General features: G+C 41.6%; 1 protein-coding gene and 2 long non-coding RNA genes across 4 annotated transcripts; all 3 read left to right on the forward strand.

Annotated features, from left to right (window-relative positions):
- The first annotated feature begins 6,529 nt into the window (after positions 1-6,529).
- HDX (highly divergent homeobox) lies at positions 6,530-37,899 on the forward strand. Of its 2 annotated transcripts, XM_081336626.1 has the most exons (10): positions 6,530-6,612; positions 14,549-14,695; positions 20,502-21,614; positions 22,416-22,469; positions 25,069-25,215; positions 27,121-27,328; positions 32,224-32,303; positions 32,516-32,599; positions 35,918-36,040; positions 36,335-37,899. In XM_081336626.1, the coding sequence occupies exons 2-10, from the start codon at positions 14,549-14,551 to the stop codon at positions 36,458-36,460; spliced, it is 2,082 nt and encodes a 693-aa protein (XP_081192752.1). In that variant the 5' UTR covers positions 6,530-6,612; the 3' UTR covers positions 36,461-37,899. The 2 variants fall into 2 exon arrangements, with proteins under 2 accessions (XP_081192752.1, XP_081192753.1); XM_081336627.1 differs by lacking the exon at positions 14,549-14,695 and having other exon boundaries at positions 6,552-6,612.
- A 5,099-nt stretch (positions 37,900-42,998) lies between these two features.
- Positions 42,999-54,359, forward strand: LOC308673265. The gene is made up of 4 exons (XR_014027614.1): positions 42,999-45,781; positions 48,772-50,032; positions 50,635-50,737; positions 52,657-54,359. It is a non-coding gene; the product is annotated as an uncharacterized lncRNA (long non-coding RNA).
- Positions 54,360-58,108: 3,749 nt separating this feature from the next.
- LOC308673266 lies at positions 58,109-60,728 on the forward strand. The gene is made up of 3 exons (XR_014027615.1): positions 58,109-58,178; positions 58,695-58,784; positions 59,877-60,728. It is a non-coding gene; the product is annotated as an uncharacterized lncRNA (long non-coding RNA).
- Positions 60,729-69,202: the final 8,474 nt, after the last annotated feature.

The following is a 69,202-nucleotide window of genomic DNA, read 5'->3' on the forward strand; positions in this document are numbered from 1 at the left end:
CTATTGAATCAGAACAACACAAGCATAGAGTAGTAACCATAATGGCCGAGATTGAAAGAAACCAACAAATTCTTTATTCCTTCGTGAGGAAGCAGTTAGAAATGTTCTCAACGTGTTAAATTGTTAAACAAAACAAAACCTTCTCCCGCCCACATTATTTACTGTATAATGTTCATCAAAGTTTCTCTCAGTAATTGGGCTATGCAAAATTGATTTTATATAATAGCAGATTTGCATTTTTTTTAAAAAAAATAAGATTTCGCTAAAAATATGGTATCTTAGTGAATCAGTCAGGACGTATGCAAATATTTAGCTGTGCCTTCCTTCACATCTTTGCAAAAGTAAGCCTTGCAAAAGTAAGCCTTGCCAAAGCAAGATATTTTAAAAGTATTTAATGCAGAATGTTTTAAAATAAGAAAAGCAAGTAGGAAGATCAAGTGCTACAGCAGGAAAATGGAATTCATACTTTTAAATGCCCGCTTTACCAGTAGATGGCATGCTATCTTATGCAGATCTCATTTGTTTCCACTCAAAAAACTATTTAGAAAATAATTGTATTGTTTGTGAAGTGTTATACTATTCAGTTCCTAAATATATTGTAGTTATATGTTAATAATCTTGAAGTGGTGTGAATATTGATCAGCTAACATTCAACACAACAGTGATACCACTAGCATTACAGTTACTTGCAATACTGTAAATAAACAGTAACAATACTATACCGAGATCATAGCTCCTAATCACAATGCAAGCACCTTGCCTTCTGGTTTATTTATACTTTAGGAATTCATTACCAACACGTCGCAGTTGTTAAGTATGAATTCTGGGCTATTGACAGCTGCTCAAAAATTATTAAAACAGTAAGATTATTGCTAAGAAAAGATATGCAATTATGTACTTAAAAATAATGATAGTTTTGACAGTAAAAGCATCAAGTCACTTCCACACACACATAAATCCCTAAATATGCTGAATTAAAAAAAATATCCTTTTCAATTACTCTCCAAAGCTGATAATTTACAGGTTTTAGCGATCTGTTATTCGGCATAGTATACTTTGTTTAATGGACTCTTATCACCATAATCAGTATCTGCTTAAATAATGCCTGTTAACCCTCTGAACTGTGAATGTTCTCTTTTAAAGAGTGGGGCATGATGAATTTATGCAGTTTGCAATGTTTGAGTCCGTTCATCGTTTTTCAAATTGTTTTCTTGGTCCAAAGGAAGCCCTGACATCTTGTTAAAGAAGAGATTGGACAACAATTTGTCTGATATGGTGTAGGGCAGGGCTTTTCAACCAGTGGTACGGGTACCACCTGTGGTACGTTGGCACCTAGCAGGTGGTACGCGACCATCCTAGAAAAGTGGTAGCGGGGGAGGAGAATGAGCTGAACCGGTGGCAGCACCGCACAAGCCGGAGTGAGAGATGGCTGGAGCTGCAGGGCTGTCAGGGCTGAGTGGAAGTGCCAGGATCAGCACCAGGATCCAGCTGGAGCTCAACACTGATCCTGGCGCTTCTGCAGAGCCCAGAAGCGCCGATCAGCTGGAACGTTGCAGCATATCCAGGGTCTCGTGATTTAGATTCAAATGCTTGGCAACTGATTCATATTTATGATGGTCACAGTCTCCCAGGGTCATGTGAAGTGACCACAACCTGCCGCAACCACCCAACAGATGGGGGAAATAAAAACCAGACACCCCCCCACCCCACCCCTGCTGCCAATCCTCAACAGAAATGCTCACAACAATGAAAACCTCGGACAGGAGGAAGAGTGGCACCAGGCGGGCAGGCAGGTGTCTTGCTCGGCTGTGGCTTGGGGGGCACTTTTTTCAGTGCCATTGTAACTTCAAACAGTCACTAAGCTAACTGTTGTAAGTCGAGGACTACCTGTACTTCATCACTTTTTTCCTTTTTTGCGGGGGGGGGGGAATCATCAAGTTTTTGACACCTTGCTACGCAACTGGTGGTACTTGGATGTTGCCATATCCTAAAGGTGGTACAATGGGTGAAAAGGTTGAAAAGGCCTGGTGTAGTCTGCTGCTTGAGCAAGGGCTTGATTAGAAGACAACCAAGGTCCCGTCCAACTCTGTTATTCTGTAAATCCTTTACCACCTTCTTTTCACTTCTGTGAGGTCCTTATTACTATTCTTCTCCTATAGTACTACCTTCTATCCTAGGATGGTGGCTGTTCGTTTTTAGACAAATCTCTCCTCAAACTTACGTGCTCCACAAAACTTTTTGACACTTCCATCCTTTTCTAATTCATCTTGAAGCTCACTCAAGATCACGTTGCTTCAGTTTACTTCTGCCTCTACTCTCTTCTGACATCTTTTGTCCTTTCTTTGTTGTTCCTTTCTTTTTAAACATTCTCATGGGTAAACTAGCCAGAGTTTCTGGAATTGGGTGCCTTGTAAAATAAATAAAATACCATTTAATTATTTTGGGCAACTTGTCCTCTTTATGTTCTGCAAAACAATTTAAATGCTCCCATCTTCCATATTCTGGGTTATAATTCCAGGAATTTTTGAAAGCCACTAGAGCAGGGGTAGGCAACCTCGGCTCTTTTATGACTCATGGACTTCAACTCCCAGAATTCCTGAGTCAGCCAAGCTGGCTCAGGAATTCTGGGAGTTGAAGTCCATGAGTCATAAAAGAGCCGAGGTTGCCTACCCCTGCACTAGAGGCTATACTAAGGGAAAAAAGCATTCTTGCCATATTGCTGGAAGGTTTTGCTTTCTACTGGTTACATCAGTCCTTTGAATAAAATTTTTCACATTTCTCAGAGACGTTTATTATTAACCTCTAGTTGACATGTTTGAAATGGTGATGACCAGGGCTTTTTTTGTCATCGAATGCTCAGAACGGAGTTCCGGCACCTTTTTTGGATGGAACCTTGTAGGGTAGGCAAGGCAGGTTGTATGACATGTGTGAGTTCCGGCACCTTTTTCTTTTACAAAAAAAGCACTGGTTATGACGGTTCTGTTTTACAGTGGTATAATCTGCAGTGCATACGTATGGCTATTCATGCAAACTTTCAAAGCAATTATGATATTAACCAAGCTATTTTAACTATTTTCCTGCTTAATAAGTTCTCTCTGTATATTATATTTGCATATTATATTCCCAATGAGGGAGTGCACATAGTTGAATTCTCTTCCGTTTTAGTGAATTTGAAGGAACAGTTGTTCTACTTTTGATCTTGATGGAGAAGTTGACCCCATTTCCTAAAGACTGGATTCTTGCACTAGATAATAATTTAAAACGACGCTTTTAAAGCTACAGAAAATTCCACTGACAAGTCAAAATCTTCATCATTTTTTAGATTTAGATTTAGATTTAATTAGATTTATATATCGCCCTTTTCCCGTAGGACTCAGGGCGGTTTACAAGGTGTTTAAAACATCAATACGATACAAAAATTAAAAAAAACAATTAAAAATAATTAAATTCGATCCCTGAAATTCGATCATCATTACCACCATCATCTTCCTGACTTATCTTAAAATATTATATGGAAGGGGGGGGTGGAACTGTTATCTGCAATATACAAATCTCTGGTTCTTGACTCAACTTCAAGTTTGTGAAAATTGGAAATGCATGGAAAAAATACTGGGATTTAGCTTCATGTATTGCATGAAATAATTCCTTTTGGTTAAGGTGCTGAGTACTTTTTACCTTCTCTTAAACCAAAATATTTTTTTTGCAGCTGAATTTGCCCTATGGGTCAGAATTGCAGTAATGACAAACAAAAAGGAAATGCTTTCTTTTTTCTGTGCTATTGGTTTTCAAAAAGATAGATGCTCTTAAGATTCCTAAGATTTATTTCTGAGTGCACATTCAGGGAACAATGGATCCTGCATTTTCCTTTTTTCCCCCCTTAAATTCATCTTGATTTTTGACCAACTTGATAGTTTGCACACTGAATTTCCTGAGCAATGGAGTACGTTTTAGATATTATTGCTTATTTATTTATTTAATTCATTTAGATAGGTTTTACGGCACTTTCGGTCTTTATTGCATTCTGAGGCACTTTAAATGCTTTTAGGAATAGAAATGGATACTTCAAATACTAACAACAACAATCAGAAGGTATATTTATACCATAGGCACAACTCCAATTCACTTCACAAACAAAGATGTGTGCATAAACACAAAACAATTTTCTTAGCAATAACTAAAATTATATAAAAATATGTTCCATCGCAAAAAGTTTTTAAAATACTGTGCAATTTATTGGGGAAAATTCCTCATACATTACAACTGCATAAGTGATGGATATCAGATATAAATCTGAAGAATATATTAAAAAATATTTTAATATGTTAGTCGACTTCATTCTCACCTACTTCTAATTCCATGACTTAGTTCTATTATTCTGCAAACCTCCTGAAGGCAGGACAAGCAATGGATGAAAGTTAATCAAGGAGAGAAGCAGCCTAGAACTAAAGAGAATTTCCTGACAATGAGAACAATTACCGGTAATCCGAGGAGGGACTTGCCTACAGAAATTGTAAATGCTCCATCACTGGAGGCTTCAAAGATACTGGACTGCCAATTGTCTGAAATGGTATAGGTCTCCTGCTCAAGTAGCACATTAGACTAGAAGATTTCCAAGGACCTTCCAACTATTACGGTATTCTGTTATTCAAGTCCAATCTCTTTCCTATATTTTAAGATTCATGTAAATGTGGATTTGATTTCATCTCAAGACAAGATCCTTCTATAAACATTGGGATACAAGTGCTTAAACACAGTGCTTTGGTTAGGAAAGTAATCACCACTTTTAACACCATCACACAGTTGATATTTATTTGAATGTATTAGTTGGCCAGCTACAATGGAGCTGATCCTCCAGATCTTATTGCGAGGACAAATTAGAGCATCTCAATCATGACAGGAGGAAGGCTATAAAATGAAATATGACATATAGCAATAAGTTCGTCCACACAGTCGCTGGGGAGCCAAGGTTGACTTGAAGCTCCAAAATTGTTATTCTGATTATTATTCCAATCCCTACTGCACATACATCAAAAGGCCTCGAGCTATCTCATCAAACAGGATGGAGTTTAGAGCAGGGGTCCCCAACCCCCAGTCCGTGGACCGGTACTGGGCCACGGCATGCCAACAACTGGTCTGCACAAACAAGCAAAGCCCCATCTGTGGGATACAGGCAGCACAAAACCCCACACACTCTCCGGTCCGTGGAAAAACCTGTCTCCATGGAACCGGTCCCTGGTGCCCAAAAGGTTGGGGAACCTCTCGTTTAGAGAACAACTGCTGGTAAGATACTTGCATCGTCTCTTTCTCAAATGCAACCTGCATCGTCAGACCAGCAATATTCATCCCTGGAACGACTTTTTTTTTCCCCTTCTGCAGTTTGGTTGAGGGCACCCCAGTTTTTGACTCTCCAGCAATGCATGCCGAACTTAGCAAGTGAAACAACGGCAAACGGATCAGGTGCTTGCAATCCGGAGAGAGGGTATAATCACGGCCTAAGTCCTTTGGGGACCCGTCTTCCTGCAGTCGTCCTGCGAGCACCCCAGTTTTAACGCTGCAGGAATTCACCCTGAATGGCAAGCGCGAGCTGGTGGGACCCGGAGGGCGTCTGGCTCGCAGGTAACTTGCATGACCAAACTCTCTTAGGTCTTCTTACCCCCCCCCCCTATCCCCACCACCACCACCACCACTTTCAAGTCCTGCACGAGTCCAGTTTTTTGCACGCAACGCAAGAACGGAGCGGCAGCTGCAATTCAGGAGCGCTCAGCCTCCCCACCCCCTTTATGGGGGGAAGGGGGTTAGCCGGGAAAGCCGCTCCCAGGCTGATTTTAGGAGCTCAACCCGGGGATCAACCATCCTCCCCCCACCCCACCCCACCCCGTCCAATTCGTACCCTCCCCTCCTTCCAAGTCGTTGCACGGCAGTTTTGTCCTCCTATTCTTTGCAAAGAGGGTCGACCGTGGGGGGGCAATTCCAACGGGAACAGGTGGGAAGCCTCCTCCTTGCGCCTCCCCCTGGAGAACCCCCCCCCCCAACCACGCCTGCAAAGAAAGGGAAGGGCCGGAATGCATCGCCTCCCCCGACACTTTCTCCTCTCCTCCTCTCGCCTCCCCCCCCCCTCCGCCCCGCGCTTTGCAAATCCCGGGAAAGCCTGGCGGACCCGAGCCCCGCGCCGCCGCCGTTCCCGGAACGCGCCACTCCTCCCTCCCCCCGCGGCCAGGCTGGCTGCTGCCGGCCGAGCATCGCCCCGCCGCTGCTACTGCTGCTGCTGTTCCTTCTGCGCGCGCGAGCCAGCGAGCGAGTGAGCGAGCGGGACCCCCTCCCGCCGCCGCCGCCGCCGCCGCCGCGCGCGCGCCTGCCTCCCAAGCCGGCGCTGTTCCTCGCCAGAGTCTCTCTCCCCCCCGAGGCTGAGAGGCGGGGGCAGAGACTGTCCCGGCCGGCGCTGATCTCGAGCGGCGATTGGCCGCTGTCTGCGCTGACGTCACGATCATGATGAGAATTAATGATCGGAGGCGCTGATTTCATTGTGTGACGCCGGGACCGACCCAGCCGAAACCGGCTGAATTCGGAGCCCTGGGGCCCCCCGCGGCAGCCCCGCCCGCCCCGCAGAGCACGGTGGGTTCGGCGGAGGGGGGGGAGTGGGCTGGAGGGGGGCGGGGTGGGGAGGGGGAGGGGCGGGGAGGGCGGGCGGCCCCGGAGGGGGGAGGGGCGGCGGTGGGAGGGAGGGGGAGGGGGGGGGCTGGCGGGCAGCCGGCCTTCCCGCCAGGCCTCGTCGAGGGTGAGCCTGCCAAGAACGGCTCCTCCTCGGTTTACGGCTCGGCGGGGAAAGGGAGTGGCGGGGGGGGGGGTCGAAGGAGAAGGGAAAAAAAAAAGAGAAAGAATTGACGAGTTTCGGGGCTTCAGTCTGGAGCTCGCGGAGCAGAACTCGGGGCGCGCATGCGTGCCGCTGGCTTCGCTCGATCTGCGGCAAGAGACGCTGGGGCGCGAGGGAAGCCGCGCCTGCGCAAAGGAGCGCCCTGTCGCCAGACTGCCCTCGCTTTGCGTGTCTTTTTGTACGTAAAGGCGATTTGGGCGGCGGGGCGGGGCGGGGCGGTGGGGGGGAAAGGAAGGTAGCCGGCGAGGTCCAAAATACCCTCGGTGTGGGTCCGGCGCTTGTTTTTCATGCGATCCGCCAGTTCTTTGTATTTTTGAAAGTGGTTTGCAAAGGTATCTTTTGTGATCTGTCGAAGGAGTTGGAAAGAGAGAGAAGCAACGAGGTTGCTTTTTGAGTCGTTAATCTGTCCGCTAAATAATACCGAAATAGGCTTGTCTATTTTTAAAAGTTATTTCAGTCTCTGCACCAGTGCTTCTCGTGCTATAAAATGCCATAAGAGGAAAATATAACAGTTGATTGGTTTGTGAACAGTGGGTGAACCCCATCGAGAGTTTCCATATATTTCATAGTGTTGTACGGAGGAAGCCAGGCAATTGATTTCATTCAATCATTCTTAAGGCATGGATTAGTGCAGTATTTTTCAACCTTGGACCTCAGCTCCCAAACTCCTCAGCCAGCAAGTTCACTGGGGGATTCTGGGAGTTGAAATCCACACATCTTAAAGCATGCTGGCTGAGGAATTCTGGGAGTTGGAAGTACAGACATCTTAAAGTTGCCAAGCTTGAGAAAGACTGGATTAAAATATTATGCAAACAATGCCAGTTAATAGGTGTCAAAAGGTCACATCTAGGCTACTGCAATAGTTATCTCTCTAGTAATCAAGTGATTAAGTAACACCTCTTGTAGTGACAGACATTATTCCATACTAGTCTTTTCCTACAACAGTAGAAACAGATAAGTGGTTTGAAAATGGGAGCATTGCAAGGTTCTGGTATTTCTGAAAACCAATTTGCTTAATTTAATTTAAATGTAAAGATGAGTTTGCATTTCCTACTAGGAAAGGCATGAAATAGGCCCTTTGTATTGTCTGATGTGTCTTTAGAGCTTAATTTGACTTGGAAATGAAATCTGTATTGGATTAGTCAGCTCGGTGTGGTAAGAAAATAGTAAGTTTTCCTATAGATAACATATTGCATCTTCAACATATATGTCCAGAGTAGGACACAGCAGAACAAAGGAAGCTAAAAAACAAACAGACATAAAAGTTGGCAGCAGTTAGGCAAACAGGTGTCTGTGGGAATAAAATAAAATGGTTTTAATGTCATGCCTCAAATGAGCTTTGTGGAATATTGCAAGGCAAGGTGTGTCATATTGAGAGGAGCCTTGTTGCTGGTCTTTGAATACAGCAGAACAAGCAGTTATGCTTTTGGTGTATGAGCAGGTTCATGTCCCTGTGTGTGGGTCTTTTGTGGTTTCAGTCATTCCTTTCATTTAACTGCTTGAATAGTGACCAGAAATGTCAAAAATCAATGTAAGGTCCTTCAGTTTGGGGAAAGATACTTCTATGATAATGAATGCTTGCTGCCATATTAAACGGCCGTCACTTGGATTAAGATGGGTGGCTATGGAAATTGGATGAATGAATAGATGGATGAATAAACAATTCAACAATTCAGTTCTGTAGAGTTGTACTTTGAATTACAGCATTGCTTAAATAATTTCAGGGAGTGAGATGTGGCTTCAGTACCCACCCACGATCTGCAATATGGAGGAAATAGTGAGGGGTTGCTTACATGGTTATATATGTAAAGTGCTTTGAAGTCATGACATGAAATTATATAATTTATCTAGTCTAATTTTAAGCTGGCGTCAGGCCAAGATTGCTTTGGTCACTCCCGGAGCTGACAGCTGTAAGGGAGAATACATCCCTGTTGGTTCCAATAAATCTCTCAGACACTTTTTTCCCTATTTTCAAGCCTCATACCCTTCCTGGCCTCCTGATGTGGGAGATGCCAGTTTGCAATGTCTCTCGCCCATTTTAGAATTTGGTATCTGAAGCTGGGAGGGGAGGAAGGGAAAGAGGTTTCAAATCCAGCTCTTTCTGTGTTTGCCTACTTTCTTTTTCAGAGCTCAGTGTTAAATACTATTCAACGTTTATTTAAAATAATGAAAGAGATAACTGGGAATTGCACCGTTACAATGATGGTTGGTCGCAGGGTCAGCCATAATTCAAGATGGTAAAAAATACTTGGTTCTCCTGCCCTGTCCTATTTTTCCCACCACAGCCCTGTGACTTAGGTTGGGCAGAAAGAAGAAGAAGAGAGAGCGCCCTGGACCAAAGCCATCCCAACTAGCTTTCACGCCTAAGAGAGACCTTGAATTCTCCATCTCCTGGTTTCTTGATCATCACTTTTACCACTATATCAATCTGGCTCTCACATTTTTCTATTGCAGAATAACAGGGTTGGAAGGGACCTTTAAAGGTCTTCTCATCCAAACCCCTCCTCAAGCAGGAGACCCAGGGGTAGGCAACCTTGGCTCTTTTATGACTCGTGGACTTCAACTCCCAGAATTCCTGAGCCAGCCTGGCTCAGCTTGGAAACCTCTCCCTTTCCCCTCAGCGTGGCTGGCTCAGGAATTCTGGGAGTTGAAGTCCACGAGTCATAAAAGAGCCAAGGTTGCCTACCCCTGCGCTAGACCATTCCAGACAAACGGCTGTCCTGGCTCTCCTTAAAAAGCCTCCAGTGATGGACCATTACTTTTTTTCTCTTTTATCTACCAAGGTGGTTTTTGTTTTTGAATCAATATCTGGCACAATAACAGAGTGGATACGTGCTAGTAAATTGAAACATTCCGTCAAAACAACGACCTTCTAATTAGAAAATAAGGCTGGTTTTCTTTCTCAACAGGAGCTCTAACCCAGCCCTGGGGTTTGATGAATTGTTGGTTGCAAACCAGCATTTCTTCCTTTAACTTTCATATACTGGGCTTACTATGTACTTATTCAGTTCAGTATAATTTTCTTCATTTTTCTGTTCATGTCTTCCCCAAATAAATGTGGACAGTAGAGTAATGTACTTAAGGAGAAAGCATGGTAAGGCCAGCGTCAATTTCCGTTGACTTTAGGTGGCAGTCTTTGATTAAAAGTTAGTTTCTAGAAATTTTGGGGGAGAAATCAATACAGAATCGCTCATTGCTCCAGAACCGGTATTTGTATCTTCTTTGCAACTTTCCAGCAAGGAACAAAGTACGTATTTTATAAAACACAATATGAGCACGAATGGTTCTGATAGGCTGCATTGCATCGATTCTTTGTGTGTCCCTTGGGTTTTCATTCATTCATATCCCGCCTTCATTATTTTCACCAATAACTCAACATACCCAACACATCTTCCTTCCTCCTCTTATTTTCCCCATATCAACAACCCTGGGTGACCCAGCTGGCTAAATGCCATAAGGTGGGAACAGAAGCTCACCGTCTCCTGGTGATTGGCCCTCAGCTGGCTTTCTTGGTTAAGGCAAGACTTGAACTCATGATCTCTTGCTTTCTAGCCTGGTGCCTTAACCAACTAGACCAGGGGTAGGCAACCTCAGCTCTTTTATGACTCATGGACTTCAACTCCCAGAATTCCTGAGTCAGCATAGCTCTGGGAGTTGAAGTCCATGAGTCATAAAAGAGCCGAGGTTGCCTACCCCTGGACTAGACCAAACTGACTCTCTCAATTATGGCAGTAAAGAATAACATCTACTCCACCCGAGACCTATTCATCCTGGGCTTTGCTTTGTGGCTATAGTAGTAGAATGCTCTATTTATTTGTTGTTTTGTGGCATGAAAATTACAAGAGGGGCGGGGTTTATACATTTATATGGTTTTTCAATTAAGTCTAAGCGTGTGTTTTAGAGAGGCACTTGTGTTGATGTGCCAATACTTGTGGTTTTGGCATCATTATAAGGGGGGAAATCCTCAGCATGGTTCTAGCCAGTTTAAGCACTCTCTGGGACTGAGCGTCTGGTTTCCTTCACAATAAAACTAGAGAAGAACAAATGTGCAATTGAATTTTTCATAGTACATATAATGCACATTTTGTGACACCTTAAAGATAAAGAGATGTGTCGTGTCATCAGTTTCTGTGTATCAGAACCTATTTGTGGAGTGATTGATCAGTGGAATGACTCACCTCCAAATGTTGTGGATGCTCCAACATTGGAGGTTTTTAAGAAGAGATTAGACAACCATCTATCTGAAATGGTATATGCTTTCCTACCTGAGCAGGGGGTTGGACTAGAAGACCTCCAAGGTCCCTTCCAACTCTATTATTCTGTTATTCTGATATAAGGAGTTCAGTTGGCCTAGGTGTAAAGTCATTTAGATGATGCTGTCAACTTTTGAAATAGAAAAGTGCACACAAAACATCTTTGTGATCTGTTATGGGTACATCTGATGTGACCTCATTTATTTATTTTTTTTTAAAAAAAACAGGTAGTCCAACATTTTTGTTGCCAGGCGAGATAGTTGATAGGCGAGTTTTGCCCCATTTTACGACCTTTCTTGCCACAGTCGTTAAATGAATCACTGTAGTTGTTAAGTTAGTAACGCTCTCGTTAAGTGAATCTGGCTTCCCCCGTTGACTTTGCTTGTCGGAAGGTCGTAAAAGGAGATCACGTGACACACACACCCCAGGACACTGCGACTGTCATAAATACGAGTCTGTTGCCAAGCAGCAGAATTTTGATCATGTGACCTTGGGGATGCTGCAACAGTCCTAAGTGGGGGAAAACAGTCCGTAAGTCACTTTTTTCAGTGCTGTTGTAACTTCGAACCGTCACTGGACAAACTGCAATACTGTGATAAGTCGCGGACTACCTGTGAGCTAATAAAGTAATAATGGTAATTGTTATCACTCAGTGTAAAAACTATGAGTCTCAGTGTAATTTGTGGGTCAGTGTCTACTATGGTGAATTATAGCACGTATGCTAGAAATAACAGCTAACTAGCCATCTTGAAATGGCTTCATCAGACGTGGTGTTTTTTTTTAAAAATTCCATTTATATCCCGCCCTTCTCCGAAGACTCAGGGCGGCTTACAAGCTTAGCAGTAGCCTTCATTCTATGTATATGCCTGCTTATTAGGGCTTTCACACACACCCCCAAGCGGCATTATTACAAAGTCAGCTTAATTGCCCCCAACAATCTGGGTCCTCATTTTACCTACCTCGGAAGGATGGAAGGCTGAGTCAACCTTGAGCCTGGTGGGATGCGAACCTGCAATAATTTTTCAGCATGGATTCTTACCATTTCTTTGTTCACCGAGCTCTATTGGAGGTCGTTTTCATTAGTGTTTGCTTCATTTCAGTTATTGACTTTTCAATCCAGCTTGATGCCTCTCTGTTTAAAAGAATGGAATCCACAAGCATCTTTGAGAACCTGATTAATAATCCTGGTATATTGACGCAAAGTTGTCCAAAGAGCTTTCAACTTAGATATGGATTAGCGTCTTGCTCACCTCTGTTATTGAGGGAGCGAGCACACAACAGGGGCAGAAGACAGGAGAAGCAACGGCTTAAGGAGTGTCCATATTGTTCCTGGGGCCACACTACGCTGGTGGTGTGGCCCACGTCCTTTGAATATCCAGCAAAATCAAAGTACGTCTTAGCTAAAATCAGCAACAATGTTAAGAAAAATATGTTTGCTTGAACCTGATACCACATAGCATACGTTTGGCATCAATATAACAAGGTTAATAGTGCTTAGACTTATATACTGCTTCACAGTGCTTCACAGCCCTCTTTAAGTGGTTTATTGTCCCCAACAATCTGGGTCCTCATTTTACTGACCTTGGAAGGATGGACAGCTGAGTCAACCTTGAGCCGGTCAGGATTGAACTCCTAGCGGTGGGCAGAGTTAGCCCGCGATTCTGCATTCTAAGCACTGCACCATTATAGCCCTTCCTTCCTTCCTTCCTTCCTTCCTTCCTTCCTTCCTTCCTTCCTTCCTTCCTTCCTTCCTTCCTTCCTTCCTTCCTTCCTCCCTCCCTCCCTCCCTCCCTTCTTTCTTTCCTTCCTCCCTCTTTCCCTTCCCTTCCTCCTTCCCTTCCCTTCCTTCCCACTTACCAATAGCACTGAAACTTATATACCGCTTCACAGTGCTTTACAGCCCTTTCTAAACAGTTTACAGAGCCAGCATATTGGCCCCAACAATCGGGGTCCTCATTTTACCGACCTTGGAAGGAAGGGTGAGTCAACCTTGGGCCCCATCAGGATTGAACTGCTGGCTGTGGGCAGAGTTAGCCTGTAATACTGAATTCTGACCCTTGTGCCGCTATGGCTCTTATATAGCGATAGCACTTAGACTTCTATACTGCTCCACAGTGCGTTACAGCCCTCTCTAAGAGGTGTACAATGTCAGCCTTTTACTCCCTAACAATCTGGGTCCTCATTTTACCAACCTCGGAAGGATGGAAGGCTGAGTCAACCTTGAGCCAGTCAGGATTGAGGGACTCGAACTCCTGACAGTGTGAGCAGAGTTAGCCTGCAATACTGCATTCAAACCACTGCGATGTAACAAGTCACATTTTGCCATGGGTTGGATAAACTCATCACTCTATGCCAGGGGTCTTCAAACTTGGCAACTTCAAGATTGTGGACTTCAACTCCCAGAATTCCTCAGTCAGCCCTGGCTCATTTTCTGCTAAAGTGTCAAGTAGTCTTTACAAACTACAGTAACTAGTACAGGCAGTCCTCCATTTACGACCACAGTTGAGCCCCAATTTTTTTGTTGCTAAGTGAAATGTTCGTTAAGTGAATTTTGCCCCGTTTGACCATTTTTTTCATGCCTCAGTTGTTAAGTGAATCACTGCAGTCATTAAGCTAGCAACACAGTTGTTAAATGAATCTGGCTTCCCCATTGACTTTTCTTGTAAGAAGATCACAAAAGGTGATCCTACGATCCCAGGACACTGCAACCGTCATGAGTCGGTTGTCAAGCATCTACATTTTGATCATGTGACCCTGGGGACGCTGTAACCGTCATAAGTCCTTTTTCCCCCAGTGCCGTTGTAACTTTGAACGGTCACTAAGTGAACGGGTTTAAGTGAAGAGCAACCTACAAGAGCTTTGAGCTCAGGGATTGCAGACCACTGTTATCGGTCATCTCTGCAACTTTCCAGATATCTGAGACTACAAATCACATTAGTCTCAGCCTGCTTAGCATTCTTGAGGGGCAATGAAAGAGATTCAGGTAGGAGGAACTGAATTAGGTTTCACTTTTCCTTGTGAATTGTGTCTCTGGGATCAATAGAGACCAAGATCTCTCTGTCTGCAACTTCACCCAGTGTCCATTTTCTTGTTGGTTGATTGGTTTCTTTGAGTGTTAGTAAGAAGAAGCAAAGCCCATTTTTTCTTTCGTAAACAAACCTTTTAATTACTTTAATAGTATCAGAGTTCTGTTTGTGTGGAGCTACACTTAATTCCTGGATGTGAATAGCTACCGCTTCATTTTGTTTTGAGTGTGTTTGTAAACTATATTTAAGAATATTCGCAGGGGAACTGGAATAAATTAGAGTCAGTCCGCTGTAGGTTTCTATTTCTTTAGATAAATGGGAGCTTGTTCTTTTTTTTTTTAAATACCCTGTAAGTATTAAATTATTCCTATTTTCAGAGTATCTTCTTTTATTTTTAGATGAATCTGCGTTCTGTATTTACTGCAGAACAACAGAGGATATTGCAGCGTTACTATGAAAATGGAATGACAAATCAGAGTAAAAATTGCTTTCAACTCATATTACAGTGTGCCCAAGAAACTAAGCTGGACTTCAGTGTAGTCAGGGTAAGTACTGAAGTTTCCATGCTCAAATTTACATAACAGTCTAACAGACACAGGTGTTTGCTTACCTTATCTACAGGGCATGGAGCTCTTTAAAAAATCAGTAGCTTTATGCGTCAGTAGAGCCCGTGTTTAGAAATTTTTGTTGAAAACCCAAGTTCTACTTTATTTATTAAATTTATTAAACTTATATGCTGCCCATCTCACTGTTGCATATCACAAAATGATAAAAAGGTTTAAAAAGTATATAACACAAAATGATTAAAATTTAAGAAGAGTATATTTATTTATTTATCTACCTTTTCCAACTTTGCTATTAAATTTCTAGTTTGATTTGTTTGTTCCTTTGCCTATTTATTTAAAGCAGTTGGAGCCCCCTTCCGTGTATTATAATCTGGGAAAGAAGGAACGCTTACATTTTCATAGGTGTGCAGCTGTATAGTTTAAAGCGTTCATACAACAAATTGCATTTGTAAAAAAAAAACTTATTAGGCAAGTCGGATTGTTATAATCGGTTTTGTAACACATCTACTGGTTTCCAGCTGCATGGTTGCTTGGTGGCAAAATTTTGTTTGCCTTTGCGAAATGAGTGAGAAATCCCTCACTCACAAAAGCAACTGTGCGCGCCAAGCCTAGTTAAATGCTATGATTTAGCTTAGTTATTTTAACAGTGTTAAGACAGAACACTTTGTGTGACACCTCTGTTCCACGAGCTGTGTTGGCTGCCAGTTTGCTTCTAGTTCCAATTAAAGATGCTGGTTTTAACCTTCAGTGCCCTTTATGGCATGGGACTGGGCTATCTGAGGGATTGCCCGACTCAGTTACATCCTCCCATCCCATTGGATCTGGCAGAGAAGGCATGCTACCATCAGCTAGGTACCTACATTTGGTGGACCCCAGGAGATATGTCTTCTTTGCCTTGGATCCCATCTCCACCACAATAACAACAACAATGATGATGATGATGATGGAAGGCACCTTGGAGGTCATCTAGTCCAACCCTCTGCTCAGGCAGGAAACCCTATACCATTTCAAACAAATGGCTGTCCAGTCTCTGCTTAAAAACTTCCAGTGTTGGAGCATTCACAAGTTCTGGAGGCAGGTCGTTCCCCCGATTAATTGTTCTAACTGTCAGGAAGTTCCTCCTTAGTTCCAGGTTGCTTCTCTCCTTGACTAGTTTCCATCCGTTGCTTCTTGTCCTGCCTTCTGGTGCTTTGGAGAATAGCTTGACTCCCTCTTCTTTGTGGCAGCCCCTTGAGATATTGGAAGGCTGCTATCATGTCCCCCCTCGTCCTTCTCCTCTTTAAACTAGACATACCCAATTCCAGCAACCATTCCTTTTATATGTTTCAGCCTCCAGTCCCCTGATCATCTTTGTTGCTCTTCTCTGCACTCTTTCTAGAGTCTCAACATCTTTTTTTACACCATGGTGACCAAAACTGGATGCAGGATTCCAAGTGTGGCCTTATGGAACATGCTTCTCCCCAAAATTAGATTAGCTTCATTCCTTTCAACATCACGAATGTCCCTCCAGACCCGGTTGTTATTAACTTAGATACCGCCCAAGAACCAGATACGTGCTTAGCTGGCTCCATTGTTGAGGTGGCCATTCTTCTCCTGTCTCTGCCCGGGTTTGTTTTTATTTATACATTCATTTATTTATTTTTAATATGGATGTGTGTATTTTTACATCTGTTGCTTCTAGATTTGTTACATTACTAAATTGTTGTAGGCCACCCAGAGTCGCTTTAGGTCAGATGGGCAGCTATACAAATTTGATTAATAAATAAAGTAGATGAAATTGAGTTGGCAAGCATTACCATCTGGGGCATGGCATTTGTTTTCAGAAAGTGTTCTTTGTCACAAAACTTGTCTGTTTCTCTTTTTTAAGGTCAGGGAGAAGGATGTAGCAGAATATTATAGAATACTATAGAATAGAGTAGAATAGAATAGAATAGAATAGAATAGAATAGAATAGAATAGAATAGAATAGAATAGAATAGAATAGAATAGAATAGAATAGAATAGAGTAGAATATAGAATTAGAATAGAATAGAATAGAATAGAATAGAATAGAATAGAATAGAATAGAATAGAAACAGGAAATAGAATAGAGTAGAGTAGAGTAGAATAGAATAGAATAGAATAGAATAGAATAGAATAGAATAGAATAGGAGTTGGAAGGGACCTTGGAGGTTTTCTAGTCCAGCCCCCTGCTGAGGCAGGAAACCCTATATAATTTCAGACAAATGGTTGTCCAGTCTCTTCTTTGCAGTACTCAATCTGATTTGGATAAGAGTTTGTAGATTGAAATGGCATTTTTTTAAGAAGCAACAAAGGTATCTGGTCTCAATTTGAAGAGCAACAGATTGATGGAGTATAGCCTAAATTATGCTTGGTTAAAATACCTAAAAGTTAGATATTGTGGCCAGAATACAATGATCATAATCCTTCTGTTTGGCATACTCAGTGAATTGCAGATTTCATTTGTTGTCAAGAAGAGACCAAATATCTTTGGGAAAGGTTTGTGTGGTAGTGAAGCGTCACGCGAAAATCCACGATCAAGCAAAACAAAGCATTTCTGGATAGAATTACCTCCAAACTATATAATAAAAAAGAGAACGTGTAATTATCCCACTCCTTCCCTCGGTTTTAATCTGTGGTTTTATTAATAAGAACAGGAGATTAAAAACAATGGGGAAAATTTCATGTAACATCTCCGTAAAATTTTAGGAGCAAAGGCAGGATATTTGATAAGATTGGGACCCCACCTTGTGCTTTGCTGCTGTTTTTTCTTTTCTTTTCCCCTTTTTGGTCATATATATTTGGCAGAAGAATGTTACAGTTCTTACAAGTTGTTTGACACTTGAGTTAACAGATTTTTCCCCCTCTTCCTGTTCTGTAGCCTGTGAAGAACAATTATAAATGCTTGATGGTCGGTTGCTTAGACCAGGGGTGTCAAACTCAATTTCATTGAGGGCCGCATCAGCATTGCGGTTGCCCTCAGGGGGCCGGGTGGGCGTGGCCTACTGGGTGGGCGTGGCTAGAGTGCGTATGGCCTGCTGGGTGGGCGTGGCCAGCTCTACATCGTTCGCATCAAGGGTGCCTATGGGGGCCTGGGCAGGAGTGGGACAGATCTGAGGGTCTCTGGCAGAAGGAGGGTCTCTGGGCCAGGGCCAAGGCAGTGGGGGCCGTTCCCTGACTGTTTCCAGGATGGCTTCGCAGGCCACATGAAACCACTTTGCGGGCCGGATCCGGCCCCCGGGCCTTGTGTTTGACATGTCTGGCTTAGATAGTACTGTTATGTATTGTTTTCTGGGTTGGTTGTGTCAAATTTCCAACGTATGGGCTTGCTTGACAGTTTGTTTCTTGTGGGTCAAGAACGGGATCAGCTTCTTTCTTTAAATGGCAGGTGTGGGCTGTTACAGCAGAGCAGCATTGTTGGGGCTCCACTCAATGGCTAGAACTTGTCGCCTTTGTGGTGACGCTTTTGGGCAAAAGAAAGGCTGAGAAATGAGAATTGATTTCCAAAAGAAACTGAACCACGTGACTTCTTCTAGTTCTGAGAATCAGGTCTTCCTCCTCTTGTCTCTTTCCTCTTTCCAGTTCCCCCCCCCCCACCGGTCTATGTGAAGATAATAAAAAAAATTATTTGATTTGACTCGGGTTTTTCCTTTGTACCTTCAGAACCCCTCTGTATACTTAATCGGACTCTCAGTCGGTTCTCTTTCGCAGTCACTGATGTGTCTTCTTTCTGCGGCATATGGTCAGAATTATGCATAATACATTAGTTACTCCTTATTAATCATAGATACATACACTGTTTGATACGGTACTATTAAGGCTCCTTTCCTGTGTTTGCTAGGCTTGGGAAATGAGGGCCCCATGTTTTTCATTACTGTTTTTTTTTAATCTTTGAAACTTATGTTGTGGCTAAAAATGCTTTTGCATAATGGATCCTCCTTGAAATATTTGCAGCAGTGTAAAAAACAACAACACAACTTACCATGAACATCCTATGCTATACAACAGGGGTCCCCAATCCCTGGGCTGCAGCCCACTACAAGGCTGTGGCCTATTCAGAACTGGGCCGCGCAAGTGGCTGGCCAGCATGCGTGCATAGGTCAACTTGCGCGAATGGCAGGTGGGCAGGCACTCCTGTGCATGCGCGCCAGCCCACTTCTTGCACAAGTCGGGATCCATGTCCCACTATTCGCGCAAGTCAGAGTGTGTGTGCACACAGTCCAGCCTCCCTTCTTGCTTGGCCCAGTTCCCTCCCCCCCCAGTTGGGTTGCAAAGGTTGAGGACTGCTGGCATACAAAAAAGAGAATTTCTGAGGAAAGTGTTAGGGGTAACTTGTTCCTTAAACTTGATGTGCAAAATAAATATTTTATTCAGTTAGTAAATCTCTGTTTCCTTATGGTAGAAGAAATATGAAACTGATATCTAATCATTAACTGATATCTAATCATTAACTGGACTGATTTGTATTATACATACTTTACAGTAGTATTGAAATAAGAAATGGTATTTTCATCAACTATATCATGCTGATCATCGCCACTGATGTTTATATACTTGTTAGATTTTTAGCAACGACCTGCCTTTTAAAAACATATTTTACATAAAGGAATCATAAAATAGAACTTGAGTGACATTTCTAAATATAAAACCATTAAAATTTAAGGGAAGTCAGTGCCATCAATGTCTTGGTAAAGATTTTTTTTCCTAGTTTCTCAAATCATTATAGTATTTAATGTAAAATTAAATATATAAAACAATCCTGGATATTGTAACTTCTCAAATGGATAGGTTCCTAGTAATATTACTGTAAGGGACGCGGTGGCTCAGTGAGTTAGGATGCTGAGCTTGTCAATCAGAAGGTCGGCAGTTTGGTGGGTCAAATCCCGAGTGCCACGTAACAGAGTGAGTGCCTGTTACTTGTCCCAGCTTCTGCCAACCTAGCAGTTCGAAAGCACCTAAAAATGCAAATAGAAAAATAGGGACCACTGCAGTGGGAAGGTAATAGCGTTCCATGCACCTTTGGCGTCTAGTCATGCCAGCCACATGACCACGGAGACGTCCTTGGACAAGCGCTGGCTCTTTGGCTTTGAAACGGAGATGAGCACCGGCCCCTAGAGTTGGAAATGACTAGCACGCATGTGCGGGGGAACCTTTACCTTTACCTAATATTACCGTGCATTAAGTCAGTGTTGAGTCAATATTGACTTCTGGTAACTGGAGTCTGGATAAGTCTCTGAAATTTCCTTGGCAAGATTTCAGATGTGTGGCATACCATTGCCTTCTTCCTAGGGCTGAGAGAAAGTGGGTGGCTCAACGTCACCTGTGGGCTTCATGGTTTAAGGCAGGAGTACAACTCCCAACCTCCCAATTTCTGGTTGGTGCCTTAGCCATTATACCGAACTGCTTTACATCCTTAATTACCTCAGTGTCTTTCATTCTCATCTAGATCAGTCAGGTACTGAAGACGTCAACGTTTATTATTTCCTCAGAACTTTAAACAAAGTTTCAGTTTGCAGATGTAAGGAAGTAAAAGCTTGTTTGACATCAAGATAGAAATGCTACCTTGAAGTCTAGCTGAAAATTATAGTTGAGGCCTGGAAAGCCACCTACCTTAGAATTATAGGTGAGGTGTGGAAAGCCACCTCGAAACCTAGCTGAAAATTATAGTCGAGGCCTGGAAAACTACCTAGTTGAGAATTACAGTTGAGCCGTGAAAGGCCATCTCGAAAATGCTGGGTGGAAAATTACAGATCCTCTTCACTTACAAATTCCTTTCTGTTTGCAGACGTGGGTTGGAAACAAAAGAAGAAAGATGAGCAGTAAGAACACGGTGGATTCTGGGGGAAGCCCGTCAGCCACGGCCACCAGCACATTGACAATGCCTCCAGAAGTGGCCGTTCAGAATGTGGTCAGCATAGCCCGTTCCCAGAGCCAGCAGTCCTCGTGGACGTCCGCCAATAATGACGTCATAGTCACCGGCATCTATAACCCGGCTACTTCGTCCGGCAGACTGGTTTCCGCCAAACAGACTAACTCCTTGATGAGCGATCTGCATAAAAATTCCCTTTCCAGGTCAGCCGGGAAGAGTGATCCCGAATTCCCCCGGCAGCACCTCGCGGTGACCCGCCAAGCTCCCCATTGTAAAAACGCTTCGCTTTTCCTGGGCGAGAAAACCATCATCCTCTCCAGGCAAACCAGCGTGCTGAATTCGGGAAATTCTATTTATAATCACACCAAGAAAAGCTACGGCGGCTCGTCGGTGCAGACCGCCGAACTAGTGTTACCTCAGAAGCCCGTTTTGTGCCACCGGCCGTACAAGATGGACCAGGTGGGGTGCCAGCGGTTGCAAAAGCCGGAGCACCCCATCCTCGCTTCCTCCGTTCCATCCGGACAGAGATCCAACATGCGAGATCCTTCCTGCAGCACTCACAACTTGGAAATCCGCGAGGTTTTTTCTTTGGCTGTTACCGATCAGTCCCTGGGAGGAGGCAGAGAGAAGAGCCTGGCGTCATCCGGAGAAGGCAGCTGTCTCTCGATCGCAATGGAAACCGGGGATGTGGACGACGAATACGCCAGAGAGGAAGAATTGGCCTCCATGGGCGCCCAGATACAAAACTACTCCCGGTTAAGCGGCACGTCCCTCCGCGTCGAGAATCCAGGATCTGGGTTTTCTGGATCCAGCAGGAACGCAAGTTGCAATTCGCACACGCTGAACGCGAGGAATTTGCACGACAATATCTTGTATCATAACAGAGACTACCGCTTGCCTCCACGGACCTCGTTGCACAGCGCCTCCAGTACCCTCTATAGCAGTTCTTACCCGTCAAGAAGTAACCTTTCTTCTCATTTTGCAGCATCCAATCAACTAAGGCTATCTCAGAACCAAAATAATTACCAGGTAATTGGCTTTTCTTCCCTAAGTTCCGAGGCTTAGGAAATAGTGTCGCCTACATTTTTTAAAAAATGGTAAATCAGGAACTCCAGCTAATGAGCGACTGTAAAGAGAAGTGCTACCTTGTTTTCTGCTACCAGGAAACAAGAACGGTTTTCTGTCCCCCCCCCCTTTTTTCATTTCTTTATATGTGCTCAATTTCCTCTTATGTCCCTGGCATTTCGATACATTATTCCTGTATTACAATTCTGATGACACCCTGAATTTGGATATGATCATTCTGGAAACATCTTCAGAACCGTATGAAGCCAAGAGTACATCTTGATTCACATTCTAGTTAGAGAAACATTTAAATCAATTGAAAATTTTTAAAAAAAACAACAACAAAAAACAAAAACCTTAGCTGAATTTACAAGAATTCAGAACCATTTGATATATTCAAGATTCAGTAAATGATTATTTATTCTGGGGGTTCTCAACCTAAGGTCCGCGGACCTCTGTGGGCTGTGATGTCTTCACAAGGGGTCTCTGAAGGCTTGAATAAATATTATGATTTAAATCTTTAAGTCTTGTGGTCCGTGTCCATGGTCTGTGGCCACAAAAGTTATTTAAAAGGAGGTCCGTGGTGAACAAAAGATTTATTCTCTCTAAGTCAGGTGTCTTAGAGAAAGAAGAATGGTTTATGTTCATCTCAAAAAAACAACAACATCCCAACACAGTTAGTTACACTTAAATCTGTTCTTCAGATGATTATCTGTCTACGCAGCATGCAAATGTACCTTTGTGATAATTTTTTATTTTCTACAGATTTCAGGAAACCTTACTGTGCCTTGGATTACTGGCTGCTCCAGGAAAAGAGCAGTAAGTTAATCTTACTGGACCAACTTTCAGCTTTTGTGTTCATTTATTGCATGTATTTATTTATACACTACACAGCTCTGAGTAGGGTATAATAAATTTTAGCCAACAGTGAGAAGGATTTGTTATTTTTCCAAGAAACATTGCATGTAATCATTCTGATTTGAGTTGTTTTTATTTTGCAGCCCTGTAAATTTTGGGGGATTGTTATTAATGGAGGCAGTAGTCAGTTAAAAGTTATTATACTCTGTTATTCAAAAATCCTGTCCCTTAAGTGTTACAAATCAGCTTAATATTAATTATATCAATCAACAGCTTTCATTGTTGTGTTTCAGTGATGGCATCACAATAATAAAAACTGCTGGAAAATAGTTGTACTCATGAAGTATTTTTAAAAGCCAATGGAAAACCTAGTGAGGGTTAAAACAATGTGGCAATCTTCTTGGAAAACAAAATAAATCTTTTTAAAGATGAGCCTTGCTGATCCCAAGAATAATGAAGACAGTTTCAGTTGTGGGCTATCAAAATAAAACCTCCATAGTCCCAATTTATAGTCCCATTTCTACCGATTATTAGTCTCAAGTTAAATTCCGTCTGCTTCCAAATAGTTTTGTCTTTCTTTCGTTTTCCTCTCGTTTAATTTCAAGCAAATGAAATCACAGCTAGGCGGCACAAAGGAAAAGCAAAGTAGAACAGGAAGGCTGTGAATCTTTTGGTTCTGCAATAACTAAATATATCCTAAAAAAATAGTTTTGTACAGATTTTCTCTTTAATGTTGTTGGTTAACTATCTTACTATTAATTTGTGTTGATGTTAAATAGCCTGAATCTGTGCAATTAAAAATGCTTTCAAGACCATTTTAAAACCTGATTGCGGAAGCTGTAATCTAACAAACGGCACCAGTTTCTAGACTTTTATATAATCTTCATTTGCACAGGGAAATTCAAGTGAGTTTTGCAAATGAAATTTTCAAAGTAATTTGTCATTGTCTCTAGTTATGCTAGGACACAGGTCTGCAACCCGCGGCTCCGGAGCCACATGCGGCTCTTTCAGCCGTCTCCTGCGGCTCCCAGTCCTCTGCTATGTGTAGTCCCCCCCCCCCAAAAAAGTGGGACTAAAAAAGTTCAACCAATCAATTCAAATATGCATGGTAGGTGCATATCTCGCCTTGGCTCCACTCTTCAAACCCTGTTCTGTGCATGCGCACACATTTTTTGTGGCTCCCAGTTTTTCCTTTTGTGAGGGAACCAGTTCCGAGTGGCTCTTTCACTGTTTCAGGTTGCTGACCCCTGTGCTAGGATAACAAAGTACTCACAAGTTGGTTTTGTGACCAGAATAATCTTAGGTGCCATTTTTAAATGACTCATACTGAAAAGTGATCCAGAGTAAAGTTTCTTAACACTTTAAGCCATGGTATATAAATGGATCCTTAATAAATATAGATGTCCAATAATAAAGGAGTGAGCTTTTCTCTCGTATAATTTTGTGTATGATTGAACTGAATTATGGCCCACACTAATCCGTCCACTTCTCATTAATGCAGTCAAAATATTAGTGCGAATCAAGCCAATTTTTTATTTTTCATTGTTAGGAGGGAGCATGTATAGTGATCCCGATTTTAATGTTCTAGGAATCCTAGTGTAAAGATCAAAAATTCAAGTAATCTTTGCATTTTGAACAAAGTTTGGCCAGATCTTCTGAAAAGCTCATAAGCGAAATATGAAGCCTTTTCTGTCCCAAGACCTTATATTCTCCTTTTTAAAATATCAGATTAGTTATGTAGGCATCGACATAATAATTGCCTGAATCTTTTGTTAAGCTATTCAAGTTGCTGGACAACGTTTAATTTATCTGTTGTGAATTACAGAAATTATTTACATATTGCCTATCAGGTTCAGTGGTTGATCCTAAACTGCCAGTAGTCCATAATGGAGCCTGTACTATATATATATATTGTATTCAATTATTGTTTCTAGGTTTTTCTTTTGTTACCTTGCTGATCATTGACTCTAGTTATAAAAAAAATTAATTTGACTGTGGCATCTTTCTGGAACATTGCTTTTTGCAAGTTTCTGAGCTTTTAATAAGCTGTATTTAGTAATCTTTGCATATTTGTGCGTGCGCACCCATGTCCTTGTACGTTTCCCAAACAACTGTACATTCTGTTTTGTAAGGCAAAGGAAAATTCTAAAATTCTGCAGCTAAATACAGCCATTTTAATTGGGTACAAGTGACTAAGCTTGATGTTGAGAAGGGGTCTGTGACAACTCGCCGCAGACAACTCACCACGATCAGCTTGCCACGGACAACTCACCACGGGACAAGAGTTACACTAATATCGAAGAAATAATCCAATAGAATGGTTAAAGAAAGGATGCTAAAGGAGGGACAAAAATTAAATGTGAATAACAAAATAATTTTTAGTTATTTTAAATAATTGAATTGTGGAACTGTCCCACAATGAGTTATCCTGTGGCAAATTGGCTGCAGCAAAGTTGTCCCATTCTGGTTGAGAAGACCTTCATTTTCACCGTCTGTCCTCGTCTGTTTTTTGCACTCTCCATTGAGGTGGGGGGAAAAAGGTTATGTGCTTGTTTTACAGTTACAGGACCGTACACAATTCAGCGACCGAGATTTAGCTACGCTTAAGAAATATTGGGATAAAGGCATGACCAGCCTTGGATCAGTTTGCAGAGAGAAAATTGAAGCCGTTGCTGCAGAATTAAACGTTGACTGTGAAATAGTAAGGGTAAGAACCTTACGTATGTAGAAACCCAAAATAGCCTGGATGAAAGTTTTCTCTCTCTTTTTTTTTCTGAATTGCAAGAGTTAGACCGAAATAGATTGCATGTGTTATTGCATGGTTACATTAGCAAGCGCTCTGTTTCCTGTCTATTTATAGATATCGTGCCTTAGGTGAGACATTTATTGGTAGATACTATATGTTAGATGTCTGATACTTCAGTTGTTTTGCGATTTATATAGTTTTTCCTTTTAAAAAATGAGAATGAGAAGGAGTAACAGTTGTTTTCAGTTCTTCGTCACACACACACACACACACACACAAACGCACGCCCAAAAGAGGAAAAGACAGGAGCTATGCTTTGCATGTATAGAGTTCCAAGTATATTATCTCATTCATCTTTCCAATTTGCAAACTTGGCAAACTCTGCTTGAATACCTGGGGCTTTGAGAATAGAATATTTTTCACGGGAGAAGAGTAGTAAGAGCTGGGAGGTGGAGTAAAATGTGCCATCAGCTTAGAGTCCATGTGTTGCCACCAACAAGCCAAGTCCAGTCCCACTTATCTGGTCCCAATTTAGTGCTGACCCTTAGTTGACCAGATTCTTCTGCATAAACTTCAATAAATCATTTATGCTGCAATTGACATGAGTGATCCTGATTTTTTGAGCCTGATACACATTGCGCTCAATGAAGAGGCAAAGAAAGGCTGAGCATTCATGAGAATAAAGCTAGTCCTCAATTTACAACTATAATTGAGCCCAGATTTAGGGTCATAAGTTGTCCCAGTCATTAAGTAGGTCACCGTGTGATTGGTTTCGAATTTTACAACCTTTTTTGAAACAGTTATTAAATGGTGTATAACCTCCCCAAACATTTATTGAATATTCAGAGTTCTGAGCATCCTATATCTTTCTGGGGGCCCCCTAAAAACTGCATCAAGTGCAGTTTTTAGAGTACATAATCCTGTGCACATCTCACAGGTGCTTTTAAGTGAGAAATCAGATATAATTAGGGCAGCCCTTGCCATCTAATTCTTTCTCTGTAGTTCTTTTCTTAGCCAAATCTTGTAATTGCCATTAAGGTGCCTCTAATCCTAATACTTCAGTACGGTACATTTCAGACATCCATTTATTTATAATCAATAAGTAAACAGCTTTTCATCCAAAGCTAATTGGATTAGAGGTGATAAAATTGGAAGAGAAGAAATGAGAACATATGTTGAAATTCCATTAAGCTTCTCTTGAATCCTAAATCTTAACGTGGAATTGCCGCCCACGTATCTCCAAACAAACTTCAATAATTTGAGTGTGTTTCTTCTTGAATGATTATTATTTATTATTATTATTATTTATTAAATTTATATGCCGCCCTTCTCCCTAAGGACTCAGGGCGGCTCACAACAATAAAAAATTAAAAAACATAGAACACAAAGATTAAAAAAAATTAAACAATAAATAAAGAAATAAAGGACAATTTAAGCCGATAAAAACCAAATTTAAAAACCATGATCAGTCCAGGCCCACTTGTTGGAACAACCATGTCTTCAAGTCACGGCGGAAGGATCGAAGGTCAGGGGCCATCCGCAGCTCCGGAGGCAGTTCATTCCAGAGGGTCGGCGCGCCCACAGAGAAGGCCCTCCCCCTGGGGGTCGCCAGCCGGCATTGCCTGGCCGACGGCACCCTGAGGAGGCCGACTCTGTGGGAGCGAACCGGGCGATGGGAGGTTGACATTGGCAGCAGGTGGTCTCGCAAGTACCCTGGGCCTAAGCCATGTAGGGCTTTAAAGGTAATTACCAGCACCTTGAATCACACCCGATTGTTGTTGTGATTGTGGCTTGCTTAGCATTTCAGCTTTGGGACCAGCGATAAGGTCTTAAATGTTTTTCCCCGTATCTGTTTCCTTGCTCAAGACTTGGATCGGAAATAGGAGGCGAAAGTACCGTTTGATGGGCATTGAAGTGCCTCCTCCTCGAGGTGGCCCTGCCGTTTTTTCGAGCCACTCTGATTCCAGTGATAAATCGGTACCCATTCCAGGAGACGACCCCCTGACTGATATAGGAGAGGATAATGACAGGAATGATGAAGTATCCATCTGCTTATCGGAAGGAAGCTCCCAAGGTATTGAAAGCTGTCATTGGTGTTCTAGTGTAACGCGTGGGGCCTTCGGGATTTTACCGTACGTCCTTGACTTAGGGCCAGAATTGGGACCAGAGTTTCCATTGCTAAGCAAGGCATTTGCTAAGCGAGTCAGGCCTGATTTTATGACCTTTTCCGCCATGGTTATTCAGTGAATCACTGCAGTTGTTAAGTGAACCACATGGTCGTTAAGGAGCCGAACTTCCCCCTTTGACTTTGCTTACCAGCAGCCAGCTGGGAAGGTTGCAGATGATGATGATGATGATGATGGAAGGGACCTTGGAGGTCATCTAGTCCAACCCCCTGCTGGTGCTCATGTGACCCTGGGATGCTGCAAATACCGTAAATATGTGGCACTTGGCATGCGCCCAAATTTGCCCGTGTGACTATGGGACGTTGTCAAGAGTTGTAAGGGTGAGGAGTGGTTGCAGGTCACTTTTTTCAGTGCCATTGTAAGTTCCAACAATCGCTTGTAAGCGGTTGTAAGTCAAAGACTATGTTCCAGGTAATCACCCATTATTTCCTGGATGGTCCTTCTATCTTATCCCCTCAGTTCTCCAACTTTTCTTTCTAAATAATATGGGCCCCCATTTCTTTCTTTCTCAGTGCTGCCTGGAGATGCCAGAATTGAAATCTGGATCTTCACCTTACTGATCACATCTATTGCTGCCAAGTGATTGCCTTTTCCCCAACTAACAATAGAGTTGTTGGAAAATAGAGAATGTGCCAGAATTGAATACATATCAAGGAAATCTGGTTTATTTGACATACCGAGAAATACCAGCAACGAAGACCCTGTGCACATATTTATAAAACACAAAGCAGTGGAGGAATCTTTTTAGCATTTATCTTGTAGTTATTTTTTTTTGGGGGGGGGGGTCAGGGATAATTACTCAGGAGTCACCCTGGATTAAATGTTGTGTTTTTATCTGAACTCCCCTGTTTAGTGAGCCTTGGTTGAGCAGTGGGCTAATGCCTCCTTAAGTAACACCAGCTGCCTGCAATTAGTGCAGGTTGGAGTCCCACCAGGCTCAAGGTTGACTCAGCCTTCCATCCTTACGAGGTAGGTAAAATGAGGACCCAGATTGTTGGGGGCAATAAGCTGACTTTGTAATAATGCCGCTTGGGGGTGTGTGTGAAAGCCCTAGTAAGCAGGCATATACATAGAATGAAGGCTACTGCTAAGCTTGTAAGCCGCCCTGAGTCTTCGGAGAAGGGTGGGATATAAATGGAATTAAAATAAAATAAAAATAAAAATAGTGACTTATGACTAGCTATGTATTCTGCTTTATTTCTTCCAAGTTGACAATATGCTATTTCTTCCAAAGGCATTGGTGATCAATCAAGGAAGAGGCTTCCATGGGTCAACTTTATACAATGTTCCTCACATGTGGGATTGTGTTATGAATTTTCTATCAATACACCCTAATCCTAGTTAAAAAGTCAATCTGGGCCAGGATGTATGCCCAACATAATTTTGCTTCTATATCTTGTCTGAATATTTCATTGCTCATTTGGACAATCCAAGTCTGGATAAAGTTTTGCTTTTCAGGCTAACTCTAAAGGGATAATTAATTTTTCAGTAGAAGAGAGGGATAGACTCCTGACTTGGCACTGATCTTTTAATACGGTTGGAATGATCCTTTAGTGTTGGATCCCATTCTTAGTAACCCAACAAGTGACAGAGGCAGGCTGTTACGATGCTAGAAGTGTGTTTTAAAATGTACAAGCAACAATAACTGTGTCAAGTTAAAAGTGAACACGGGTTCACATTTTACCGACTTCACAGTTCAGCTAATTGCGCCTGGTGCTTTTGACTGGAACAAATTGCCAAGGTTTTGCCTTGGGTACTTCAAAAATAGCCTGTTTCTAGGGCACGTTAATGGATAGATAGATATGCCAGGCTCAATCTCATCATTTTGTTTAACCAATTTGGAGAAGGCAAAGGTAAAAAAATATAAAATAAACAAATCTGAGAACTTGAACGCTTCTGATGAGTCTGTCAGAATTTCAGTTACAAAGAGAATACGATAACAACACAAAATTGGCTGGAAGTAACTTGAAAGCCAAGCGCGTCGCTAAAAATCTGCAAATCTTCTTTTCGCCTGAGGTGAAAGAACTCCTCCGACAGCAAGAGGACTTGAGAAGTAGAACATTCTGCAGCTCTAGCAAGAAACTATCTTAAAATTAATTGAGTCTGACACTCTGAGGCCTACGATGGAGCCATCAAAGAGAGGTACCAAGAAGATCGCTCTGATCAATGCATAGACATTCAGTTTTGCAGCTACTAAGATTGTTGGATGAGCAGGCCCAAAAACAGCCAGTAATGTGATTGAAGCCAGGGAAACAGACCCTCCTCCTCAGTCAGCAGGAGTGCTGATTTACCACCAGCCTATCAAGTACTCAGAAAGCGAGGGCTGGGCAGCACAAGCAAATGACAGCCAACGACTTAAAAGCCAGCCATCAACACACCCCAATCAACATCTAAAAAAGCTACTTACAACAGGCACACTAAATACCGCACAGAGAACAGCACACACTCTGCTAGAGAGAAGTTCCCTGAAGATGGGCTCCAGCACGAGTCCAAAAGCTCAATTACAAAACCTCTGGTTCCAGCGGCCAACTCAGATTGGATCCTGTAATGCGTAAACAAGTTGCAGGATAAATACTGGGGGTTTTTTTAACGATACAAGCACAGAAATACTTGTTTTTTTATACTTCAGCGATGATGATGATGTGTTTGTGCCTCCATAAAATACCAAGCTACATCCATTTTACTGTTCAATGCTTCCTAGATGTGAAATAGGTTGCTATTTAGCATGAGCTGTTCAGTTACCTGCCTTTTTGGAGGACTGGGGAAAACTTAGCTACAATTAAAGAGGTTAATTTATTTTCCATGCAGGGAATTCTTGAAAGTCGTTTTCTGTGTCAACATGTTCCTACAGAATTTCCTGGTTCTATAATTCTAGAATTACTTCTAGAATATTCTAATACTAGAATACCTGTTCTAGAACAGGCGCAGGTCCCTGCACCTGTTATAAAGTTATCACCACAGGTAGTCCTTGACTTACCACAGTTCATTTAGTGACCATTCAAAGTTACAACACCACCACCACACAAAGAAAGTGACTTAGGAGCATTTTTCACACTTAACGGCCTTTGCAGCATCGCCATGGTCATATGATCAAAATTGGAAGGCTTGGCAACTGGTTCATATTTATGACAGTTGCCATGTCCCAGGGTGGGGGTGGGGGTGTCACGTGATCCCCTTTTGCGACCTTCTGACAAGCAAAGTCAATGGGGGAAATCTGGATTCACTTAACAACCGGGGTTAACTAGCTTAACAAGTGCAGTGACTCCCTTAACAACTGTCATAACAGAAATATAATTTTATCATATTTTATCTATATCTTAAATTATTGTACACTATTACAATTTCATTTTAGATTGTATTTTATTACCATTTCATTTTAAATCTTATTTTATTCTAATTCCATTTTAAATTGTATTTTATCAAATTCCATTTTAAATTGCTTTTATCAAATTTTAGTAACAATTTGTTGCTGGAAGTTTGCACTCTGATATGACCCAGGGGCTAATCAATAAAGAATTATTATTATTATTATTATTATTATTATTATTATTATTATTATTATTATTATTATTATTATTATTATTATAACTGTCATAACATGGGGCAAAATTCACTTAACAAGCGCTTCCCTTAGCAACAGAAATGTTCAGCTCAATTGGGGTCATAAGATGAGGACTTTCTGTATGTCTGCTGTTTGAGTTGGACAATGAAAGGAAAGGATTCACTTTATTCCCGAAATGTAGTAGCTCATAGCGGTGAGGGGAGACACTATTTCTTGAAATGAAAGTAGCTAACATTGGGCACGCTATCAAAGCAGCCGCTAAGCAAGAAATAACTCTACTCTGCTTTTCTGTGTAATGTTTTACTTGATCATTTTTAATGGCCACCAGACTGTTTCTGCCATCTCTTGATCTTGGTTCCATAGCTTTATCCCCAAGGCTTAAAATTCACACTAAACTGTAGCTTAAAAGAAAACTTTTATAAGATGAGGTATCGCTGGTATTTAACGCCAGATAGGTTATCTAGAATGTATAAAGGTATCTCGAATGAATGTTGGAAATGTACATTTAAAGAAGGGGCTTTTTTATCATTTATGGTGATAAAGCAAAGAAACATTGGAGTAGGGTTCATAGTTTAATGCAGAAGATTCTTAAAGTGAATGTGAAGATTTAAATTGGAAACTTTCCTTCTGGGTCTAATGGAAAAAGACTTGGAAAACTGGTTAGTTTCGACAGTGGATATCTCTCATTTCTGCTCTTCTTTGGCCTTGGTGAGATTTGAAATCTAGCTCCACATTAATAACAGCGGAGGGAGCGAAAACCTCCAGATCAAGTCCTAAACACGCATCTTGCTTCCCAGTTTTTATCCTTTTTCACGAACACCAATGATCTGTTGACTAAACTAGAAATACCATTAAAGAGGTGCTCAGTATCTGAATAATGGTTCATCATTATTTGTCTCACTCCCGTGGCCCCAAAGATTTAATTCTAGCATTACTATTTCAGAAGAAAAACAAGAGGATTTAACAGGATGATTTTATCCTGAGAAGAAAAGAAAAAACAGAAGTTCCAGCAACCGTGTGCTTTTTTTTTTCTTTTCGATTTTGTTATTAACTCTTTTAATTGCAGTATATAGACAAATTTGATTTTACTTAAACAAGACGTTTATCATAACGACCTGTGACGTGGGAGCGGACACACTTTTTCTTTCTTTCTGAGGGATTTTCTGGCAGTCTTTAGATCAGCACGTTGCTTAGCACTGCATCGCTGTTTATTTCTTGCAGAAGAACACAATGAAGTTCTTCCAAGCGAAGACATTGGCCACAAAGAAGAGGACCACGCTACTGTGTCTTCCGATAATGTGGTGAGAATGCTTCCTAAAATCAACTTACCGAATTAAAAACCCCAAAGCTTGGTGGACTGATTATCTGAAGGGCTTTGTGTTGTGCCGTAGAACTGGGGAGGAGATCGGGGGGCGGGGAGGAAAAATCACCTTGGACAGCTTTTGTGGAGGACGACTTGTGTCAAAACGTTTCCTTTCAAAAATGACATATGCTGTCTGCTTTTTCCTTCAAGAAAATAGAAATAATAGACGATGAGGAAAGCGATATGATAAGTAATTCCGAAGTGGATCAGATGAGCTCTCTTTTGGACTACAAAGTAAGTGCCTTCCATTTTTTGCTCAAGCAGAAAAACCATTATCCTCTAAATCAGAGGTGGGGGAACAATGGCCCCTTTATGACTTGGCAGACTTCAACTCCCAGAATTCCTGCTAGGAGTTGAAGACCACAAGTCATAAAAGGGCCATCATTTCCCCCACCACCACCACCACCACCCCTATTCTAAATATACAGATTTTATTTATTTTTTATTTTAATTCCATTTATATCCCGCCCTTCTCCGAAGACTCAGGGCGGCTTACAAGCTTAGCAGTAGCCTTCATTCTATGTATATGCCTGCTTATTAGGGCTTTCACACACACCCCAAGCGGCATTATTACAAAGTCAGCTTAATTGCCCCCAACAATCTGGGTCCTCTTTTGATCAAAGAATTAAATTAAGAATATGAAGGTCGGTCCAAGCCAACACAAGGTGTTGTAGCTTCTGCGGTTAGAAATCAGGAAGACAAGATAATCTTAAAACCTCAAACTGTGGTTCAGATAAGCTGGCTGTTCAAAACCAGTTCCCTTGTTTCTCAGCCCATCTAATGCAAGCAGGGAGATTTGTTTTACTATCAACCCCCGCCACACACCCTCTTTCCACTCCCCTCTCCCTTATGTTAAACAGAGGTTGCATTTCAGTCAAATGAGCACATTGGAAATATCGTGACCCTCATTGGTTATGACACCTAATACAGGTTAGGCGTCCTCAATTTTCAGTCATCGTTGACCCTGGCAATCACGGTCATGAATTGTGACGGTCGTAAAGTGGGTCACCACATGACTGGACCTGTTTTTCACAGCCTCTTTTGAGGCAGCTGTTAAGTAAACCCATTATTTGCTACCGGTCGTATTCCCCCCCCCACACACACACAAACTAGAAGTAAATGCCACTTTTCTGTCAAATTCAAGGTGCTAACAATGACATACAAAGCCCTACATGGCATGGGTCCGGACTACCTACGGGAGCACCTTCTGCCAATGTCAGCACCCCACCGTCCTGTGCGCTCCCACAGAGAGGGCCTCCTCAGGGTGCCACCGCTCAAGGAATGCCGGCTGGTGGCCCCCAGGGGGAGGGCATTCTCAGTGGGTGCGCCAGCCCTCTGGAACTGCTTGCCTACCGAAATCCGGATGGCCCCCGACCTCCGCACCTTCCGGCGCGACTTAAAAACTTACCTGTTCCAGCAGTCCGGCCTGGCCTGATAGCTCTAATTGGGGTCCCAGTTTGTTTTGACTATTGTTTTTCACTATTGTTCAATCTGTATACCTACCTTACTCTGTACACCGCCCCGAGTCCCTCGGGAGAAGGGCGGTTTATAAAAACAAACAAACAAACAAATAAACAAATAAACAAACAAATAAATAAATAAATAAATAAATAAATAAATAAATAAAACTATTGTAAATTGTAATCACCTGACTGTAAGACTTTACAAACAAGCATCAAGATAGGTTGGTTACGAAGCATCCAAAATGTGTTCACAATGCCTTTTGGGTGGGGTGTGTGGAAGGGCAAAGCCAGCACTCCAAACCTAGTTCATAAGTAACTTGTCAGGAGTCTCTCATTACTTTGAATGGTTCACTAAGTGACGGTCATAAGTCGAGGAATACCTGTATTTCTAACAAACTGGTTAAATTTATCAGAGGATATGGAGGGTGAATGAGGAGGGGTTTTTTTTTTTTGAAAAAAAAAGGTCACACTGTGTGGCTTTTATGAAGTCTATTATGAAGCGGTGAAGATCCTTTAATACGTATAGTCCGCAACGGAGCCCAAAATTTCTGTCATTAAGTGAGTTTTGTCCCATTTTACGATCTTGCTTGCCACAGTTGTTTAGTGGATCACAGCAGTTGTTAAGCTAATAACCGGTTGTTAAGGGAATTGACTTTGCTTATCAAAAGGTCGCAAAAGGTTGATCACATGACTTTAGGACACTGCACCGTCATAAGTATCATCTGAATTTTGAATCACCTGTTCATGGGGATGCTGCGAAGGTTCTAACTCTGAAAAATGGTGCTAAGTAACTTTTTTTTAGTACCGTCATAACTTTGAACAGTCACTAAATGAAGTGTTGTAAGTCGAGGACTATATAACCTTCTTCATCCTGCTCCACCTTCGTGTGCAAGTGTAGCACTCGGTGCTGGAAAGTCTTGAGTACAAATTAAGGACGGTGAGAACATAACTCCAGGCAGATGGTGCTGAAGCAAACATTTTTAGAAGTAGGATGAATGACTTTATTTTTTAAGGCAGAATGTTCCAATTTCACCAGCTTGTAGATTACAGGCTAATGTTTGGTTTTGATGCCATATAAGCAACAACAGTTGGGGACTATGATAAGGGCAGCTTTTTGCCAAATTTGCAAAGGTTACATCTATACATAAGAATTGGAGGTGGATCACTTCTAACTTAGATTTCACTTGGTGTAACTATAGAACGCATCTTATCCTAGAACAATGCCAGGCTTAAAGTAAATGGCAGCCTTTGAAAAACACAGAGTATGTGTGCAGTTGACCTTCACATATTTACTTCATGATCCCTACTTTAAGAGAAAGTGCAGTGCCAGATGAATATAAATGTGAAGAAAGTGGCTTTTTTTTCTTCAGGATCACTTCCCACTAATCTAAATAGTGTGACGTGAAAACTACCAAAACTTGTTATTGTTGAATTTTGATAAACAGCTATTCTAAGTTAAATGAGCTAATGTCTGAGAAAAACAGGCTATCCATATTTTTTTAAAAATGGAGTTCCAATCCTATTGCCCTGTTTGTTGTTGAAATGTGGGAAGAATATTTCCTAGTTACAAAAAATGAAGGAAGGAAGGACGGAAGGAAGGAAGGAAGGAAGCAGAGAGAGAGAGAGAAAGAAAGGAGAGAAAGAAAGAGAAAAAGAATTGATAGATAGATAGATGATAGATAGATAGATAGATAGATAGATAGATAGATAGATAGATAGATAGATAGATAGATAGATAGATAGATGTATTTTGCTTGTGGATTTTAGTGTTTGATTGCTGCTGTGCTTTATTATTTACTATTTCTCATTTTGAGAGTATATTGGTAAAATGTTTTGTAAATTTATTATAAATACAAAAATAATTTTGTGTCTCAAATCTATGAGAATGTGATCCGTTTTTATATTAATATTGGCTTTTTTCTCAAGCATAAAGCTCCATATATTTGCACCACATATTTGCAAATATAGCTCCTCTTTTTAAAAAAAAAACCAAAAGGGGGAAAAACACACATTAGAGAACAATTTAACTCCCTTACAAAATGAAGCATTATACTGAAAGTTATATGGAATTTTTTTTCTCTCCCTCCAGAATGAGGAAGTAAGATTCGTTGAGAGTGAACTGGAGCATCAAAAACAGAAGTATTTTGAACTTCAGGCTTTCACTAGAAGCTTGATACTTGCTGTCAAAACAGATGATAAAGATCAGCAGCAGGTAAGGCTGAAAAAAAGAGGGGGGGGAACTTTTGTCACTTTTAAAGGGACTGAAGGCCTCTGCTATGAAGCTCATGGAGTTGAAGTCCATGAGTCATAAAAGGGCCGAGGTTGCCTATCCCTGCCTTACGCCATTTCAGACAAATGGCTGTCCAGTCTCTTCTTAAAAGCCTCCAGTGATGGAGCACCCACCGCAAGCCATTCCACTGGTTAGCTGTTGATGTGGTAGGTGCCCAAACTCCCAAGCATAATAAATGGCCACTTTTTCACTATCCCCATTTTCTTTGTCATGCAGGCCCTTCTAGCCGACTTACCTCCCGAATTGGAAGAGATGGATTTCAACCATACATCTCCAGAACCTGACGATACCTCATTCAGCTTGTCCTCTTCGTCCGAGAAAAATGCCTTGGACAGTTTGTGATCTTTCTGACAAAGGAAACCCACACAGTATAGTTTTGTCCTAACGTGTGTATGTTTTGAACCGATTACATGGGGGTTAACCAATATCCTTAAAATATGAAGGAAGAACGTAGGGCGGGAAAGCCGGCGAGCCAGTTGTATATGGAGGGCATCCGGATAGTTTCCCGCAGATTCAGAGTTTTGCTGTTGATAAATGTGAACGCTACTTGAAAGCTGCTCCTGGCAGCTCTCTCTCTTTTGACGATGGTACCTTCGTAACAACATGAACTTAATAATAAGCCCTTGACCTAACGAGGGCACCGAGAATGGAAGAATAATAATCAATTATGTTAATAACTACAGTCCTTCCTAATGTTAACCCGTCAGTCCTACAGTGTGATATTTTGCCTTTTCTTGTTCTTTTCCCCTTCTCAGGTAGATGGACTGGTCGCTGGAAATTATGGGTTTCAAGAGATCAGTGGGGATAATTTGGGCCTTCACTCAAATGATGATCATTCTAACCAGGGAACAGACAAAAGAAGTATTGGTCTCTTTTCTTCTCCTTCCTTTTTTCCTGTATATAGGAAAATCCTTGTATCTTCTCTTCATCTTGGGATGATGAAATATCCTGGAATATTTTCATTACTGAAAAAAGAAAAGCAAATCTATTTATCTTAGCTCTTAATAAATTATTTTGTGTATATCAGCAGGTGGAAATTCCAAGCAAGCAAGCAAGCAAACACGTGACTCTTTTAAGTGCACAGTTCAGAAAAAAAACAAACACAATTTCCAGTTGCACAGCCTTCCTCTTTAGTACACTGTAGAGATTGGTAGTAATAATCCCATAAAGCTGCAAAGATCCAGTATAGATCCATGTCTGAAGATATGCTTGTGGCTTACTTACAAGTGACTGGTCCCTGAGCAAGCCTCATATGAAAAAGATGAAAATGTGTTTGGCAGAAATTGTGACTCAAGAGAAGAAGAAAAAAAAACTTCATAAGTGGTGTGAGACATTTTGATGAGAATTCTCTTGAAGGGGAAATATATTCCTGGACTTTTAATGTGGAACAGTTACTTAGTCCATATACTTATTAAGATAATTGGTTTTTTTTTAAAGAAACAAACAAACCAGCTAGCAAACACTAATGTATGGATTAGCTCTGAATAGAATGTAGCAAATGTACAACACATTTATGCAGCCAGGCTTAAAAGTTATTTTGATGGATTTTGGGGGCAATTAGTAGGCCGTGTAGACCTGACCTCAGCGAGAAATATATTGGAGTTCCTCCATCTTTGCTGTTTGCATCAAAATGCTCAGAATAACTTCTAAGAGTCCAATGGTCCTCTTTTTTTCAACTACTGCTGGAAACTTAAGATTAATGTTTAATCTTAAACTTTTTTTTTTAGAATTTTGATCTAAAGTTATGTATGTCGTGTCTTAAATAGGATAATGAAAATGTTACTTACCAATTTGTACGCTTTGTTCTTTGGGATAGTATTTAACTGATTGATTAGGTGCTTGTCAAGTCCATGTTGACTCTTAGCGACCACGTAGTTAGGTTTTTATCCAGGCTGAGACGTCCCCGGTGTGGCCTTGTAAGGTCTCTCAGTGCTGCCTTCGCAAAAGCGTAAGATAAATAAGAGACGCTCTCTTGATGCTCCATAGCACAAACCTGGAAGGCACAGTTGTCACATTCTACGGAAGTGTTGGTAAGAAAACTGCTGCGTAAGAAAACTGCCCTCCCTCTTCTAGAGTCCCCTTGTACGTTATTCCGTAAATTCCAACTCGCGGTTTCTTCACCTCAGCTGCCACCGCCTCCTTGCCCTCTTCCTTGCTTTTATCTCTCGGCTCTCTTCCTAGTTGCTCTCTTAAGAACGAAAAGCACAGGAGAAGCAAGATTGCGACTCCTTTTTTAGCCTAAGAAGGTTTTGCCAGGGCCAGGGAGGGAAGGGTTTTGCAACTTCACATCTTGCAGAGGAGAAATTAAGAGAGGGTTGTTTTTTGTCCCCCCCCCCCCCCGTCTAATCGCACCTCTGGGTGAAAGCGAATGTACTGCAACTATGAGCAATGATGTATTTCCTCTCAAGTCAACGTCAAAAAAGAACGGTGGGCTTGGGTGCCGTTCTGCATCAAAATCCAATGCCAAAGAAGGCTGTATTCTTTTGGCCCATGTAAATTATGCAAATTTATTGGACACGGGATAATTAGGGTTTCCCCCCCCCCTTTTGTTAATACTGCTCTTGTTTGCTTTCTGGAAAGGAGGACTCTGCTTGTTCCTCTACCTCCAAACCCTGGAAAGCTCATGAAGGCCACACCTCTGGCTTCTGAGTTTTCAGCAAGCATTCCTTAAAAGTTCGTATATAGCACAATTAGCAGCAATAAAACTAAATCGACGAGATTTCTCAAGAAGCTGTTCTAGGCTCACTGCCATGTTGATAGTTACGTCTGCATTACGTGGCCTTTGTGACTTGTTTCTGGAGTCACGAAATGCAGCTTGAAGTGCTTGTCGTCAGCACTACGTGCATTTTGGAAAAAAAACCAAACAAAATGAATGTAAAAGGTAGGAAGCAAGCTGAGGCAATGCATGATAAGGCTGGCCTAATAGAGAAGGAAGGTTGTGATGGAGAGCCCAAAAGATGACAGGGAAAGATCTGCAGATCTGAACTGCATGTTGTTTTTAGGGCAAGCACCTGTTGTTTCAAATCCCATTTCTATTTGCATTTGCTTAGCCCAGGGCTCTTCAAACGTGGCCCTTTTATGACTTGTGGACTTCAACTTCCAGAATTCCTCAGCCAGCACGCCTGGCTGAGGAATTCTGGGAGTTGAAGTCCACAAGTCATAAAAGGGCCACGTTTGAAGACCCCTGGCTTAGCCAAATGCACTGCAACTGATGTTAGGAAGAGAAGGGATGTCAGAAAGACCTCCAGGATTACTTAGGCCAGTGTTTCTCAAGATGTGTGGATTGCTGTGCTGGCTGGGGAATTCTGGGAGTTGAAGTCTACACGTCTTAACAGGTACCAAGTTTGAGAAACATTGATCTGGGCCAGGTGTGTCCAACCTATGGCCCACGGGCCACCTGCGGCTCAGGACAGCTAGCGATGAGGGTCCAATAAGACTGTAAACTTTTAACATCATTGTAAACTAAGTAACATCATCAGTAGCACTGATAACATTACCTAGTTTGGGTAATGAAACATCTGCAAGAAAACAAGCAAGCTCAGAGAGCACCAAGGACCCCTCATGGTCAACTTTTAACCTTCTGTGATTTATATACATTAACTCTGTTCTGTATTTTACATGTGGCCCAGGACACTTCATCCGATGTGGCTGAGACAAGCCAAAAGGTTGGACAACCCTGATTTAGACACTTCTTGTGTTTAGTCAAAGAGCAGCAATCCAAACATCGTAAATGGTAGTTTCAGTGGAAATGCAAGTTGAATAGTGTTTTGAAAGAAATGGAAAGCTATTTCATACAAAAGGGTGGGTTTTTTTTTAAATTTGTTTGTTTTTGTATTTAGCTACCTCGGATGTAGATACCCGTATTCCTAAGCTATAAAGATGCCTTTCAGCTTTGCAACGATTCTAGAAATTCTGTGGAAGGCTTTATATATTGTTTAGGCAAATCTTTTGGTGAACTGGAAATCGTTTATTTTTACCAGTAATTTGTGTAGCACTTTGGTTTGTGTATGCCCAGCTCCAACGTCAAGACACTTATTTTGATTTTTTTAAAGGCATGGCACTGGCTAGGAAATCCTTGGCCTCCAGTGTGATCTAAATACAACTCTGTAAATTATATAACTTCTTTTTTTTTATAATGGCTTGGAGTTCCTTTGTGCTTGCGCATCCTTTGATGCTGAATGTATGATCTGAGTCTACAGTGCAAATACTTGTCTTTAAAATGGATATGTTGGAGAACAGACGCTGTGTCTTCTCGAGCTGAGATGTCTCACTGAGATGCGAGGCTTCCTTTGACGTTAAGGCTCATCAGATGATGAGAATATGCATTTTATTTATTGTCTGTATTAAAATAATTTCCAAGACATCCTTCCGAACCTCCCAACAGTTTATAATAAAACCGCTGAACATGTGTTTGAACGAGCTAGCCCATGTCCACTGGAACTGTAGCCTTTCCAGGTTGTCCTCGACTTACAGCCATTTGTTTAGTGACCGTTCAAAGTTACAACGGCATGGAAACAAATGACTTACGACCGTTTTTCAGACTTAACGACCGTTGCAGCATCCCCGTGGTCACGTGATCCAGATTCAGGCGCTTGGCAACTGACTCGTATTTATGACGGTTGCAGCGTCCCACATGATTCCCTTTTGTGACCTTCTTACAAAGTCAACAGGGAAGCCAGATTCGTTTAACAACCACTGTTACTAACTTAACAACTGCAGTGACACAACTACAGTTGTGGCAGGAAAGATCCTAGAATGGGGCAAATATCGCTTAGCAACTGAAATTTTGGGTCTCAACTGTGGTCATAAGTCAAGAACTACCTGCATTATTTTCAAATCCAAAAATGGGTCCTAAGAGAAAGCTATGGTTAAAAGGGGATATTTTAACCAGAACTTATTGTAAGGAGCCATTTTTGATTTCACAATCTTTCACACTCCTTGTTTCTCTCCTTCTCTGAAGCCTGGGGACTTTGTGAAGAGAAGGCTTGTGTATCTTTTAACAATTGCACTGAATGGAGATACCTTTAATAGGATCAGATTTTTCTGGGGTGATACAAGAGGTCTCCTCTGGACACTCTCTCCTTGTCCTCCTTTTTTAAAAAGCAAACAACACAAAAGCAACAAAAGATTACTGCTGATACCTCTGCTTGGACCGTGATCCAATAAGCTGAGGTTTAAAAACATGAACGTATATGGTACTTCATAATGTCCCTCTTGGTTTGTGTGTGAACACTCCATTGTTCATTATTTTCAGGGAAAAGATTGAAACTGCATGTCTATGGAGATTCTCCTTCATCCAGGTCATGGTTGCCCCAAAGGTGCTTTTTCCAAAAGGCAACTGGACTTTCTTGGGTTGTTTTTTTTTTCCCTTTGAAAATGTTTTGCTTCTCATCCAAGGAGCTTCTTCAATTTTTCAAGTTTCGGTTCAAGGAGAGAACCAGCCTAGAACTAAGGAGAAATTTCCTAAAAGTGAGAAGAATTAACCAGTGGAATGGCTTACCACCAAAAGTTGTGGGTGATCCATCGCTGGTGGAGGCTTTTAAGGAGAGACTGCACAGCCACCTTTTTGGAATAGGGTCTTCTGCTTGAGCAGTGGGTTGGGTTAGAAGACCTCTAAGGTCCCTTCCAACTCTTATTATTCTGTAATCTCCCTTTTGGAAAAAGCATCCTTGGGATAGATTGAAACTACATACTGTATGAACATTAAAATTGGTTAAGTAATAGATTCCATTACTTACCCTTTTGCAACATGAATTCTGGTGTTCTCTTTTCATGGGAAGATCTTCATCTTGGTTGTCAGGGGACATCAAACTTGAACCTTAAATATGTTTAAGTGTTATTTTGTTTGGAAAAAAAATGTGGGATGTTATAGACAAAGAGCTTTAGCAAAATTAACATCTGGTATATGAAATGTTTTATTGGATTATTTACTTTACGTAATACTTAAGACTCACATCTACACATACATTTTACAGGCTACCTCTGCAAGATGATGCAACTTTGGATGTGCACTAGATCGAGAGTCTCCAAACTTGGCAATTTTAAGACTTGTGGACTTGAACTCCCAGAATTCCCCAGGCAGCTGGCTGGGGGATTCTGGGAGTTGAGGTCCACAAGTCTTAAAAGTTGCCAAGTTTAGAGACCCCTGCAGTAGACTATAATGTGACTTCTTGGTACATTTGAAATGATCAAAAAATTTCCAACTAATTTCGGGAAGAATGGAACGGGTCATTTTTTCCCCGCCCAAATATTGTCATCTTTTGCTTAGGTGGCTCTTTTTATCTAATCTAATGTTAACCGTATGAAATTAATTGATGGTTATATGAATGGGAAATTGGAAAGAAGCTCAGCAGCACTTTTGATGTGTTACCAAGTAAACATGGCAGCATGTCATGGAGCTCCCAGCTCAATTCAGAAGAAAGTTGGTGTGTCCATGTGATGGGCAACCGTGTTTGCATAGGCATGTAAAAAATTCTGTGAAAGAGAAATATATTCTACAATACAGTAAAGGTACAGCTGGCTGGGGAAAGTTCCTTCAAGAGGTCCATTGATATGAATGGGTGTTGTTGAGTTTCCCCACAGGAATGTGCCTTAACTGGATCTTCATCACTAAATTAGTTTCAGAATTGGCCCTACTTTTAAACTGCTCACTTATGGCCTTGCAACAGGCGCCTTTCCACTGCAGATGCAAACTGCTTAGGCAAATAAGTTTAAAACCGATCCCTTTTAGCCATCTTCCATTCATCTGGAAGTGTCTTCTTCTGTTTCTAGCTTTTAAAAGTAGCCAAGTTTAGAGACCCCTGCAGTAGACTATAATGTGACTTCTTGGTACATTTGAAATGATCAAAAAATTTCCAACTAATTTCGGGAAGAATGGAACGGGTCATTTTTTCCCCGCCCAAATATTGTCATCTTTTGCTTAGGTGGCTCTTTTTATCTAATCTAATGTTAACCGTATGAAATTAATTGATGGTTATATGAATGGGAAATTGGAAAGAAGCTCAGCAGCACTTTTGATGTGTTACCAAGTAAACATGGCAGCATGTCATGGAGCTCCCAGCTCAATTCAGAAGAAAGTTGGTGTGTCCATGTGATGGGCTTCACTTCCTTTTGGGTGCTGACAGGTCCATTTCTACTGCTAGCCCCCTCATTCATAGAATTCATTCAGAATCCAACATCCATAGGAAAAAAAAAATACCTTTCTTAGCTAAGTGGACATAAGGCAATTGAAACATTCAACGTGATTCTACAGAAATTCACATCAGATGCTCTTTGGGAATCACTTAGAAACTTTTTTTCTCCTTGTCAGAGACAACAAACTTAATATTGTAATAATTGGCACAAACAATGAAAAACATGTATTATTAATAATGTTTCCATGTCCTGATGATCTTTTTAATTTCCCAGTAGTATTTTTATCAGGGGGAAAAAACACGTTCAGGTGTTGAACAGTCTCCAGAAATCAAATTAACTCTTGTTACCTATCTAAAACATTTGGGACAGATAATCCAAAAGGCACTTAGAAGGTGAACACAATACAATTTCCTGGAAAGAAACAGGAAAACAACTTACTTTCCCACCAAGAAAGTGTATGGCTTGGTCCTTTTGCTGCCTACAATCATGCCAAGTCTACATTATGTTGACCATGATTTACAAATTGTGGTTTATGGTTCCCTGGGTGAATCCATCACATATAATGTCTTCAATTAAGAGGCTGAACAAGGTATGGCTTAAAATGACATAGTAGCTGAAATTTGGAAGTCACCAATTCAATTAGAACAGAAGGCAGTTCAGTTCTTCTTTTGACACTGCTGATCTGGGAACGCAATCCCTAAATCATGTCGATTTAAGTGGTTATTGCAAGCACGGCTGAGGTTGCATCAGAGATCGTTGCACAGAATGGTGTTTTGTTTTTTTCATATATGCAATGACAACTTTAAGATAGATGGACTTCAGTTTCCAGAATTCTGGGAGTTGAAATCCACCCATCTTAAAGTTGCCAGAGTTGACAGACATCGGCTTAAGGCGTCCCACTGCACAGTGCATCCAACTCCCTATTCTTCTACTGTAGCTTAAGGTAGCATGTTGAGTTTTAAAGAGAAAGGTGTGAGAGAAACATGTCTTATGTTCCTTCTTCCATTGGCAGAGTGTTGGCAACCGAACAGCTGTTCAAAAATCTTTGGGTAGTTGAAGGAAAGGCAATTTGCTGCATTTTCCAGCTGTTAAACCCACTTTTGGTTACAATAAAACAAAGAGATGAGGATTTTTGTCTTCTGCTTTTTTTTCCTTTTTTGCAATGGTGTTTTGTCAAAGCATCTAGAATCCACCTACTTCTGGTCAATGCATGGAAAGAGTGAAGCATGTAATATTAAAAACATATATTTTGTTGCTATTTCGAGTGGTCAAATAGCAAAAAAAGAGTGAACCTTTCAGCAGAGGTAGGGGGTTCTAAGTTGTATAAGTTCAAAGCAAGATGAATGCAAAATAAATAAAAGTTTGGGATCAAGTAATGAATACACTGTAAAAGTCCATTGTGAATTGTAAGCTAGCAGCTCCATAAAAATGCTCCTAACATCAAACTGTCCATCTGACCTCCTCTGAAACCTCTCTAGAAATTTCTCTGCTTTTGGGGGTTGGTAACACTTGGTTTAAAATTTTGTTGATGCTTTGGAAAATTTTGCGTATCTTGTAAAGTTTTTGTTTTCTTAATGTAAGCTGGTTTATTAAAATGTGCCACTGAAATTGAAGGAATGAACATAATGTCCATTCGGACACCTTGGGTGAGTTTTGTAAATTTAGGGTGATTTATAGCTGAATTTCTCTGCGAAACTCAGTGTTTATACTGCAGATTTACAATATGTAAATGGTTATGTGTAGCAAGAAGTCTATGACAGATTCTTATCTTGAGTACCTCCATTGTAACCCAGGATATGTGATCTGGGTTTATTGGTAAAAGGGATTCCACCCATTTGTACTGATCCTGTTTGTTTGTATATGTGTGTGTGTGTGTGTCTGTGTGTGTACTGTACACACTCATATACACATGTACATATACAGTTAACATATTTATAAACTTGTATTATCATAATCCAGAACACACAGAAGAAAAGGTTATTCATAAGAAACTGATTCAGCTATTTTTATATGAATTGTTGGTCTCTGCCTTAACTTTTTTTGTGAAAATTTTGTGCCATAGGATTTTTAACTTATCAACAGATAGCTTGAGAAGTTTGGTTTGAAAAAAATAAAAATAAAAATGTGAATATTGGATTTGGGCTAATGGATACTTTCAAAGTTTCCTGTCTTCATTTAAGGTTCTGAAAATATACACCCTGTATAATTGCATTTATTATTATTATTTTTTACTATGTTTGTTTCCTCTCCCCATTTTTAAGGGGGAAAGAGGCTGGGGCTGGGAGGAAGAGGACAGATTGCATCCACACTGAAATACATACTTTTAATAATTTCAGGAACGGTCATTTTGTTTTCTGACTGCATCAGTTATAGTTTGACAGACGGTTAATAAACTGAGTTGTTTTAGTACAACACTGTAACTGTTAGGTCAGTTTGGTTAGAGTGCAGGACCGCCTTGTCTATTGCATTCAAGGATATTTTTCTATCTTTACCAGATCTAAAAGATTGGAGAAATTCAATAAAGGATAAGTAAGTTGATTTCTGACATTAAGTTTCCAGTTTTTATATTCATGAGCAATGATTTAGAAGAGTTTCCTCTGTTACTCAAGCTTGATTTCATGTTCTTGAGGTCAACTCTAAGGATAGTAGTGTATGCTCTCCTTACTTGGCTTTCAAACCCTCTTTGGCCTTCTGCTTACCTGTTCTATGCCCACACTAGCTACTATATCTTAGCTTGGTTCACAGATTAAACTAGGACAACTTTTGGAGTGAAAGACAGGCAGGCAGGCAGAAAGTTTATTGTGGTCCTTGATCAATAAAAAAAATAGCTTCAATAAAACAAGGCAAAGTTAAGTCCTAACATCAAAGATGGTAGGCAACCTTTTGTGAATGACGTTTACACATAGTATAGCAGAATTTCGGTGATTTTAGAGAAACAGATTTGTTCCGGTTTTAGGATGTAAGATGCACACATAATGATTTTTTTTAAAAAAGTGATTGCAGCATTCATCATAGAAAGTGAATTTGTCATTTTTATACTAACACTTGCCTAGTTAACAGATACAGTAGAAAATTAGGTGGCTTGTCTGGCTCTTGCTGAGAATAATGTGTGAACCAAGCAATTTAGGTTTTAAGCATTTATGTGCAAGCTAGGCTGCTGTTTCTTATGTTAACTAAAGCTTAAGCAAAAATAACAACACCCAAACCTGGCTTAGCATCTTGTTTGAGTTCAGCCATCTTCCTCCAGAATAGAATATTAACAACTTTGTTTAATTGTTTGTTGTCGGGCACCAAATCTGTGAGGTAGCAGCCTCTAAAAATGAACTTTGATGTCTTATCTATGGGGAAAGGTTGGCAAATAGCATAAATATTCACTTAAATAAAAATTGCTAATAGCCGACTATACAAGAGTGGATTTTAAAGGTTTCCGACTTGGCAGAGATGGCGAAGATTTCGGCCTATTTGAAAGATTACTCGCAAGAACATTATATTATGGAATGGAGAAAATGGATTGAGTTTATCCAGAATAAGTATAGGGTCAAGAAGTTTTATCTAGCATTTGAATAAGTCTTCTTTCGTTTTCTTTTTTTCTTTTTTTATTTTGTCTTCTATATATATTTAATAATGCTAAGTTTTGTTTGATCCTATATAAGTTAGAGAGTGATGGATTTTAGAATTTATAGTTGTTAGTATATGGTTGTTTATGATTGCTTTTTTATATATATATACCTTGTATTTAGCTCTGGGAAGTCCGGGGGGGGGGAGGGGGGTTAGGGGGAGGTGGGGGGGGGAGGAGGGAGGGGGGGAGGGGGGGGAAGGGGGGAGGTAGGGAGGGGAGGAGGGAGGGGGAAGGGGGTTTTTTAAAGGAAAACTGTATTTTTAAAACTTTTCAATAAAAAAAAAAATTGCTAATAGCTTTTTCTCTCTATGACTTCCAGAACCGTTGTTAGGTAGGCAGCAAGGAATTGGTTCTGTGGCTGAAGAGGGGTTATTGATCACTTATTTCCAGACTATGGGTGTCCTGCTGATTCAATTACTCAAATGTCTTGCCAATTAATGATGTTCCAAAGTGCAATATCCTGTGATGAGGGCGAATCGAGCAGTGGGCTATAACAAAACTAGAAGCAAAATGACAAAATCCTTTATGCAGCCTTTTATAGTTGATCGACAAGCTTCTGATCGACAAGCTCAGTGGGTTAGGACGCTGAGCTTGTCGATCAGAAGGTCGGCAGTTTGGCGGGTTGAATCCCGAGTGCCGCGTAGCAGAGTGAGCGCCTGTTACTCGTCCCAGCTTCTGCCAACCTAGCAGTTCGAAAGCACGTAAAAATGCAAGTAGAAAAATAGGGACCACTACGGTGGGAAGGTAACAGTGTTCCGTGCGCCTTTGGCGTCTAGTCATGCCGGCCACATGACCACAGAGACGTCCTCGGACAAGCGCTGGCTCTTCGGCTTTGAAACGGAGATGAGCACCGGCCCCTAGAGTCGGAAACGACTAGCACGTATGTGCGGGGGAACCTTTACCTTTACTATAGTTGATTATTCCTTTATAAAAGGAATTTATTCAGTCATCTTTATTCACACTCAACAAACACAAATTCAGGAGTTATAACAAATCAGCAGGGAGCCAAAATCATCCTAATTTTGCCACCTTATGTATAGGATTCAATATTTGAAACTGAGTTGGTTTTGAGAATTATGTGCGTGATCCAAGCTATTAACAGCCCTCTGGTGAGGTGAACCTAACTCACAAAAGCTGATGCTTTTTTCAAATAACAGTAGTTCACCCAGAAAGGTGTTTTTAGACTCTTTGTGTCTTAATCCGGGGCTGAGTTATTTCATGAGGACCCAGAATTGGGAGTCCTGAACTTTGCAGATCCAAGCAGCTGGCCAAGAGATGTGTGAACCTCACAAGAGAATAGCGATGCTTAATAAACCCTGTTGATGCTCTGAATTTAAGTTGAGTATGGCTTCTTCATGGTGGTGCTCACTTACTTTGGACAATAAGGTAACGGAGTCCCTGCAGATTTTACTCCGCTAGTCATTGCCGACTATAGGGGGCGCTGTTCATGTCTATTTTAGGGCCATTGAGCCAGCGCTATCCGAAGACATTTCCCCGGTCATGTAGCCAGCATGACATCATGGAGCACTGTTACCTTCCCACCGAAGTGGTACCTATTTATCTACTCGCATCTGCATGCTTTCAAACTACTAGGTTGGCAAGAGCAGGGCTGGAGGATGGGAGCTCACCCCATCATGTGGCATTGGGGCCTCGAACCTGGGCTGTCGGCTTTCCAACTACAAGCCCAGCACCTTAACCGCTGAGCCCCTCCGTCCTTTGGACAGTGCTGAGCAGAATATACTACAACCTCATCGCTTGTCTGTGAATTGAAGTCCACCCAACGTAAAGTTACCAAAGTTGAAAAACCCTGTTTCTATCCTCAAAAGATAGTGCTTTTTTCAAAGGATGTTTTGCTTCAGCTGAAAGGAAGCCCATCATCCTTATGTCTCATCTGTTGCAGATCTACAGTATTCTCGCTTCTTGGAAGCAAACCAGCCAGGCCAGCACGGAAAAGAGAACGCACTATGGCTGTCTTGATGCGTCATATCTAAGGCAGGTTTGATCTCAGCTACTTCCACACGAGCAGACGGGAACAGGATACAGCCCCTTCCTGTTTTAATAAGGTTAATCAAATCCATACAAAAGAAGCCTTTCACATCTCTTCAAAATTCACTTTTTTCCCCTTCCTCCCTCTGATTGCTTGCTTGCTCACCAACACCAGGAAGAAGGATCCTTTTAGCCTCACTGGGTCCTTGCCAATTGTCGCTGCTTGTGTTGGGCAGAGTTGAAAATCTTACACGGAGTTAGTGTTGCAGTTGCAGTTGCTGGCACCCACCAATTAATTAGCAGGATCAACAGCGAGGTGTATCAGGGAAGGTAGCCTGGAGTCATTCTTGCGATGTGAGGTTTGCAATATTGATGGAGCTATTAGCAGCCTTAGCTGCTAAGGTGCATGAAAAGCTCCAAAGCACCTGAGGGCGGGGCAGGAAGCAATGGGTAGAAGCTTGTTAAAGACAAACCCAACCTGGAATGAGAAATTTCCTGACTGAATGATTAATCAATGGGAACAGCTTGCCTCCCAGAGATTTGGATGGTCCATCATTGGAGGTTTTCAAAGAAAAATTGGACAGCCATTTGTCTGGATGGTATAACATCTCTTGCCGTGGGCAGGGGGGTGGACTAGAAGACCTCTGAGATCTCTTACAGCCGTAGGTTCTCATACTGAGCTGAGACCTCGAGAGAGAGGCAGTATCTACAAGGCCAAACGATAAAGGATCCGTGATCATGTCCAACTCAATTGGAGACACTGAAATTCCACAAGCTGGTAGGCCCTAATTCTACTTGGTTGATCTACAAAACACCAGGCAAGTCTGGTTCCTATTTGGAGAAGAGACCACTGGCAAACGCTGGGGCTGGGGGCTGGAGCCAATGTGGTTCAGGCTCACCCTTAACTGTGGAACCTTCAACTATGGATGCCCTTGGACCATCACCCTGTCAGCCCAATCTTCTTGACCTTTAGAAGAAAGGCAACAGGAGGAGGAAGAGGATGCAGAGAATGGAAAGAAATTTGTGAAGACATTTGCGTCTCCGCAGTCAGTAGAAGTCACACAGCTCAGCTTGGGACCTTTTCACCTTTTTAGGACAGAGAATGACTAGTGGACTGCTGCTTGTCTCTTGCTGTGTGGCGTGAACACAAAACGGGTCTGCCAATTCATTTATCGGTAAGTGAGAAACCCAGGCAGGCATGGCTGGGGATTTCTTTTTATAACCTTGTCTGCATCCTTTCTGAATCGATAAACTAAACACAAAGATGGAAAAAAAACATGTTTCAATTAAAACCCCCCCCACAAAAAAGCAATAATTGGCCATTAAAAACCTAAACTAAATCTATCAGGATACAAAAACTCTATAATAATGGTCTAGATCAGGGGTGTCAAACTCAATTTCATTGAGGGCCGCATCAGCATTGTGGTTGCCCTCAGGGGGCTGGGTGGGTGTGGCCAGGGTGGGCGTGGCATACTGAGTGGGCATGGCTAGAGTGCATATGGCCTACTGGATGGGCAGCTCTACATCGTTCGCATCAAGGGTGCCTATGGGGGCCTGGGCAGGAGTGGGACAGATCTGAGGGTCTCTGGCAGAAGGAGGGTCTCTGGGCCAGGGCCAAGGCAGTGGGGGCCGTTCCCTCACTGTTTCCAGGATGGCTTTGCAGGCCACATGAAACCACTTCGCGGGCCGAATCCGGCCCCCGGGCCTTGTGTTTGACATGTCTGGTCTAGATAGTCATTGACCTAATTCTGTAATTCTGTTCTTTCCACTTGTCCAGAGACATTTAACAAATGGGCAAACCTACCTACAGTACCCATTTTGTGACAACACCCTGAACCTGTCTGAGATGTGTTCTTCAACCCAAAACATTTGGGAACTCTGTGAGTGGATGGGATAGTTAATTCTTTTGTTCTTTACTCTTGCTCTTACTTTGATTGTGACATAATAGCAGTAACCAGGGGTGACCTGATACAGTCTTCCAATATTTGAGGGGCTGTCACAGAGAAGAACGGCTCAACCTATTCTCCAAAGCACCTGAGGATAGGACAAGAAGTTAGGGATGGAAGCTTATCAAAGGGAGATCCAGTCTAAAATTAAGGAGAAATTTCCGGACAGTTAGAAATATTAATCAATAATGGCTTGCCTCCAGAAGTTGTAGGCGCTCCATCACTGGAGGTTTTCAGGAAAAGATTGGAACAGCCATTTGTCTGAAATGGTAGAGGTTCTCCTGCTTGAGCAGGGGGTTGGACCAGAAGACCTCCAAGGTCCCTTCCAATTCTGTTATTCTGTGAATTTGTGGAGTATTGCTGCTAACTTCCTTCCCAGAGAAGTGTGCTATGAGAAGGAGAAAGAGAACAGAACAGAACAGGATCCCACCGTCAGTCTTAGAAGATCCATCAGGTTTGAGAGAAGTTCACAGCTTGATTGACTTTCCTCGCAAGCAAGAATCTTCATCTTTGGAAGCCTAGGAGCCAGCTAGCAGCGTGCAGTTTAACAAAAGAAAAGTCAGGAAATGAGTTCCTAGGCTAGGGAATTAATGTGGTTTTTTTTTTAGAAATAGAGAATGTGTGAAGAGGCCAGAAAGTACATTTCTTGTGAAAAAGAAAGTAGAAATGGCAGCATGACCTATCCTCTTAAAAGATGGGAGTTTTTTTCCCCCCCTTGGAAGGAAAGGTAATGTGTAAACTCATTCTCTGAGTAATACATGCTATCTTACTGACATCTGGTGGCAAAAAAGAACCAAGACTCAGAAGAATGAAAATAGCTGGTTGAAAGGCTGCATTTCCCCATATTTTCCTGGCCTGATTTTCACTTTCCTGGTTTATTTATTTATTTATTTTAATTCCATTTATATCCCGCCCTTCTCCGAAGACTCAGGGCGGCTTACAAGCTTAGCAGTAGCCTTCATTCTATGTATATGCCTGCTTATTAGGGCTTTCACACACACGCCAAGCGGCATTATTACAAAGTCAGCTTAATTGCCCCCAACAATCTGGGTCCTCATTTTACCTACCTCGGAAGGATGGAAGGCTGAGTCAACCTTGAGCCTGGTGGGACTCGAACCTGCACTAATTGCAGGCAGCTGGTGTTACTTAAGGAGGCATTAGCCCACTGCTCCACCAAGGCTCTTATGGATTCAGCCATGCTCAGAACATGGCTTTATACATCGCCTGAATCCACAAAGAAACAAACAAGCAGCATGGGATTTGGTCTTTCCATCTACGTATTGAATGGACAGTATAGTCTTCCTTAACTCCAAAAGATCAAGATGATCATCCCAAGGGTGCTTTTTCAAAAGGCAACTGGACTTGCTTTGTTTTTCCTTGAAGAGGTTTCACTTCTCATCCAAGAAGCAAGGTGATGGATCACCCACAACTTTGGGAGGCAAGCCATTCCACCGGTTAATTGTTCTCACTGTTAGGAAATTTCTCGTTAGTTCTAGGCTGGTTCTCTCCTTGAACTGAACTGAACTTGAAGAACTGAAGAAGCTTCTTGGACGACAAGCAAAACGTTTTCAAAGGAAAAAGCAAGAAAGCCCAGTTTCATTTTGAAAAAGCACCTTTGGGACAAAGCATGACCTGGATGACAGAATCTCCATAGACATACCAAGATGGTTGTTGCCTGTACAAAATCACACCCCTTTCTATGCAGGTCACCTGGGTGTACCTTGAACTTTTTTCTCTCTACCTGTGTGTGTTTTTGAGTCAGTCTTGACTCCTGGTGATGGCCTGGACCAGGTTCTACAGTTTTCTCAACAACATATTCAAAAGTGGATTTTTCCTTGTGTTTTTCTTCCTAGGGCCGAGAAAGGGGACTGGGATCAAGTTCACCCAGTTCTCTCTGTGCCTAAGGTGGAACTAGAATTCCCAGTCTCTCGCTTGCTGGCTGGTGCCTTCACCAGTACACCAAACTGGCTGTCATCCAGAACTTTACTTTCAACACTAATGATGGAAGAATGTTCTTCTTGGGATCTGCAGAGGCAGGCTTTTAAGAAGTGAAGTAAACAATTATCCTTTGTCTACAATCAAAGGGAATCCAGGAGGGATAACCAAGTTGCCTCCATTACATACCTTACTATTTGCTTATCTGCCACAGCACCTATTTAACCTTGGCTGACCTGGGAAACCAAAACAAACCTATAAATAAATACCTGGATGAGAGAATTCCAGGAAATTGCAGGGCTGCACTTAGATACTTTTTTTTATAGTTGATAACGTGCAGGACAAATTAAGTAAGGTCCATGGTCTCTTCTCATTAATTTAAAATGGTGGTCATGCGGGCTCTTCTTTTTCCTAGCTTTGGTTCAATTGTCGGAAGGTTTAAGACTGCTACTTTATAAACTCTTGTTTCCAGTATCTGAGGCGCTGCCACAAGGCAGAGGGGACCAGGTTGTTCACCAAAGCACCAGAGGGAAGGACGAGAAACAATGGTTGGAAACTGATCAAAGAGAGCAGCAACCTGGAATTAAGGAGGAACTTCCTGACAGTGAGGACAATCAACCAGTGGAACAAATTGCCTCCAGACAGGAGATTTTTAAGAAGAGACTAGACAATCACCTGTCTGAAATGGTATAGGTTTTCCTGCTTGCACGGGGCTGGACTAGAAGACCTCCAAGATCCCTTCCAGATTCTATTCTATTCTATTCTATTATTCTATTCTATTCTATTCTATTCTATTCTATTCTATTCTATTCTATTCTATTCTATTCTATTCTATTCTATTCTATTCTATTCTATTCTATTCTATTCTATTCTATTATTCTATTCTATTCTATTCTATTCTATTCTATTCTTATTCTTATTCTACATTCTATTCTATTCTATTCTATTCTATTCTACATTCTATTCTGTTCTATTCTATTCTATTCTATTCTATTCTATTCTATTCTATTCTATTCTTCTTATTCTTATTCTATATTCTATATTCTATTCTATTCTATTCTATTCTATTCTATTCTATTCTAAATGGAAGTATAATAATCTGAATTATGGCTGTGCAACTGGAAATATGTACGTTTGGAAGCTTAATGTCATAATGAAGAAGCCTAAACATGGCCACCTGGATATTCCTCACCATCCTATGATATCGCATCCGAACTCTTCCTTGACGAGTCTGAAGATGGAATACATGGACCAACGTCTGAGGTTAAAAAAAAACATGAGGAAAAGTCATTTGTCCAGTACGGACTCAGGAAAATTAAGATGTTGTTATTGGCGTTGATGTCGGTGTTGGAAACAAAGACGGCTTTGGGGAGAAGGATCAGAGAAGATGTGCACCTGCACAGAGGGAAGAAATGTGAGTGTAGATTTTTTGTGTGTGAGTGTGTGCTGGCCTGTGCAATGAGGGTGGCCCTACCCATTGCTGGCATACAACCTCACAAGAGCCTGCCTAGAACAAATGTGACACTCATGCTACAAACGCCTGCATTGTTTAAGTTGTAGGCAGAATAAAAATGATATTTGTCATGTGGGGAGACTAAATAAACCGTTATACTTTCTACCATTAACCATTCGGAGTATGTTTGTCAAGAGACGTGCACAGAAATGCTTTCGAGAGCATAACATAGGCAAATGCCACATTCTCAGTGTCTGATTTTAAGCCCATTCCATTCCGTAACATTGACAATGGACTCCCTTCCCCCCCCCCTCCTCCTCCTCCTCCTCCTCCTCCTGTTCTAAAAAGGAGCAAAAGCTGTGTGCAGAACATGAATCACACACACATTCCCATCTGTACTATAAACATGTTGGAATAATTCTGCCAAATATTTCTTGTTGAATTTAGGCTTTCTTTCCTGTGCACAAATCCCTCTGCTTGTTCTAATTCTGCCAACTGTTTGATTCAGCTAGTCAGCCCCTTCATTCTACACGGTAGAATGCCACGGTAAAATAGCTTACCTTTGTTTCCATGGCAGATTTCATCTTGTAACAAAACTTTCTTCTGAAGCTCTGAAGGACAATCGTTTAGTGGATTATCCCAATTTTCCTTCATAACGTTCCTCAGGAATAAACCTATCCACCCATGTGTACGATGCTATGGAACTAAGCAACTTTTACACTGGAAGGGGTGCAGAGAGGATTAAAGTAAGATGGCTGGAACCTTCAGAGCTCTAAACCCACCAGAGACCACTGTCCTGGGATTGCCTCGTGAGTAGCAACTGTCTGGAGCATCTATGGACAATCTCAAGTCCTGTCCTTATCCAGGAATTATGAAAAACTGGTCTATTTGCTAGCTCTTCGTTCTGCTGTACTCATTGACTCCGTTTTTAGCAGAACTCTCTTCCCTGTGTTATTTCTTCCTTAGAAAACCCTACTTTCTTGTTTAAGTACTAGATACTAATAGCTTTCTCCTCACCATGGCTTGTCCAGACCATGGTTTTTCTATCTCTGCTCTTCTGTACCTGAAAACTAGAGCTTCACCTTTAGGATTTGAAACTCCCCAAAGCCATTTTTTTCTGATTGTCTTGAGTTAGGCAATGAGTCTCAGAGTCTATCGTGCTAAGTCTTGTCACAAAAGCACACTATGAATCCCAGAGAATAAAGGGTCAATAATTTCATTTATTTTTGGGGTTGTTCCAAAGCTTAAGGATTTGGGAGCATGCTGTGAGTCCATTAACTTTTTGTTTCCCAGCCAAGATGTACAATGCAAACTGAGGCTAGGAACTCTGTCAACTTGCTATGAAACAGGAACATCACCCACTCAATGTTTAATAATCACAATGTGTCACAAACCAGAAAAATAAAGACACCACAAGAAGGGGATCCGTAGAGCAAATGCAAAATAGTAGATGACTCAGACAATCCAATCTGGTCACATGTTTTAGTGAACCTGCTGAGTTACTGGATGATCAGATTCATAGAAAATCATCTTCTTGACCTCCAAGCTGTTAATGTTTTTAGTTCTTAGACCCAAAGAGCAGCCAATCTTGGGATCATTACTTAGAACAAAGCAACCATTTCAGGCCCCCTCTTGGGCAGGAACATCTGAAGGCAGAAATCAGTGTTGTACTGTACGTCCTCTCCTTCGCGTAAGTAAATGTATTGTAATCAGATACACAATCTTATTGTCAGATTTTAAGGAAGAGTCCACTGCCAGTGTAGGAAAGGGAGATTGAGAAGGATACATCTCTTCGCTTCAAGCTCAGCATTGCTCTCTTGTTCCAGGTGCCACCATCATTTAGATAGATGATGGCCCAGATCTGTATGTCCTAAGCCAACAATGGGCATGGAACTTTCCAGAAGTTCACCCCTAACTTTAATAACAGAATAACAGAGTTGGAAGGGATCTTTGAGGTCTTCTAGTCGAACCTCCTCCTCAAGCAGGAGACCCTATACCAGTGATGGCGAACCTTTTAGAGACCGAGTGCCCAAACTGCAACCCAAAACCCACTTATGTATCGTCGGGTGCCGGGTGGGCATGGCCCTTTGGGTGGGCGTGGCCCATTGGGTGGGCATGACTGCAGTGGTAACGGCAGACTGGGTGGGACTAAAAAGTTCAATCCATCGATTCCAACTTTGCGAGATCTTTTTTTTCCCCCGCGAGAAGTTGAAATTGATTGATTGAACCTTTTTTCTTGCACACAGTGGCGGAGGCCTAAAGCGAAAAGGTTTTATAAAACCCAGCTGAAGGCCTAGGACTGGGGCAATGGTGTGTGCCCACAGAGAGGGCTCTGCATGCCACCTTTGGCACCTGTGCCATAGGTTCGCCACCACGGCTCTATGCCATTATGGACAATAACTATCCAATCTCTTCTTAAAAGCCTCCAGTGATGGAAGACCCACAACTTCTGAAGGGGAGTCATTCCACTGGTTAATTGTCTTCACTGGCAGGAAAATTCTTCTTAGTTCTATGTTGGTTCTCTCCTTGATGATTTTCCATCCTGTTTCTTATCCCTTCTGTGCTCTGGAAAATAGGAAAATAGAAAATAAAACTTTACTGTGGAATTAAATTGGCTAGTCCTTCACTGTTATGTATGGGGTGTGAGCAGCAGCTCTGCAGGTACCACCAGGGGGCGCTGTGCTGTGGTTGGATTGGCTGAAAGGGTTTCGGTGGGAGATACGGATGGATGGATTGGCCAGAGCATCACCTAGCTAAGTATATAAGGGGTCCAGCTAACCCCTTTTGTCCAGTACGCGCCTACCACAAATAAAGAGCTGACATGCGGTACTCATCTGCCTCTTCATTGCCATGCGGTCCACAACCCACTACACAATATTCACTTTTAGGAGAATTTTTACAATTATTTTAATATTGATTAGCAGATTTTTTTAAAAAAAAAATCAATGACATGGCCTCTACATCTGTAGAATAATGAAGAGCACCGTCCATTTTATTGGCTGCCTTGGCTCCTTTTATTGCAAATGATTACATTGGTCTTGGAAATATTTCTCAGATTTGATGTCTTATCCAACAAGAGATTGACAAAAACATAGTCATATTTACCATTCTGGCCCCAGTTAGCTCAGGCCAAAGACTCTTCCGACTCGTTTTTGAAACACAACTTCATGTAGGGTTCACAGATACCTCCAGGAAGAGAGAATGTCTATGTCTAGGGAGGTCTGTTGTCAGGTCAACATCCAAAGCCCCTTTCAAGAAGGGGACTCTCATTATTTGGGGCTCCCTCCCATCCTGCAAAGGCCTCGACATGGACCCAACAACCCAACCACAAGAGTGATTGGCTACAAGCTGTTTAGTGTGATGCCTTTTGGGTTCAGCAAGCTTGTCTGGATTGTGTCTCCATCTACACTTTCTTCCTTTTCTTCTAGTCTGAGTCATGTCTCAAGCACTTTGTCAAGAAGGTGGGGCAAGTGCAGTCCCCCCCCCCAGATATGATAATTTATTCCAGAGAGACTTTAAACACACGCGCAAAGAGAGACATTGGCCTTTTCATTTTAATTTTCTTATAGTTCCTTGTTCTGTCTTTTACAAATTGTCTCTGGAGCAGAGTGGTCTCTGGTAGTTTAGCAAATGTTTAATTCATATTCTAGAGTGTTTTGTTTGGATGCTATTTGTTTGGAACCACACATTCACCTCCTGTAGAAAAAAGATATCCAATTACTAAAACTGACCAACTTTTTAGTTTAAACAAAGAAATCTGTCCACATACCAATCCTTAGTTTCATTTCCCATTGAAGGACACCTGAATCTACATGAGAAAAAAAAATTGCTTACTAGTGTGATCTAACATAAGACTTCTAACCTTTCAGCATATTGCTTGGTCTCTGTCTACCTTGATGTCCACTTTGGCAGCAAACAATATGTTTAGGCCAAACATATTTGATTTTGTTCATCTGCTCTTTGGGACAGCTTGCAGTGGCTTGAGGAGTGTGTATTCTGTAATGCTTCATTTTGGTGGGGGGTTTTTTCTGTTTTAATTGTGAATATTTTATGTCAGTCAGCAGAGGGCAGCATCTAGCTGACCAGATTGAGAGAGGAAAGAAAGAAAGAGAGAGAGAGAGGGAGGGAGGGAGGGAGGGAGGGAGGGAGGGAGGGAGGGGGAGAGAGAGAGAGAGAGAGAGAGAGAGAGAGAGAGAGAGAGAGAGAGAGAGAGAGAGAGAGAGAAAGAAAGAAAGAAAGAAAGAAAGAAAGAAAGAAAGAAAGAAAGAGAAGGAAGGAAGGAAGGAAGGAAGGAAGGAAGGAAGGAAGGAAGGAAGGAAGGAAGGAAGGAAGGAAGGAAGGAAGGAAGGAAGGAAGACAACACTCTTAGATAGGAGTAAGTCTGATTGGTGCTTTGATGGGAAACCACGCTAAAACCCCATGATGATAGGCTGGATGGAGAAGCCAAAAAAATTCCATTCTTTTGCCAAGAAAGCCTCACGGATGCATTTATTTAATTCCCAGAAGCTGACTAAAGAGAATTTTCACCTGGATTTTTATTTTTGGGAGGAAGCTCAAGCACATGGGTGTACATAGGGTGTACAGCAAATGAAGGTATCTGTGAAATATTTGCATTTATTTATTATTGAAATGTTATGCGTCCCATTTTCCTTATAAGGTGACTCAGAGTGAAGTAGTCTGCTTGTTAATACAGATCAACTAACAAGCCCCAATTGCAAACCTGGTGGTCTGTTAAAATGACTGCGCTGTACTACATGCTTTCTGTTTCCAAATGGGTTCCTGCTTCCCGATGTGCGCGCGCAAGTGTGTGTGTGTGTGTGTGTGTAGCCATGTGTAGTCTAAAAAGATGCCGAGTTCCTAGAAAGAGAACAGAAAAGAGCCACAAAGATGGTAAGGGGCCTGGAGGCTAAACCTTATGATGAATGGTCAAGGGAACTTTTAAGTTGAACTCAACTTCAAGGACATCACAAGAAGGTTTTGTTATTTTGTTTTGATTTTGCAGCTGTGCAAAAGTTGTTGGCCTTTTGCCTTCTTTCAAGATTCTTTGACCGTCTTTCCAATCTGGCTTTCAATCTTGGGATTTCTTATAGGTCTAGAGTAAAGCAGAGCAGAGCAGAGCAGAACAGAACAGAACAGAACAGAACAGAACAGAATAGAATCCATGGTGGTGCAGTGGTTAGGATGCATCATTGCAGGCCAACTCTGCCCACAGCCAGGAGTTTGATCCCGGTTGGCTCTAGACTGACTTAGTCTTCCATCCTTCTGAGGTCAGTAAAATGAGGACCCAGATTGTTGGGGTCAACATGCCGGTCATTGTAAGCCACCCAGAGAATGCTATCAAGCACTGCGGAGCAGTATATAAGTCTATTGGTATTGCTACTTCCTTTTGTCCCAGCTATGGGAGAACATTTTTGGAAGATGTCTTCACCCTGGAGAGATGATGAATGGGAAATGGGAAGTAAGGATTTCTAGATTGTCTTTAGACCTACCTTCGTGTAGACGAAGTTTGAATGGAAACATTAGAAACATAATAAACTAATAAGAGAAAAAGACCTAGATGTCCATCGAGTCTGCCCTTTGAGTGTATTCGAATTTTGTTTTCTTTTTAATTAATCATTTTAATTTTTATTTCCTTTTTTTATTTTGATTTTTTGTTGCCGGATGGTGGACCATGTGTTTATCCAGAGCATATTTAAACTCAGTTACTGATGATGGCTGATGACTAACCTGAGGGAGCTCGGGTGTTCGGTGACCCCTGTTGTTAAATGTTGTTTTCTCTGTGTCTCTCTCTGCCTTGTGATCATTGGCCATCCAGACTGCACAATAAAATACAAGCTGACCTCATCTATTGCTCACTTTCCCATGCTGAAAAAGGCCAGTTGACTCAGAATGCTGTTAATCTGGGCCTCTCGAAGCTGCAACTCACCCACTTTTTTCCAAGCTGTCAAATAAATCCACCCATTCCACAGTTGGAATCCTGGACAGTTGATTTCCATCTTTATTTCTCTGTGTTACTTACTTACATGAACACACCTGTGACAGCCTTACATGCTTCGCAGTGTCCTATGCATGACACGTAATGCCATTTTAAGCTACTGGTATTATTATTATTTTTTGCAAGGAGCTTTTAATCTGACTCTGAACAAAGGCTAAAAACAGAGCCTTACTGTAACGGGACCTCTGAATAGCTCTTCTGTTCCACAAAATTAGCCCAGACTTGAACATAAGTTGGCTGAGTTAGATCCATTTTGGAAAGTGAGCCCCTTTTATCACCTTGTTTTCTGGGTTGAGAACCAACCTGGTCTTGTCAAACACACTATGCAGTCATCCATCAATGAACAGCCATTCAACATATTCATCCCATCTTGCGCAGAATTCAATCTGCAGAGTGTATCCAATGGTTAAACATACAATATAAAACTAGTCAGGTTTTGTCCTTAGTTTCAGATTTCGTTGCTCTGGTCACACCCCAACCAATCTTCTCTTCTCTTCTCTTCTCTTCTCTTCTCTTCTCTTCTCTTCTCTTCTCTTCTCTTCTCCTCTCCTCCCCTCCCCTCCCCTCCCCTCCCCTCCCCTCCCCTTCTACTCTACTCTACTCTACTCTACTCTACTCTTCTTCTCCCCTCTCCACCCCTCCCCTCCCCTCCCCTCCCCGTTGTTTTGCAATTGAAGAATAGGAGAGCCTATATTTGATCTACCTCTACGTTTTGTTGCTATAAACTTCCCAAGAAGGCCATAAAAAATGGAAGGCAACAATTGTCTTAAGGCCCCCGTGTAAATCAACAAACTGTCATTCAAAAGAACATTATTATTAGCAGTGATGTTAATGCTCTCTTGTAACACTAAGCTTTCAAAGAAAACAGGTGACTGGAGGCAGCTATCTCAGGCTTGTCCCAGTCTGCTCAATTTTTTTATCTCCTTTCTGCACTGAAGCTGGCTGGCCCATTATTACTGGATCTTGATTATCTCTTCTGTGCAGGCCCAGCTAGGAACACAGCTTGTTCCTCTATCTTCCATGTGCCGTTTTACATTATTTGTTCTTGCTCCATATAGGACACTCATAACAATCCAGGGCTTAACAAAGAAAGGATTAGAAAGCAGAAGCCTTTAATTTGAAGAGGGTGAGGAGGGGGACCAAACTGTGGCGTGTGGAGATGTTCATAAATCATAAAGTATTTAAAGAAGATGAATAAACAAAAGCGGGTTTTCTTCGCATGCTAAACCTTCAAGGCATCCAGTGAAATTTATTTGATTGAAGCAGGGAGAAAATTGCAGGAAGGACTTCTTGAAAGTGACAACTTTAGCTGAGAGCAGTTGCCAAAAAGCGAAAAGTCCTGCTCTCAAGATTGTTCTGGAAAAATAAAACTGTGGTGATCTTCATTCTAGGAGTCCAGTTTGTGTGTGAAGCCAGACTAATTAACTTTATAGTTCAAGACTAACTTTTTTGCTGATCACCTTTCTCTGTTTTATGAGGAAAGACCGTTCTTTGCTACGGGACTCTTGGTTTAGACATCTGGACCTTTTGATTACAAAATTATGATGGCTTTTCTATTGAAGAAGAACCAGAATTTCATGGGATGGAAGAACATCTGCAGAGGAAGGCAACAGAGTGAAATGGAGACCCCCACCATGGAATTGAGGCTATCATCTTGACTTTTTTTTTACATTCTCCTTGAAGATGCTCCTGTTGCAAAGATGGCTGTTGCTTTACATACCATTTATGTCTCTTCCTTAGTGCTTCCATCTTTGGAAATGAAGTGGATGATGCCTGAGCCACTTGTATTATGCCACCCAATCTTTTAAATCCCCCTTTCTAGCATTCCTGATTTTTTTTTTAAAAAAAAAACTTCCTTTCTGCCATGTGGCATGACGCAGATGAGAAGGCTTGCCATTGTCAATTCTTTCCATAATTAATATTGTCAGTGCTTTTTTTGTAAAAGAAAAAGGTGCCGGAACTCACACATGTTATACAACCCGCCTTGCCTACCCTACAAGGTTCCATCCAAAAAAGGTGCCGGAACTCCGTTCTGAGTGTTCTATGAGAAAAAAAGCCCTGAATATTGTTAACTATGTCCTTGATTGTTTACTGGTCGTGTTTCCCTTCCATTGTAAGCAACTGGAGAAAATTTTTTGAGACCAAGCAAATGACTCATCAATGCCTTCTAACTTGTAAACATGGAACAGAATGGCAGGAGGGGCTTCAAACTTTCAGGGGTATCTCAACCTTGATGTTTCCCTTCCTAAAATTTCAGGAAACATTCTTTGTTGGCTTTGGAAATCATCGGTTGCCAGGGAGTGGACAAGTTGGGTTTCTAAGGTTAGATTTCTCCTGGAGCCAGAATTCTACATCTAACGTCAAAAGGGGAAAAAAAAACCCTATTGGGATGGATGGTCTTGCATACCTTAAAAGGCTTATTTTGACAGATGCTGCTTTAATTCATTGTTGGCAATCTTTTCCATTTCTAACTGTAAGCTGCTCTGAGCAACACACTGTAAAGACATTGATCATTTATAAATATATACCTGTTAATCTAAATATACCCCTCCAGCGTGTGTCCTCATTTGCAGTGCTGTTTATTGCTCATTTTTCCCCCTGTCCTGCAAAATTCATAATATGCTAGGTTTCAGATGATATTTGGGAAGGACAGTATAAGATTTCATTGTCCTCCCCCCCCCCCAATCCATGAAGCTCGGTTTAAAAAGGAAAGAGGAATTAAAGAATATTTCTCAGGTTATTCCCTTCAACTACACAGAGTAGGGTTCAAACTGGATAGTCAAGAAAAAGCAGTAGCATGTAGCAACCTGCAAGATGATTATTTAGCACTTTCCTGCTTTCATTAAGAAGGAAGCCTGTGAACTGTCAAAACTGGCTGTCTTTATTAATTTCTTTTTCTCTCTTGCGCCTGTAGCATTTCCAGTTTAGGGCAACTAATTAAAAGTGTTGAAAAGAATCAGGAATTGCCTGTTTGCCTTTCACTTTTACTGGATGTATAGTTTCTGAGCTTTAAACAATTCACAGCAGTGGGAGGAATACAATTATATCAACTGTGATTCACATAGCTGCATAAAAGCCATTATTTAAAAATACACTGCCAAAGTAATTGCTATTTTGGATGTGGCCTCTAAGTTAAGTAGTCACTTTTAAGTTAAGCTGTACTTTTGGTGAATTCATAAATACATCTACACAGTTTTCTTGGGAGTGATGTGCCATTGCCTCTGCCTTTCTGTTTTCTGTCCAAGCAGATAGGGCGAACCATCCAGGTTTTAACTGGACCTCATCCAAGTTAGCTTCAAAATCCCAGACCATGTTGGCTCAAGTCTGCTCATAGCACAGTGTGTTGACATCATTACTCAAAATTGGTTTGTTCCCCCCCCCCGCCCCGGTTGTCTGACACATATATTAGTTGTAGTGATTGCGCACTGACATTATCAAAGATGGGTCATCCTTTGTTCACCTTGCCCACGTCTTATGGATGCCTTTCTGAGAACGCAGAACAGGAAGGAGATGAATAGTACGTCTTTTGTGTATTCAGTTTCAGCACAAGACATAGATTTGACACAATGTTCACTCTTAATTTGAAACAAGATCAGCTTATAGAACATAGATCCCCAGGTGTACACTGGCTTCATCATTGTGATCGGCTGAAAGACTGATATTAGTGTTGAAAGAAAAATGTTCTCTTGTTGTTCTTCAATATTGATCCCCATGGAATGAATTGCAGGCTGAGATTTGAGGAGCCAATGGAAGGATTATTGCTCTTATTCTTAGCCTCTTGATTTCCAGGTTGGTGGCATAATAGTGGACAATTTATATATTCAAGATCAATGTTAGTTTATTTGGTTTCTAAAAGCTTTACACAGGGACGCGGTGGCTCAGTGGGTTAGGACGCTGAGCTTGTCGATCAGAAGGTCGGCAGTTTGGCGGGTCGAATCCCGAGTGCCGCGTAACAGAGTGAGCGCCTGTTACTCGTCCCAGCTTCTGCCAACCTAGCAGTTCGGAAGCACGTAAAAAGGCAAGTAGAAAAATAGGGACCACTACGGCGGGAAGGTAACAGCGTTCCGTGCGCCTTTGGCGTCTAGTCATGCCGGCCACATGACCACGGAGACGTCCTCGGACAAATGCTGGCTCTTCGGCTTTGAAACGGAGATGAGCACCGGCCCCTAGAGTCGGAAACGACTAGCACACATGTGCGGGGGAACCTTTACCTTTACCTTAAAAGCTTTACAGAATTGAAGAATAACAGAGTTGGAAGAGATCTTGTAGGTCTTCTGGTCCAATCCTTTGCTTAATCAGAAAACCCTGTACCATTCCAGATGAATGGCTGTCCAACTCTTCTTGAAAACCTCTACTGATGGAATACCCACAACTTCTGGAAATCAAGCCATTCCATTGATTAATTGTACTCACTGACAGGAAATTTCTCCTTAATTCTGGGTTGAATTTCTCTTTAAAGAGCTTTCTCCAGTGGTGGGATTCAGCCAGTTCACACTACTTCGGCAGAACCGGTAGCTAATTTTTTGTTTCCCGGGCCCAGAATGGACATCCAGAAGCACCACACAGAGAACCGGTTGTTCACATGTTTGAATCCCACCACTAGCTTACTCCCATTACTTCTTGTCCTGCCTTCGGATGCTTTGGAAAATTGGTTGACCTCCTCTTCTCTGTGGCAACCCCTCAAATATCGGAAGACTGCTATCATGTCACCCCTAGTCAAAAACACCCTTTTATTGATTGGGTTAGAGCTAAGGCCAGATTGCTTCATGTTATTCCTAAAATTATGTTAGGACAATAAATTTTGTAGCGTCTCATCGATTTTAGAATTGTAGAGTCATTCATTTATATCTCTTAGCATTTAACCCAATTGCTGTTTTATAGTATGCATCTTATAGTATGTAACATACACATTTATATCTAGGAAGTTAATGTATTTGCTATTGCAATTTCATAGATATCTTATGGTAAAATACCTTGCAGGTATAATGCAATCTACAAGATTAATGCTAGATAAGATGATAAGATGAGATGAGATGAGATGAGATGAGATGAGATGAGATGAGATGAGATGAGATGAGATGGGATGGGATGGGATGGGATGGGATGGGGTAAGGTAAGGTGAGGTGAGATGAGATGAGATGAGATGAGATAATCTTTATTGTCATTTTTTACTGTGGGCACAACACACATCAAAAATGAAATTTAGTTCCCTGCTCTCAAAGTGAACACATACATGACACACACCTAAACATACTATATACAACATATACATACTATATACAACATATGTATAGACCTACACCCCTACATATACATAACATATGAATATTAAACACTGTCCATCTTGAATATATAACGGAAGGAAGAAGCTTGAGAGTTCACAAGGTTTATACTGTATGGAACGAAACTGTGGCTGAATCTGGATGTTCTGCTTCGGAGCCTCCTCCCAGAAGGGAACAAGGAAAACAGGTTGTGAAGAGGATGGGTAGTGTCCCAGACAATTTGTGTTCTTTGTTATATATTTTATCCCATTCTTGGAAAAAAAATCTGCTCTAAGCTGTGCACTACCTTTTACAGTACTGTGGGTCTGGAAGTCAAAATTGGAACTGCCCGATTGTGAAGTGGGGTGATCAAAGGGAACCCTATAAGATTGCTGCTGGACTCAATTCCAGGGGTTGACATTAGTCTCTAAGTACTCAATGGCCTTCAAGGATAAACCTTTATTTGGCCCCAAATCCTTAAATGGCAATAACAATCACATTCAGGCTTATATACTGCTTCATATCCCAAAAGTGCTTTTTCAAGAGGCAACTGGACTTTGATTTTTCCTTGAAGACAGTTTGTTTCTCATCCAAGAAGCTTCTTCAGCTCTGATTGGATGGTGTGGAATGGAAGGATTTATATTCCTTGCAGACAGCTGGTCACTTGCATTCTTTTAGAGAGTCACTGAGGCCACTTGGAGGTTTGTCTGTGTCCTGAGGGTCACCTGAGTGATGTAAATGGGTGTGGAGCCTTCTTGGAACTGCTGGAAGGACCGTGAAAGGGGGGGGAAAAGCACATTTGGGACAACCATGACCTGGATGGCTGAGAATTTTCACAGAAATACTGCTTCGTAGTGCTTTACATCACTCTGTTGGTGGTTTACAATGGAAGCATTATTTGCATGTTGTTCCCAACAATCTGGGTCTGCATTTTACCAACCTTAGATGGATGGAAGGCTGAGTCCATCTTTAGCCCCATCAGGATTGAACTCCAGGCTGTGGGCAGAGTTTGCCTACAATACTGCAGTTTAATCACTGCACCACCAGGGTTCCTGCTTCTGCTAAGATTAACCTGGAAACCTCCACTGATTGTCTTACCTTGAGATCCACTTCAGAGCGAAGTAGCCACCAACAGAACTTCCTCCCGGGGGATTACAATGGATCCCGCCCTGTTTTGCTTTTTTTTTTTAAAAAAAAATCAATTACTGCTTTTGCAACACCCTCTGGGCTAGGCAGCCTCTTAAATGGTTTTATACCCATTGTTTAATTGCCTTGTTTTATGGAATTTATTCTGTTCCTAACAGCTTTTATTTAATTGTTTTGTATTTTGGGTGGGTGTGTATTCCCGTAGGCTCCTTCCTCAGAAGGAAGAGCAATATAAAATAAAATAAAATAGCAACCAAGAGCTATAAACTGGGTAGGTATGGGAATCTAGGATGAACAAGTTTGGAAACACTCAGGGCCGATGCTATCTTGCTAGTGAGCTCCGCTCTTATACCCAACTTTGTCTGAACAGATTGTTCCAATGGCATTTAATTGTTTTCCACGCTTGTGTAATGTTTTATTGAAAGTACTATTCCGGGTGAACAAGAAAAGGATGCAAAGGAGCTGAGATTAGCCTGTTATCAAGGTATGACTAAGATGGGAAGATTGATAGAAATTGCCAAGCTATTGTTCTTAAAATAGAAATCTTGCAAGCAGCCCTCTCCCCTCCCCTCCCTCCCTAAAAATATTGTAGGGCAAAGTTTTACTAAAATCTTCAGCAAAGCTATTTGCTCTAGAAATCATGGAAATGCAGCTGAAAGTCAGCGGCATTCAAGAGGCAAGATCCATACTCACAATGTAGGACCAGTGATTTGTATAAGCCAGGTAGCCCTCTACTCACAACTGTTCGTTTACTGTTTGTTACGACAAACAGTAAATTAGCAGGGGGCTAATGCCTCCTTAAGTAACACCAGCTGCCTGCAATTAGTGCAGGTTCGAGTCCCACCAGGCTCAAGGTCGACTCAGCCTTCCATCCTTCCGAGGTAGGTAAAATGAGGACCCAGATTGTTGGGGGCAATTAAGCTGACTTTGTAATAATGCCGCTTGGGGTGTGTGTGAAAGCCCTAACAAGCAGGCATATACATAGAATGAAGGCTACTGCTAAGCTTGTAAGCCGCCCTGAGTCTTCGGAGAAGGGCGGGATATAAATGTAATAAAAAAAAAACACTGAAAAAAAGCCACTTACGACCGTTTTTCACCCTTACGGCTATTCCAGCATTTCCCCCATGGTCACGTGATCAAAATTTGGATGCTTGGCAACTGGCCTGTACTAATAACTATTGACATGATCCCTTTTTTTGCAGCCTTCTGACAAGCCAAGTCAACGGGGATGCCAGATTTGCTTAACAGCTGTGCCACTAAGTTAACAACTGCCGCGACTCGCCTAACAATGGTGGCAAGGAAGGTTGTAAAATGGGACAAAATTCACCTTATAATTTAGGAACAGAAATTTGGGGCACAGCTGTGGCGGCAAACTGAGCACTGTCTGAATTGCAGTTAAAAAACAACAACCCATAGGCAATAATTTAGATTGCAGTTGAATTCATGGACAGGAAAAAAAGATTTTCACAGACTCAGGAGTGTTGCTATTAAAAGGGTGCGTGCAAATCTAGGTGGGCACCAGCATGCTAAGTACTAAAGCTGATTTTTGAAAACTTGCAAGACCCAGGAGACAGTGGAACAATGACACTTTCTTGACCTGTTTGCAGTCTTGAGTAAGATCTCTCTTCCAAAGTAGTCATTAACATTGAGATGAAGTCCTTACGGGTGCCAACGATGGATTGCAGATGCTAGATTCATAAAAGCCATTTTGTTTTTAGGGTGGCAGCATAAGAAGAAGGAATATAATTTCTCTCTATGGGGGCTCAGCTCCTTTTAATTATCAGCCACCCACTCTACCACTTGGCCTTGGTGTGCATTTACCATCATAACGTTTGGCATGAAACCTTACAGAACTGTTGCCAGCTAGGACTAGACTACCTGGTTAATAGCCTGGCTTATCATACGTAGATGAGGGTTGTGTGGCATTTTGGATAGGATTCCAAAAAAAACTGTTAGGATTGTGTGGAAGCATACCTAGGGCACCAAGGTTCAGTCAATTAAAGCTTTCCCCCCCCCAGAATCATGAAGTGCTGCAATGGACATACATAAGATCATGAAAAAGACATGGTTACTTTAAGGAGTTAAATGTACTTTAAGTACATTTTGGCTATGAATCCAAAGCAATTTACAGCCCTAATGAAGATCCAATGGTTCCTAGACTCTACTTTTTTCCCACAGTTGAAAAGCTGCCACACCCAAGCAACCCGATCCACACCTATAGAGTTCGCACCAACTGCTTTCTTGTATTTTGCCTATAATACAGGAATCTTCCCAGACTGCTTGCCTTCCATTGGGAACAGATAGATAAGGTTCCATGCACCTTAATTGCCTATAATACAGGAATCTTCCCAGACTGCTTGTCTTCCATTGGGAAAAATAGATAAGGTTCCATGCACCTTAATTGCCTATAATACAGGAATCTTCCCAGACTGCTTGCCTTCCATTGGGAAAAATAGATAAGGTTCCATGCACCTTAAGGGAAGTGGGGGTCAATCCTAGGTCTCTTGTGGCTGTGCAATGATTCGAGGCTAATTCCCCACTTGATTCCTTCTCCGTTTAGTTGGGCATTTCCCAACAAAAGCATTCTTTAGTCACAGTTCATTTATCTC

The sequence above is a fragment of the Vipera berus genome, assembly GCF_964194415.1.
Source record: "Vipera berus genome assembly, chromosome: 11".
In the NCBI taxonomy this organism is placed as follows: domain Eukaryota; kingdom Metazoa; phylum Chordata; class Lepidosauria; order Squamata; family Viperidae; genus Vipera; species Vipera berus.

Excerpts from the sequence above, each read along its gene's own strand:
- HDX (XM_081336626.1), top strand. The coding sequence starts at position 14,549 with ATGAATCTGCGTTCTGTATTTACTGCAGAACAACAGAGGATATTGCAG. Across the intron at positions 22,470-25,068 it reads GCTGCTCCAGGAAAAGAGCA|TTACAGGACCGTACACAATT; the intron begins GTAAGTTAATCT and ends CTTGTTTTACAG. Across the intron at positions 32,304-32,515 it reads CTGTGTCTTCCGATAATGTG|AAAATAGAAATAATAGACGA; the intron begins GTGAGAATGCTT and ends TTTTCCTTCAAG.